The 72,089-nt window shown below is 34.9% G+C and overlaps 1 protein-coding gene across 6 annotated transcripts; it reads right to left on the bottom strand.

Annotated features, from left to right (window-relative positions):
- Positions 1-17,798: 17,798 nt before the first annotated feature.
- On the bottom strand, positions 17,799-21,265 carry LOC149534092 (protein MIZU-KUSSEI 1-like). Of its 6 annotated transcripts, none has more exons than XM_089806477.1 (4): positions 20,795-21,265; positions 20,617-20,660; positions 18,839-18,901; positions 17,799-18,744 (listed from the first exon to the last, which is right to left on the bottom strand). In XM_089806477.1, the coding sequence occupies exon 4, from the start codon at positions 18,726-18,728 to the stop codon at positions 18,060-18,062; it is 669 nt and encodes a 222-aa protein (XP_089662603.1). In that variant the 5' UTR covers positions 18,729-18,744; positions 18,839-18,901; positions 20,617-20,660; positions 20,795-21,265; the 3' UTR covers positions 17,799-18,059. The 6 variants fall into 6 exon arrangements, with proteins under 6 accessions (XP_089662603.1, XP_089662604.1, XP_089662608.1 ...); XM_089806478.1 differs by having other exon boundaries at positions 20,911-21,186; XM_089806482.1 differs by having other exon boundaries at positions 17,799-18,747; positions 20,911-21,120.
- Positions 21,266-72,089: the final 50,824 nt, after the last annotated feature.

Consider the following 72,089-nt stretch of genomic DNA (forward strand, 5'->3'; position numbering starts at 1 on the left):
AATTATATGGTGTAGGAGAGTTCTATTTTATGTGGGGATAGTTGCTATCACTAAAGATAGAGAGTTATCCCTCTCCCCCAAATTGCTCCCATTACCCTTCTAGACACTCTTTTTTTCATCCTATATCCCTATGACCCATTTTAACCCATTTGAAAGTATAATTCATGTCTTAAGGTTTCCAAAGGCCCCTTAACACATATATAAGCATTTTAATGGGTTAAAAGAGGTCATAAGGTACCTTGTGACCCAGTTTGATGTATTAGATCATATAATTGTCTCTTAAGTGATCTTAGGACCCACAACACATATAATGTGATTGAATGGGTTAAAAGGGGTCATATGGAGAAAGAGTGAGAGAAGGGGAGAAAGGTAATGGGAGAGAGAGACAGGGAGAGGGAGAGATGTGGGGGAGAATGATAGAGGAGGAAAGGTGGGGAATATAAAAATAGAAATATCTATTTAAAATTTATACTTGTGTAGAAACATTTATAAATTCTAATATTTATTAAAAATACATTTAAATATTAAATATTTTTACATTTTATTTTAAAAAATAAAGAGATAGAAAGGAGAATTGGGAGGAGGTGAGATAGTAGAAAATGAGGAGAGATGGAGATATGAAGGGTAAGGGTGTGTGTGTGTGTGTGTGTGTGTGTGTGTAATACGAGACACCTTATGTAATTGACATAATATTGAGGTTGACCTTATGCATGATCAATAGGTGGAGAATAGAAATAGGTGGAGAACCAAAAACTTCTAAAGTGTGTTAAGGGGTTCTCAAACCCCTTAGCACACATATAATGGATCTAATAGGTTAAAAGAGGTCATAAGGTATCCTATGACCCATTTTGACCCACTTGATAGTATAATGTGTGTCTTAAAGTGTCTATGAACACATCAGTACACATATAATGGTTTGAATGGGTCAAAAAGAATCATAGGGTACCCTATGACCCTTTTTAACCCATTCAAAAGTATAATGTGTGTCTTAAGGTGTCCAAAGGCCCCTTAACACATATATAATCATTTGAATGGGTTAAAAGAGGTCATAAGGTACCATATGACCCATTTTAACACATTAGATAATATCATGTGTCTCTTCAGTGATCTTAGGATCTCTTAGCACATATAATATGATTGAATGAGTCAAAAGGGGTCATAGTTATCTCCCCCATAATAGTTATCTCTCTCTCTCTCTCTCTCTATTCTCTATGCCAATATAAGGTACAATTGGTTGATAGAGAAAGTAAATTGGCAGGGAGATCAAGGACACAATGAGAAAGGGGGGAGAGAGGGGGCAAGAAAGAGGAGAAATTGATCATGGATAAAAGAAAGAGTATGATCTAGGATTATGGATGAGAGAGGAAGGAAGGTTGGGGAGAAGGAGTGAGAGAGAAAGAGATGGGGAAGAGGAAGAGAAGGACAGTAAGGAAAGAGATGGATAGACCCATGTAGTTTCCTTCTCCATCTACCCCCTCCATATTTCTCTCCCTCCCAAAAAAAAAATTACACCTATCCTCCTCTTCTATATCCCATCATTTGACTCAATAGTAGATTCCACCCATACTTATTCAAGTAATCTTATACAGTATGCTTGGACATTGTCATACATCTTCTCTTTCATCCATGCTTGCAATTTTCACTAAACAAATACTTTCAAATTTATTTAAAATTCATTATCCTTGATCATGCATAAGGTTAGCCTCAATATTATATTAATTACATAAGGTGTCCCCTATTAGATCTCTCTCTCTCTCTCTCTCTCTCTCTCTCTCTCTCTCTCTCTCTCTCTCTCTCTCTCTCTCTCTCTCTCTCTCTCTCTCTCTCTCTCACACACACACACACACACACACACACACACACACACACACAACCTTTGTATCCCCATCTCTCATCATTTTCTATTATCTCACTTCTTCCTAATTCTCCTTTCTATACCTTTCCCCCTCTATCATTTTCCCCCATGTCTCTCCCTCTCCCTCTCTCTCTCCCAGTACATTTCTCCCCTTCTCTCACTCTCTCCCCCTATGGCCCCTTTTAAACATTTTGATTGCATTATGTGTGCTAAGGGGTCCTTAGATCACTTAGGACACATAATATGTGATTGAATGGGTTAAAAGAGGCCAAAGAAACCACTTTGACCCCTTTTGACCCTTTCAATCATATTATATGTGCAAAATGGTCCTAAGATCACTTAATAGACACATTATATGATCTAATACATAAAAATGTATCATAAGGTACCTTATCACCTCTTTTAACCTATTCAAACTATTATATATGTGCTAAGGTGCCTTTGGACACCTTAAGACATACATTATTCTTTCAAATGGTTTAAAAGGGGTCATAGGGAGCTAGGATGAAAAAGAGAGTGTTGATGTCGGATTGGTTTTGACAAGTGAGTGTCAACACACTTAAGCCATTTACTTAGTTCATGTCAAACTAGTAATACATGTCGAGCACAACATGTAAATATAAGACCATGCCGAGTTGCAATGAGTGTCGAGTCACTCATGTGCCAAGTCACTCAGGTGTCAAGCAGATAGACCATACCAATTGATTCAAGAGCCAAGTAAATAGTGGATGCCAAGCAGTACAGGTGCTAAGCCACAATAGAAATATAGTGCATGTTGAGCATTAGTTACTTCATATGCTGAGTGACACAGTTTTGACATATTTGATTGTAATGGCACAAACAACTATGTAAACCATTTTTGAGCTAACTTAAAGATAGATTTTGATCTTTTGGAGATAAGGACAAATCTCTATTTGGATTTCCTATGCAATTGCATGTAGCCAATTAAAAAATGGGAAGAATTAAGAAGCAAAATGGATGAATCTTAGCCATAGATTCATACCTAACCCTAAGCCACCAAAGCCATCTTAAGGAAGACAAAGCCTTAAATTCTTTATGATAGAGGAAAGTGAATGTGGAGGGAATTGAAGGAGCAAACAAGATATTTTGCATGCAGTGCATTGAAGGTGACTTAGAAGTTATGATGAAAGAGTGAATTGAAGAATTAGTTAGAGAAGAATAGAGGATACAACATTGAGACATCTGATCGTGAAGGATCAATAAGATATTGTGTATAGATGATCTATTATTAGGTAGGCAAGTGCCAATCGCATGATCTATGCTGAGACATATTAACAGGTAATTTTCATTAAATCTCTTAACAGAGTAGTCCTAACAAGCTGTATGAAATCCTTTAATAGGGTGCTTACTTAGTTGTAAGTTAAAGTCCTTAACAAGGCACACTTCTAATAGGGTGCTGAAATCCTTTAACCGGGTGAGACCTTATAGTCTTTGTAAGCCTTTAACAGGGCATACTTTTCATAGGGTAGATCATGTTCCATGATCAAAATATTATAAAATTCATTGGATAAACTTTATTATTGTAGTAGTGAAGATTTGTGGGTGTCATCCCCACCCAAATTTTATTTTCTCACTTGGAGGGTTTCTAGGTAATTATATCCGGTGTTATGTCTGTGATTGCTTACTTGGTTATATGTCTTAGATGCATATGCTTTGCATGTTATTTCAATTTATCTATTGAATTCATGTGATGAATGAATGATGATATTTTTATGGGTCCAAGTTCAAACTACTGATTCACCCCCCACCCCACCATGCAAAAGTTTACTCTTTCCACTTGTAGTTCCAAAAATTGGTATTAGAGCCTAATTCTCTAAAAGAGAATCTTTGTAGCTTTGATGAAATATTTTGAAATGGAATCTACAAGTTGGGAAAGACTATTGAAAAATAGAAGATTGAAATACATCTCATACTATATAAATTGAATGAGGCAAGAGAGGAACTAAAGAAATTCTTGAAGAGAAGGAAAGAGATTGCTAGTGCAGAGAATGATACTCAATACAAAGAGATAGACACTACCAAGCTATTTGAAGATGGTGACTCCAATGAATTTGATGTAGCAGTTGTAGATCTTATTGAAAAGAATAGAGTCCAAGCTGAGGAAATTAGAAATCTCAAGCCAGAGCAAGAATCACAAGCTATACTACTATGTGAGGTGACTGAACAAAAGAATAAAGCTATAGAAGACAAGGCCATGATTGAAGAAGACAAAATAATTATGGCCAATAGATTGGAAGACAAATCAACTGAGCTAACAAAGATTTCCAACGTGCAATTGGATACTCTAAGTCAAATGATGAATGCCAATTTTGAATTAAATGTCAAGGACATTGAGATAACTACATTAAAGTTGCAGAATGAACAATTGTAGAGTGGACTAAAAAGAGAAAAGGAATTTTCTCAGAGTTTCAACAAGCTAAATGAATACATCAAATACTTTGAGCAATTATTGAGATCCCCTAGATCCAACAATGATACATTAGGATTGGGCTATACAAGCACTGAAGGAGAATCAACCAAAGTTGCAGAAGAAAGGAACATCAAAGGTAAGAACTCCAAACCTACTTTTCATAATTGTGGTAAGAAAGGAGATATTGCTAATATGTGTAGGAGAAAGAATACAAATTAGAATGCCAAGCCTAAGAACATGACTCATTTTCATAAGTGCAAAAACCAAGGTCATCAGACACATGAACGTAGAACCAAGACCATGAATACACAAGGATTTGAAGGATATTGCTACAATTGTTAGAAGTATAGACATAGAGCTTTTGAATGCAGATCCAAATCCATGTGGTCATCAAATAAGCCAAAAAAGGTTTTAAAAAAATGGGAACCCTTACAATTGGGATTATAAAACAACATATAGTTGTCATTATTGTCAAGAATATGGACATGTTACTGAGAATTGTATTAGGACACACTTCAGTGGCAATTACAAAAGATGGTTGAGTCAAACTACATGTTTTAGCTATTTGAAGACTAATCATATCAATAAATATTGTCCAACTAGGTCAAAGGCACCAAGTTGTGAATTTGATAAAGGTAAAGGCAATGTAGATGTTGAACACATCAGAGATGTGATGAACAAGACATGGAAAAAGAAAAGTATTAGCAACACATCAAATAGAGAAGGGATCACTTCACCCAATGGGTTAGGTGATCACACCTCATCAAATTATGCAAATAAGAGGTATGTGTGACTTATATTTAAAGGTTATATCATGCATTGGTTCCAAAGGATATAGTACTGAAAAGACTAAATTAGCATAAATAAAGATGCAAGATGTCATTAGAAATTCAAGACAAATCTTTAAATTTTTCATGTTGTCATCGAGTATGAAAAGTTTCCTATGTATGTCGAGTGGAATGTGAGAAGATGTTGAGTTAGTAGTCTAGCTAGTTGATGTCGAGCTCGTAGCAGCTACCAAGTTGTGGAAATATCAATGGATGCCGAATGAACTCGAAATTGGTTATTGCCGAGCTTATAGTTGTGTAAACACTTAGCATTAAATAGAAGGTTTTTGAAGGGTATATGATAAATTTTAGCTCATTTTTTCACCATTTCAAAATCAAGAAAAAGTGAGAAGAGCTAGAAGCAACCTAAAATTTGTCAGAAGTGATTACAGAAAACTTGTGCAAAGATTCATCACTAGTTCAACAAATTTCCAAGGTATTTATCGGAAGCCAAGCTACGTAGTTTAAATTTTCTTAAACCCTAGCTTGTCACAATGGCATCAAGTTAAAAAGAAATTGAAGGGAAAGAAGTTCTAAATGTTCAACTAGTCAGTAATGAAGTTAAGCAGCCTACATTTAAAGCCATTCCTAACATCCCCTGTAAACAAGACCCTTCTAGTGCATAGTCTATGATCCTGCCAAATGTGATAATGGTGCAAGATGTGAAGAAATGCTACAATTGAAAGATAGGAAGTATAGGAGACATGGAGATAAGAGGTACGTATAATAGATTGTGTAAAAATGGTGTTTTGAAAGAGGAATACAAAATTGTTGAGAAAAAGGGTTTAACACAAGCCCTAGATTTTTCAAATGTATTCAAAATTGAGTGGATACAAATTGTGCTAAGCCAAATTCATGATGGTTCCTTGTGGCTAGAAGGAGGACCAATCAAAATAACCAAGAGAATAATTCATAAGGTTACCAACTACCCAACCCTAGATCAGCCAAAGACAATCTGGAGTGATTCTAAGGAAGTAATTGAGAAGAATATTGGAGCAGTCTGGAATAAAAGAGTTATGACTATAGATACCATCACTAATCCATTGCTAAAATTTGTTTTAAGGGTAATTTCACATAAATTCTATCAATCCAGTAGATTGAATAGTGCACCCTACATAGCTGTGGATGTTGGTTATAAAATTGTTAAGAAAGATCATACATATGATCTAGCAAAACTTTAGCTACAACAACTTATGGAAAACCTTGGAGCAATAAGGAAATCCAAGAGTGCACAATGCAAGTTTGGTTATATATTAGTTTGTATATTATTTTATGTACAAAACACATTTCCCTCATCTGGAACAGTAGGATGGAAGACCAACAAGTTAGTTGCAATACAAATTGGGGAGTACATTGAGCAACTAGGAGAAAACTTTGAAACTATAATGACCAGCTACTTTGAAAACTTTTAGAAGTCAATGAAGTAGAGACTTAGGATTCTAGTTTCCTTAGTCAAGAAACATTACAATGATGTATGTTTTCTTGTTGATGCTAACTACACATTTGTGTAAGCTAACACACAAAGGGTAAGATGGTTAAGACACTTAGGTTATGACGTAAATGGAGATGAAGCATCAGTAGCCATAATAGCCCTACTTACAGAGGAAGAAGATAAAACTACTAAAGTCTTTTGAAATTATGAGATGGTGAAGTCAAAGATTGCCATGGAATTGAAAACTACCTCCACAATCAAGAAGAAGGATAAGTTGGTTAAGAAGCTAAAAGAAACATTTGGAGAAGGTGCGGAGGAGGAATAGGAAGAAGATGAAGAATAGGAAGAGGAAGAACATGCACAAGCTCAAAAACCTCTAGCTTTGACTTAAAGCATGGGAGAAGGTAAAGAAGAGGAGGAGACTAAAGGTGTTGAGGGAGAAGAAGCCAAGGAAGCACCTACTACTGCCGAGTCAAAGAAAAGAAAAGAAAAGGCACAATTAGTGGAAAAGGAAAAGAAAATTATAAAACCTAGTCAACCAAAGCCTACTATACCTACCACTAAAGCTAGTACATGAGCAACTACCCAAAAGACCAAGGAAATGACAAAAAAAATAGAACAAGGAGGCCAAGAACAAAAGAAACCAAGAAGAAAATATGTGGCATAGCCATATTCTAATGAAGAGAGGACATAATCAGATGATAACATGCAATTCAAGGCGGTAAGTCACAATCCTCTCTCAGATCTTGAGAACTTATGTGAAAATTTCTTGAGAGTAATGCTGATTTATCTAGATTTAGACATATTAATTTTGATAAACTTGGAAAAGAAGAGAAAAACCAAGTGGAAGAGGCATTATATGCCTTAATGTCAAAGTTTAAAAACACTCCACTAGAATTTTCCAACTCAATACCTAAAAGCCTATATGATATTTTTGAGCAAAAGTGGCATCATTGTCTGAATGTGGAAAGACAAATCAGGGAAACAACATTAGCACAAGTAATGCTAGAGTTGACAAAGGGACAAATTGCTAAGACTGTCAAGAAATATGTAGTTAGGTTTACAACTAAATACAGAGCCTTCAACATTCTCCAAAATAATATTCAAGATGTTCTCAAGAAATCAACTCAAATATGGAAACTCATTTATGGGTTAACCACTATTAAGCAAGGAGAAGTTGATCCTTCCAAGGGTAAAAATGATGATAAGGATGATGATAAAGATGATGAAGAAGACAATACAGTTGGAGGAGAGACATAAAAGCAAGATGATGACAAGGCAATAGCTGAGCAGTAGCAAGATGAACAGAGTGTGCAGGACACACAAGTGTCGAGTGTCAGTCCTCCCCATGACACAACCAAAACTATTGAAACTATAACTATTAAGGATGTTTCTAATCCATAAGTTGAGAACATTAATCCACTTACTGTAGAAGATCTAATGAAGATATTGGATCAATCTACATTACAAGCTAATTATGTGGCAATCCTATTTTGGTCAATGTAGAAGAGCTACAAAAAGTAGTAATTGACATTACAAAGGAAAAAAGTGAATCCACAAGAACCACCTTGCATCATCCCTTTAGTTACTCTTGTACAACCTTGAATCCAAATGACAATAGATACATTTTTTAAGGTTGATACAACTAAGAAGAAAGTAAAAGAGCAAGACACAATTGCAAGACAACGGAATGAAATAGGACAGATAGATTCATCTATACCTACAACACAAGAACAAGGTGCCAACCAAGTCATAGTAATAGATTAAGTCAGGCCTAAAGAGATTTAACCAAAGGTGAAAGAACAAGTAGCCATCCAAGCACCGGTAGCCTTACCAGCATCTGCCACTCCTTCTACTCAAACTCTTCAAAGGTCGAGCGTAAATGCTACCCAATTACAAATCTTAGTGGCAAGCCCAAGCTCATCAAAGGTAGAAAAGGTAATACATTATGGAGAAATAAGCCTTGACAAAGACATTGTGATTCCAAAGTATGATTATGCTACTATGACATTTGAATAGATAGGCATTTTACAACAAGCCTTAGAAAGGAAAAAGCATCAAGAAATGCCTAGGAGAGAAAATAGGAAAAAGCAAGCACTTCAAGATATAAAGGACATATTTCTAGATGCATTAAGCCTACCAACTCCTAATGAGACCAAGCCACTAATAGAACAATTGACAGATACAGTGGAGAAGGTTAGTAATGAAGACCTTGATACAAATGTAAAACTATTAGACTGGTCTGAAAAGAAGTTTCATGGCAAGGTAAATGAGAAAATATCCAATGAGATAGCACTAAAACAAGTTTCATTGGCAACAAAGGTTATGGATGTAAAGAAGGTACTTGAGAATATATTCTTATTGTACACAAACTATGCAATCCTACACTCTTCACCCACGAGACTAGAAGTCACATTTTGAGTCTAGAAAGAAAAATACTTGCATCAAGTGCAAGCCTACCTACAAATCCAACTCAGAGTGAGAAGCATTTTAGAACACTGCTTTAGACACAAAGTTAGTTAGTTGGATTAACAACAAATGAGGCTAACATTAGAACCAAAATGACAAGCATTCAAGCTACCCTTACCCTACATATGGAGATAACACAAGGAGCTAGGCTATGCTAAAACACTATTGAAGAAATACCCCAATCTTTCTACATTAGATGGTCTATTAGACCTTGCTACTGAGCTTGCAATCTAAATTAATTCATTGAATGTTGCATGTGATAACTAGGATGCAACTCTAAGGATAATAATGAATGTCCATAAATCCTCTTAGGACTAACATACCATAGGTGTATAACACATTTGACATAAGTGTCAAAAGGAGGGACATATAATAAAGGGGGAGACATAAGAAAGGGATAGAAATAAGAAAGGGGGAGCATAACAAAAAAGGAGAATAAGAACAAAGGGAGAGATATACATTTTTGGGAGAAAGCATCCAAAAGATACAAATATCAGCTAGGAGAGAGCATATTAGATGAAAGAGTATCAATATCATAGCTTATTAAATTCAAATTATATTAGCAGAGACATGTTTACTCAAAGAGAAGCATAGAATTTTGGATACAATACAGACATATTAACTCAAGGGGAGCTATCAAATTTTGAGGTATATAAGTTAGTACAAAATTTTGAAATTTTGTATATAAGCTAAGTCATGGATATGTTATGCTCTAGAAATAAAGGTTAGTATTGTATATTTAAGTGTTTTTGACACTCATGTCAAAGGGGGACATTGTTGATCTCAAATTGGTTTTGACAAGTGAGTGTCAACAAACTTAAGCCATTTACTTAGTTCATCCCAAACTAATAATACATGCCAAGCACAACATGTAAATATAAGACCATGCTGAGTTGCAATGAGTGCTGAGTCACTGAGGTGTTGAGAAAATAGACCATGCAAATTAATTTAGAAACCAAGTAAATAGTGGATGCTGAGTAGTGTAGCTGTTGGGTCACAACAAAAATATAGTGCATGTCGATAATCAGAGACTTCATATGCCGAGTGACACAGTTTTGACATATTTGTTTGTAATGGCACAAACAACTATGTAAACCAATTTTTAGCTAACTTAAAGATATATTTCAATATTTTGGAGATAAGGACAAATCTCTATTTGGATTCCTTATGCAATTACATGTAGCCAATTAGAAAATGGGAAGAATTAAGCGGCAAAATGGATGAATCTCAGCCGTAGATTCATACCTAATCCTGAGCCACCAAAGTCTTCTTAAGGAGGGTGAAGCCCTAAACTCTTTATGATAGAGGAGAGTGAATGTGGAAGGAATTGAAGAACCAAACAAGATAGTTTGCATGTAGAGCATTCAAGGTGACTTAGAAGTTATGATGAAAGAGTGAATTGAAGAATTAGTTAGAGAAGAACATAGGATAGAGAAAAGGATACAAAATTGGGACATCCGATCATGAAGGATCAATAAGATATTGTGTAGAGGTGATATGTTATCAGGCAAGCAAATTCCAATCACAGGATCTATGCTGAGACATTCTAACAGGTGATTTCAGTTAAATCTCTTAATAGAGTAGTCCTAATAGGCTATATGAAATCCTTTAACAAGGTTCTTACTTAGTTGTAAGTTGAAGTCCTCTAACAAGGCACACTTCTAATAGGGAGTTGAAATCCTTTAATAGGGTGAGACCTAATAGTCTCTATAAGCCTTTAACAGGGAAGACCTTTTGCAAGGTAGATCATGTTTCATGATCAAAACACGGTAACCTTCATTGGATACGCTTTATTATTGCAATAGTGAAGATTTGTAGGTGTCATGCCCACCCCAATTTTACCTTCTCACTTGGAGGTTTTTTGGGTAATCATATCTAGTGTTATGTGTGTGATTGCTCGTAACATGGTTATATGTCTTAGATGCATATGCTTTACATGTTATTTCAATTTATCTATTGAATGCATGTGATGAATGAGTGGTGAAATTTTTATGGGTCCAAGTTTAAACTATTGATTCACCCCCTACCTCTTAGAAGTTTACTCTTTCCACTTGTAATTCCAACACAGAGTGTCTAGAAGGGTAATGGGAGAGAGATTGGGGAGAGGGAGAACTCTCTATCTTGAATGATAACAACTATCTCCACATAAAATAGATATCTCCTACACCATGTAATTAATATAGGTATAAATTCTTATGTGTATCATATTTGAACTACTATGCAAATAATTATCCTAATTAAGATTAGTTAAATGGTAATTAGTTAATATTTAAGATCACAACATGGTGAATAATATGGACACTCTAAAGGTAGTTCATAAATATCTTACATAAAAACAATCCATGTTTAAACAATGATGAAATCCTAGATTTTGATCTTCTATAGTGAAGATTGCTTTTTGTGTCACCTATTTCTCACAATGAGTTCATATTGGTTTCTTTGTTATTAAACAAGAAAAGTTTGATAGGGAGATAGACATGAGAGACCTAGATAGGGAGAGAGAGTGGTGAGATATATGTAGGGGGGCTAGAAGATTTAATTTTATACCAACCTTCATATTCATAATGAAATGATGTTGAGGTATGCATATCTCTTTTGTAACTTAAATATGAATGTTGTGATATATTATCCTCAAATAACTCTCCCTCTCTCATTTTTCATTATCTCCTTCTTCCCCACCTCTCTCCCTTGTTTCACTTTTTCCTTCTATCTATCCATATCCACTTCTTCTTTATTCTCTTACTTATTTACATCACCTTCTTTCTCCTTCTCTACCTATCCTATAGCTCTATCCCCTTATAAGCTTCTTGTCTTTCTATTAAACCCTCATCGAGTTATATCCCTTCATCTAAAATTACCTCTCCCTTAGCCTATCCCTCTCCTCCTCTAATATTTCATCACCTAAATATATCTCCCTCCCCCACTCTACATATGATTTAAGATTAGGGTTGATGGTGCAAGGCTTAAGTACACAAGGTTGAATCTCTCTCTCTCTCTCTCTCTCTCTCTCTCTCTCTCTCTCTCTCTCTCTCTCTCTCTCTCTCTCTCTCTCTCTCTCTCTCTCTTCCCCCCCCCCCCCCCCCTCACATATTTAAGCCACAAATTCCTTTAAATTGACAATCTTCAATCCATGACCAAATGTTTTACATGGAGGGGGTTCATGAGAAACATGAGGAAAGATGGGTATGTCACTCCCTCCCTACTACTATCCCCCTATTTATATTGATAATGGACATCATTGAAATGTACATAATAAGCCCATTCATATAGGAAGGGGGGGGGGAGGTGTTGAGAGGGGGAGGGAATGTGAGAGAGGGTGGGAGAGGATAATCAAGGGAACCCATTCCATACCAAACTGCAATCATCTCTTAGAACCATTAAAAAAAAAAATCTTCTTATTAAATGGTAAGGATAGTCAAGGTACCTTTCTTATAGGTGGTTACAAGACCACTAAACCATTTCACTAATGCCCATCTATCCATATCCACATCTCCTTAATTCTCTTACTCATATCTATACTTCTATCTCTTTTTGTTCCCATATATCTTTATCTCCCTCTCTTGTTCTTCATTATTTTTGTATCTCCCTTTTAATCTCCCTCTCTCTATTTATACATGTCTATGACTACTTATTTATGTTTTCCTATTTGTCTATCTCTCGTGATGAGTTCCTATTAGTTTCTTTGTTATTAGAAAAGAAAAGTTTGATTTCCTATTGAGTTCCTATTGGTTTCTATCCATATCTAGTGTTGGGAAGCTTTTTTGTTTTTAGTAGCAAGAAGGAACTCCATGCAACATCATGTTTGTTATGCTTTCTAATGCTTTTAGCTACCCACATGCATGGAAGGAGAAATCAGCTTGTGAGGAGGGGTAGCTACTTCAACAAGCTAGTTAATGACTTTGTTTTATTTTTCGCATTGTACATACTTGCACATATTAGAGTAGGTCTTGCTAGATTTCAAAGATGTGCACATGCACATTAGCTCCATTTTTTGGAGTATTTCTAAGATTTTTGGAGCTCCCTGGAGTTTTTTTATTCTGGTTGCAGAATTTTGTGAAGTTGTGGGTGGAACAACACATCATTTCTTCCTAGTGACTTCATCCCCAATGGATTTCTTAAGAATACTGATCTATGCTTAGCAGAAAAGCATCACATTGAGTCACCAAAAATGTTGGCCATTTTTGCCCCCCATTTAGCACATCACTGATAGCTAATCAGAGAGATCTTCCATGGGTTGAATTTTTTTTTTTTGGGTTAACACACTAAAGTTGGCAGCTAACATTTTGTGTTATCTGGTTCCTTCTTTTACCAAGTTGGCTTAAGTTCTTCATTGACCCTATTAGCTCAGTTTACTCTTCACCTAAGTGACACAGTTTTGGCTTGGTTTGTTCTTTAACTAAGTGAACTTGGTTTCCTCTATCACTGAGTTGACTCATTTTCTTCTTTGAACAAGCTACGGGTTAACACACATTCTTTTTTTGGGGTTGATTTTGTGTTAACCATTTTTGTTATTTTGAAGAGGCACTTTCATGCTCTTTCTAAAATAATGAATTTCACTATTTCAAAAGGCTTATCTTCTTGCCTTTCTGAAATAGAAAAATTTCAAAAATCTTCATTCCTTGCTCCCGCAAAATTATGAAATTGTTGTTTCCTTCCACCATGCATTGTGAAATGTTCCAACCAATAGGCTTGTGCCACATGGCGTTGGGCAAACATTTCATGTTATCCTATTTTTTTCTCCTAGTGAAATGGCAAGATTAGTTACATGTGGCAGGGTTAATATTGCATGTTATCCCATCTCACATTTTCTTTTGTTGATTGTGTAACTACCTCTAAGAAATAGAGTCTTCACAAACCATCATGTGGTAGATTAAACATCAACTAGGTGTAGGAGTCATTGGTGGGTTAACACATGCTTTGGCAGGGGTTAACATTTCGTGTTAACAGTTTTTGCTATTTTTAAAAATGATTGTCATGCCCTTTCTAAACTAGCAAAATTTGCTATTTTAGAAGGCTTCCTCTCTTGCCTTTTTGAAATAAAGAATTTCTCTATTTTGGAGAGCTTCTTTCCTTGCCTCTATGAAATAGTGACATCAAGTTATGACAAATGGGCTTGTGCCACGCGGTGGTGGGAAAACTTGTGTGTTATCCCCACTTTTGCCATTTTGCAAAGGTTTTTTTTTGGTGACACGTAAAATTATGAAATTGATTCTACCTCTTCCATTGTGCATTGGGAAATGTTCCAACAAACAGGTTTGTGCCATGTGGCATTGGGAAAACATTTCATGTTATACCATTTTTGCTCCTAGCAGAATGGTGAAACTAGTTAGGCTCCTGCATGTGGCAGGGTTAACATTGCATGTTATCCCATCTCACAAATTATTTTGTTAATTGTGTAACTACCTCTAAGAAATAGAGTCTTGGTAGATCATAATGTGGTGGCAAACAACAACATAGAGAGATCAACTAGGTGTAGGAGTCATAGATTGGTCAACACGCGCTTTCGCAAAGGTTAACATTTCATGTTAATTGTTTCTCTATTTCGGAAAGTGATTGTCATGCCTTTTCCAAAATAGAAAAATTAACTATTTTGGAAGGCTTCCTTTCTTGCATTTCCAAAATAGAAAAATTCACTATTTTGGAAGGCTTGCTTTCTTGCATTTCCAAAATCGCAACATTGAGTTATGACAAATGGGCTTTTGCCATGTGGCAGTGGGAAAACTTGCATGTTATTCCCATTTTCATCATTTTGCAAGGGTCATTTTTGGTGACCCACAAAATCACAAAATTGATGTTGCCTCTTCCATGATGCATTGGGAAATGTGCTCAAGTTCTTCATTGACCAAGTTAGATCAGTTTCCTATTCACCCAAGTGACTCAATTTTGGCTCAGTTTGTTCTTTAAATGGGTGAACTTGATTCTCCTTTGTTGTCGAGTTGTCTCATTTTCTCCTTTGACCAAGTTACAGGTTAACACGCATTTTTTTGGGGGTTTAACTTCCTTGTAAACCATTTTTGTTGTTTCAAAGAGGCACTTTTATGCCCTTTCCAAAATGGTGTCCTTTCTTGCCTTTATAAAATAGAGAATTTTGTTATTTCAAAGAGCTTTTTTCCAAAGATATTGATTTTTCTCTAAATCGTACCTATTACAAGTTTAGAAATTTATGATTTCCAAATTTATTAAAATATTATATATATATATATATATACATATATATATATATATACATATATATATATACATATATATATATATATATATACATATATATGTATATATACATATATATATATATATACATATATATATATGTATATATACATATATATGTATATATATATATATACATATATATATATATACATATATATATATATATACATATGTATATATATATATATATATATATGTATATATATATATGTATATATATGTATATATATATATGTATATATATGTATATATATACATATATATATATATACATATATGTATATATATATATATGTATATATGTATGTATATATATATATATATATATATGTATATATATATATATGTATATATGTATATATGTATATATGTATATATATATATATATGTATATATGTATATATATATATATATATATATATATATATATATATATATATATATATATATATAAGTAACTAAAATAATAATAGTTGTAATTTAATGATAATTTTTAGTAAGTATATAAGTATATATTAAAAATATATAATTATATTTCATGTGGACAAATGTTTTATTATTCATTTAGAATTATTTTTTAATAATTTTATTTGGAGTCATTCAACTTGATCAATTATGCACATTATTTTCAATTACCTACAAATTAAATCTATAAATGTTTGACAATATTATGCTTTTAAATTTAATAGTTTAAATTTATTTTTTGTTACAACTATTTAACTTTCACTATTTGATATAAAATATAAATTGTATGCTTAAAATTTTATACAACTCTTAAATATTTATGCCTGTCAGAATTTACTATTGTAAATTCAATTTTTGCTCAAAATTTCATCTTGGAAATATTGTAAAACACGTACATCTTTCAAAAAAAAAGTATTGATCAAGTCATTTTAAATTTGATCACTTATATACTATATATTTCTAAAACTAAAATTGTTACCAATGAAAAATAGAAAATAATAGATTTTTAGAAATAAAAGAAAAAAATTAATATTTAATTAAATTTTAAATATAATACTTTACATTACATATTTTCTCTATTTAAAAACATTATTCTAATTTTAAAAATACAATTTCAAAAGATTTTCTTTATGACTTAAAAGATGTTAAATGAGAAATAATTTAAATATTGGAAGGGTATAATACAAGATGAGATGCTCAGTATGGAAGAAAATAGGTACATTCATATTCATTCTTTGTCTTCATTATATGAATAAGATTTATACTAGTTAATTGAAGTAGAGTGCCATCAATCTCTCATTTGTAATATTTTTATTATGTGCTTTATTTCAATTTCAAAAAAAAAAAAAATCAAACTTTCCCGAAGTAGTTTTAGAAATTTCAGTCATTTCAATTAAGTAAATACCTAAAAGTAAAATCAAAATTATCTGATAGCTACTAAATCATTTTCAGACATAATATATTTGAATATTGTTAAGGATAATCAATTAGAATGTAATGAATGAATGAACTCACATGGTTTCTTGGAAATTTTATAGAAGTTGATCTTAAACCTAGAGTAATTTTTTATTTTTATTGTTATATAAAAGCTTAAATAAATAACTAATGTTTTTATGATATCTGAATAAAGATGGCAGATGGATCAATTATGTTGGAATCAGTATGAATAGAAAGACATGATAAGAATGAACCCAACTTCACATAAGATTGTAGTATTTTTCACTATATAATTGTATTAAACAATTTCTTGAAATAAGTTGTGAAATGAAATATAGATTGACATAAATAAATAACATGTTTATCACATAATCTTTACAAATGACTATTACCTTTTCTTTTTAAGAGACTTTTTGAAAGAGCTCATAAACCATAAAATCCTTAATATCGTGTTCTCTGTTTTCTGATTTAGGAAAATTACCATTTTTGTAAATGAAGGGTTTCTTCCCGTAGTACTTCACATTGCTCTTTGACCCGCCTAGATATGGAAACCATTTTTATTGGCCAAACCCACATAAATTTGCGACTTCTATTTAAAGGGTTTATCTCAATCTTAAATTTATCATATCCTATCACGAGCTCCACCTCATTAAAGTTTGCCTCTAAAATGTCAAATCATGATAGATGTTCGATTGTCGTATCTCATACGAGATATTTATAGCCTGTAGGTTGTAGTTAGAATATTCAATTATTTCGGTGTACAACAAAATTTTTAAGACAGTTTTAAGCTTTCATTTTCATTTAAAAGATAACAACAATGTGAATTCAATCTAGAAGTCAAGAACTCTTCAGATGTAAAAATTGGCTTGAACGCATCTCTATAAATTTAAGTCATATCATATATCATGGTCTTCATCATAAAAGAAATCACCTACATCATAAAGATAAAGCTCAGTCACTGCATGAGAGCTTGTAAATCAGATTTACCAAAGCTCTGAGTCATAGTTTATGATCTTGGAATTGTGCAAGAAAAGAGAGGGATGAATTACTGTATATGATTTTAAACATTAATTGAAAAACATGTAAAATTAAATCCAAAAGTTTTCACGCCAGTTTATTTTGGAAGAGACCAGTTTTTAGCTCAGCCACATAACTAACTTGGTAAAGTAGTTCTGAAACAAACCTCTAAGAATATTGTTTATTCCCTTTAATAAACAGAATGTACAAGTTTAGCCCCTGAGCAAAGGACACATGCCTTAAAAAGTATGGGGCGCTACTACAAAGCTCTCTAAAACAGTATACTGCAAACACTCAAGAACTATAACATACAGCAGCGCAAAGAAACAATCAAGCAAAAGCCCGGGATATCCAGCTCCATAAGAAACCGATGCAATCCCAGATATGCACATGACAAAAACAGGAAAAGAAAAGTCAGATCCTAAGCAAAAAAATGCTGAGCTCAGGTCCACTGCCATCAGGATTCATCATGTAAAAAGCCTCGGAGTCCTTAGATCCAACAACTCTCTCAAACCTTGCTCTCATATACATCAATTCACCTTCTGTTCCCTCCACATCTGAAGGAAGCACACCGGCTCCCATTGAAACTGCCTGAACGGTATTCAACACCTTCATGTCCGATTCAGAATAAACCCTTCTTATTCCGTACCCCGTCTTCCTTCCGTTACAATACATCTCCCACACGGGCTCCTGAAACAGTTTTCCTCTGTCCGCACTCTTCTCGCATTCCAGTGCAATTCTGACCAGTCCCGAAGCCATTTCTTTAACCAGAGTTACTGTTGGAGTTCCCAATTGAAGGAGTAAAAATGGCGGCGATTTAGGGCTGTCCTGCACAGCCAGGTGGACGTGGCCCTTTCTGTGACCGAACAGAGTGCCCGTCACGCAGTTCGATGCAGATGGAGAATCGGAGGGGCCCGCGGGGAGTGACAGAAATCGACATGGAGAGTTTCGAGTTGTGAATATTCGAATGATTGATTTTAGTCCCGCGAAAAATTTCCAGGGCTTTGTCCACTTTCCTTCCGACTGAGTTAGGGCAAGCTGATTTTTATCTTTCGTCACATTTTGATTCTTTGACGTCCCCATTTCTTGATGCACGCGTCTGCTATCATCAAAAGTAGAGTAAAAATCTCTTACGTCTCCATTGTTTATTCCATCTTGTCAGAGAAAGAAAAAAGGGCAGTAAAGTAAAATACCTGATGGTTTCTGAATCGCTGGTTGTATCGTCACATCCGGGCGACTTTACAGGCCTTCATTTTCTGTTTCCCAATAAAAAAATACAAAACAAATTCATTAAATGGAACTGCTCAGTCTCTCTAAAATTATGTTTTGATTTGAAAATATTAAAAATTGAATTTATCAGATTTTTACTGTTTGATTTCTCAGTTCTACAGTGTAGTAATTTTTTATTGGCTTGAGATTATGATCTATCTTTTTATCAACTGTTTAGATCCTGATGATGGAGTACTGAAGGTGACCCCCCAAAAGAAATATATTGTTTATTTTTTAAAATAATTTGTAAGCGCAAATAATAAACAACATAGAAAACATTGCTCCTTCTAGTCAACAAAAAAATATTTTCGAAAAGATTAGCAAATAATTAAAATTAAAAAATACATAGTTACTTTTTTTCTAAATTACTTATTATTTTGGTCAAATGTATATTCATATATCTTGGATAGACAAATAATAATTTATTATTTTATATCTAAATGAGATATAAAAATATGATATCATTATCATCAACATTCAGCTTTTTAGATTTTAAATCCAATTCTGTGGTCCTTATCTAATGAGTGGTGATTTTCTTGAAACCATCTCTTATGAGAATCAATGGTCCACTTAACAATAATTACAATAGATGATCTTTACAGAAATAAAACTTTGAATCTTTCCACTAAATCACCCATCTTAGTACTTTTCTAGCTCAAATCTACCTCACCATACTAATTTCACATGTCTTATTGTAAAAAGATAATTTCACATGTCTTACTTGAAAAATAAATGCAATCTAACTCTGGTATCAGATTATAGTTTGAGAGGTTGTGAAAAATGACAAATTAGAAAATTATTATTCATTAATGTGCCACTTTCTTTGATTTCGACCTAAAACTATGAAGGAGAATCAAAATCCAGTGTCTATTTTCCCTTGCACATTTCAATAATACACCTCCATTTTCTTGTTTCTTTCTGAACTGTTCATACCAAAAAAATTTATCGACCAAGTCCATGCAAAAGAATCTCTGGAACACCAGCCATAATATTCTATGAACAACTTATAAATAAAATATAGAGAATTACGTTCCCATTTCATGAATTTTTACGTTTTATCTATTTAGACTGCGTGTGCTGAAAGAAATTCTGCATATTTGTGGTAGTTTCGTCCAAAGCCCAAAACCCATTTGCAAGGCAAGATTACAGGAAAGCTTGAATATAATTTGATAGGATTACATTTCGGGCGTCAAAAGCTGTAAGAAAGTCATCTATATGGCTACTCATAAAGGAATCAAACATCAAGCTTCAATTTCAAGCCTCAGTTAAAGCCATCATGTGCTGTGTTATAAACTATTGTTATTCTATTTTACGGAATCTACGCCTGACTGAACATTTAGGCTAGTTTCACTGTAACTTCAGATACGTTCGTTGAACGAATAAAATGCACTTACTCGGTAACAGAATATTGAATGTGAGAAAACGAAATAAAAATTATACCTCGGTAAACATTCAACATAATGAATCAAAATAGTCTCTAAATAAACTTTGTTCACAGTAATCCAATCTTTCATCAATATTTTAGGCCGTTGCTAGAAAAAATAGAAAACATTTTTTTATAAAGAAATCAGGAGAATATATTTCTATATGCTACTATATAATGTGGTGAACATTAGTGGCACTGCAGTCAGGGTTTAAACAGCCATGGAATCTCAGTGGCTCTAATTGAGAAAACAGAAAATATAATAAATTTATTTCGTACCTGAAAATTCGAGCTCTGCTGAGATTCTGACGAACTGGGGCGGCCTGAAATGAAAAGAAAAGGAGGAAAAGAAGAAAAAACGATTAACTGCGCATTCTTTGCTTTAATAACGTTAAAGACCTGGTCTTGCGAGCTAAAAAACAGACAGACTGAATAATTCAAGGCATGTAATCTTAACTGCAGTTAAGTGTGATGCATGCAAAAGCGTGTACCAATAATCATGGGATCGACATTAAAACTGTAACCTGAGATTTCGACGAATTAAAACCAAATCTAAATGCAACCAGATCTCACCGTATCTCGACCACCTAAATATAGTTAGAACGGAGACTATAAATACAGCTTTCCCTATTCATATGATTGTACCATTAACTCAACTCTCCATTAAACAATAAACTTGATGAAGGCTCTTTAAAACAGCAATGATTAGAGGCGAACTGGATATTCTGGTACAGGTGAGAAAGTTAAACGAAAGGAATTGCAGGCACAATAGACCCAAATGATCGAATAATATTATGAGATGGATTCCTTCGAAAGAGGAAAATGAATAATTAAAAGGAAGGATGATGATCAGTGAGGTTGGCAGAGGACACCCGTGGAGCCATCTACAGTGGTGATTGCATAAGCAATTACAAGGGCATCCAATTGTCGTCATCATTAAGCAGGAAAAACTTTTAATATAGTATTGATATTACAAAAACGCGTTGCTCAGCATCGGCGTGCTATAAGACGAAAGAGAGGGAAGCGGACTAATGATTCCACTCGCATTTAAAGAAATATAAATTACTTATAATAAATAGTATTTCTTTACAGCACTTCATGTCCAGACCTAACCTTATCGAACTCAACCAGCGAATCACAGTATGTACAGTTGCAGAAGTTACTCTACAGTTGTGGCACAGGTGTGATTTGGGATGATACTGAGTCCAAACGATTGGGACAAGTTAATTTAATCGACCGTCTAGAAGCCATCGTGCATTAAGAAAAGGCATGACATTATTATCATCTTCAGTTCATTGCGAGCCACCCATTTCTTTATAATATTTGATTCTTGACTATTCTAGAATATTTCGTTTTCTAGTATTTTAAGAAAAATCGTTTTTTAATGTTTGCTTTCTAAAGTTCTTTTAATAATGTATAGATTATGTTTTTTAAGATTTGGTATCATTAGTAGTTCATTTACTTGGGATTATAGGTATGTGATTATCACATACCTAGGATCATAGGTATGTGATTGTTTCATATGCATAGGTTAGGTGTGTGATAGTAGCATAGAATATGCTTTTTTTAATAATATTTATTAACTTTAATTATTTTAATATTTAGTTTCTTTATAATGAAAAATTTAAGTTTTTCATTTGTAATTCAATGATGTATTGTATAAGGAACTTTGCAACTTATTTAAGTTAGATCTTTAGTTTATTTTTTTTAAATATGTAGTAATGCATTTTTTAAAAGTTTATTAGATTTTTTATTTTATTTTGTTTAAGGTTTTTAATTATAATTTTTTATTTTTTATTTAAGTTTTAGAGATTGTCAAACTTGTATCTAATCATGTGTGTCATAAAGAAAAAAAAAAATTTCATTAATTGTATAGAAAAAAAGGATATAAACTTAGAGAAAAGGAATTGGTAGCGATTAGATGCTACATAGTTAATTACCATCTCATGCTAAAGGATAAATTCCCTCCACATTGAGTTGTAACAAATTTATGAGGGCATTCCTTGAGACCACCAAATAATGGAATAAAAGAGAAATACGATCAACATAATTAGGTCTCTAAGAGCATGCCTAATGTATAATTAAGACCCAATATTCTATCTTTAAGATCTTATCATATTGGTTGATACAATTAGACCTAATTGTCCCCAATTTAAAGATTTGAAATATATTTATATCCTTTTTAGAAAATTACTTTATTCTTACTTATGTGTGTTCAAGATTAAGACAAAATAATGTATTCCTATAATATCTAAAAGTTATTCTAATTAGCTTAAGTTTGTAATCCAAAACTTTTATGCTCGTTTCTTGAGGTACATTGGGGTTTTAACCAATGTGAAACTCATCTTTGACCATGTTTATGATTTCTTGGTGTAAATAAGGGTATTTACCTAATTAGCTTTATTATTATGTCCTCTTCACACATTATCATTTAATTTAATTTTACTTAGGGAGTACATGAGACACATATAATCATTTCTTGTCTTCCATCATATGATTAAGATACTTATCATAATATTATGATATCATATGTCTTGACATGGCATATATGAACAATGAATTGTCTTTGTATAATCTTATTTGTATTAAGATATAAGATAAAGAAGCTTATAATATTAGATTTCCTATGTGATTATAAGTATAGAAATTTTTAACAAATCTTAAAATAGACACATCAATACACCATTTAACATAAATATAAAATTAACCATACTAAGGCAAACACAAGATTTATGCAATCAAACCATTTTGGGAAAAAAAAATTCACTAGAGAATAAGAGAAATTATAATATATTCTTGAAAAAAGAAGACGCCACAATATTGCATGTCTCTGTACTTTTTAAAAATATTCCATAACTACTTGTAAACAAAAGAAAGTTTATGATTAAAAAACTATATCTTGGCTTCAACCTATAATCAATTGAGAGAGGAAAGCCGCTACTTTATTTTTTTAACAAGGAGCCAAAACCACTTGTAAGAACTTATGGGCTAGAGAATTAGTAGCCAATAAATTTTTATTTTTTTTAAAATAACACTTCAAGTGTCTCCTATGTATGCCAAACTTCAACCCACTTAACTTTACACATGTTTACTAGTCCATAGCTTGTGGTGATTGTTTAAATTCCCAAACATACATTTTTTCTCCTCCCATTTATGTGGTCTCATTATGCATGACCCTTCATATTCATAATGGATGTGGGAAGGAGTGAATTTTAATCAAATATTTTAATTTTAATTAATTGCCTCTCCTTGTTCATCTCTTAAAAATGCAATTAAAAATAGCCTTATAAATAATTCATTTTTTTCTCACATGTCATATGGACACTTACCAAAGACATTGTGACATATGAATGACTTCAGGTTGCCAAGTTAATGTCACCTTATCCTATCATCATCCTGTAATACCCCAAAATTGAATCATTGCCATCTCAACCAATTCTGGCCTATTTCTGATCAATCTTAAAGTCCTATTCTAATAGGCAGTTCTCATTCTGCTATTCGTTACTTGACTTAATTGTCAGATGCAAAAAAACCCTAATCTGCATTCATCATATTTCTTATTCAATTCCTATAGTACGTACTCATATTAGTTACATTAAACCTACTTGATTTAATTATAATTTAATTATTAAATATTTATACTTTAATTAAATTAAATTATATCCTAAAGCTAATGTACTATAGAAGAAATTTGAGATTCAGCAGAATCTAGAAGAGATCAGAATGATCTAAAGAAGATTCAAGGTTGATTTAAAATGATTGCGAAGTCACAAAGACCGAATTTGACCAAAAGTTGACCAAATTTAGCCACAGTTGACTTAACTTGACTATTTTCAAAATGAATTTTGAAAATATGGAGAATGTGAAGTTGAAAGGATTCCAAGAATCACAAAGTATCAGAAAGATTTGGGCTACACAAGCGTTCGATCATTAAATACTTATTGCTCGGGGCATCTAGTTCCCATCTTATGTCCTTACCACTTGGGGCATCTCATCACTTGGGGCATCTTATTCCCTTCTATCTGGCATCCTTGCCATCTATCTTATCTTTTCATCAATTGATCAACCTTATAACAACTCTTCTCAAAGTTCGATAGACCAGTATTGGGACAGTCTAAACCTTGACTCCTCAGGATCAAGCCTCGTTCTGGGGATGATTCTATGACTCATGATTGGACCTTGTTATCTTTTATCAATCTTAGGTATCTAGGTGTTCTATCTAGATCCTTGAAGGTTAAGCTCCATTCTGGAGATAGTCTTCTAAATGCTATTATTCTCGGGTATCTAGGTGTTCTATCTAGATCCTTGAAGGTTAAGCTCTGTTCTGGAGATAATCTTCTAAATGCTATCAATTTCAGGTATCTAGATATTCTGTATGGATCCTTAAAGATTACGCTTCGTTCTAGAGATAGTCTTTTAAATGCTATCAATCTTAGGTATCTAGGTGCTCTACTTGGATTCCTTGGGATTAAGCTCTGTTCTAGAGATAATCCTTAAAAGCTTATCAATTGGTCTCCGTGTCATCAACTTCAAAACCAATCTTATCTTTGCATCATACTTTCTGATTTTCTTTGAATTGAACATACTGCTCGCACATTCATTCAAAGAGGGGCAAAATGTAATACCCCAAAATTGGCTCATTGCCATCTCAACCAATTCTGGTCTATTTCTGATCAATCTTAAAGTCCTATTCTAATAGGCAATTCTCATTCTGCTATTTGCTACTAGACTTAATTGTCAGATGCAAAAAACCCTAATCTGCATTCATCATATTTCTTATTTAATTCCTATAGTACATACTCATATTAGTCGCATTAAACCTACTTGATTTAATTATAATTTAATTATTAAGTATTTATACTTTAATTAAATTAAATTATATCCTAAAGCTAATGTACTATGGAATTAAATTTATTTAATTTAATAAATACACCTATATTGATTAATTAAATGTAATTATTTAATTAAATGGGAAAGGTATTTCTAATTAATTAAACGAAATTATTTAATTAAATCGAGTACTGACTTCTAATTAATTAAACAAAGTTATTTAATTAAATGGGAAGCCATTCCTAATTAATTAAATGAAGTTATTTAATTAAATAAGAAAAGTGTCTCTAAATAATTAAAGATTATTTAATTAAATAGAAAAAGTAATATCTCATTTTATTAAATTAAATATCTCAACAAAATCTCTCTTCAGTTCAAAAAGGGAAATTTCTAGTTCACTATTGATCAAAAATGAGTTAAATCAGTTAACTCCTTTTTCTACTCAAATTAAATCAGTTAACTCCTTATTTTACTCAAATTAAATCTATTAACTCCCTTTAATTTGGGAATGTCCCTTTATGACTGAACCTCATCTTCAATCCTGACCGTTGATCCGAATTGATCTCAACCATTGATGGATTTTAGGAAAGTCTATTTAAGAGACCCTCATCTCTTCATTTTAGGGGATGAATTTGGAGAATTTGCATCCAATCTCTGCTGGAATTCATACTCACATTTGCTCATATTTTTACATACATTTTGCATTCTTAGTTTAGATTCATCTAGCTCAATAATGCATACATTTTTAGTTTAATGTCTTTTATTTCTTAGATTAATTGCTTGTACTTCATATAGATTGCTTGCATATTCATATAGTTTAAATTGCATTCAAATCGTTCATTCTTACAGGGTCTGGTTGCCTAAACACCTCGAATCTGAGGATATTTGACAAGCAATTCCTTTTAGATAGAAGGTAACAGGTTGCTTTGCAGGCTGATTTTTGGATGAACAATTCAATATTCATTTTGGGATGAATCCACATACAATACTGTGTTGAAGTGTGTGTGTTAGCAGAGGCCACATATTCACGCATACATTTCTGGCACCCACCGTGGGGCCCAAAAATCAATTTTTCTGGCCTCTTTCTGTATTTTTTTAATCATTTTTTGTTCTCTATCCATACTGTTTCGTACAGATTCAAGAATCTTCATGTGAGACTATTCATTTTCACGTGAGGATCCATAATCTTCGCACGAAGGTTCTTTCCGCATCGCGCGAGAAAGTTCTTTGGCGTGCGAAGCTTCGCGCGAAACCTGTTTCTTTGCACAAGTAGAATATAATTTCGCACGAGCCGAATATAACTTTGCGTGAGCCGTAAAACTTCTTCGCGCGGGCTGTTAGGAATTTCGCGTGAAACTCTGCTGACAGAGGCATTTTTTTTGCATTGATTTTCATGTTTTTGAGTTTTTCTACTGACTATTCGTCGTTTCTAGTGTTTCTGTGTTTTTTGATTTTTTTGGAACAGCATAACAGCAATTTGTGAGACAATGAGAAAATCATGATAAAGTCACTAAAAATAGATAAAATCTACTAAGCGTGTTGTGAGGATCATCAAGTAACCTTCCTCAACTGATAACGCTTCATTTGGATCTAAAAAAAACATCTCTCGTGTTGAGCTTGTGTGTGTTTCCTTCTGTATTTTCATTTTACAACACATGCATAAATTGATACTAGGGTGTGATCTTTGTTAGTATTCATTTAGCAGGCTTAGGAACTTGGTTAGATTTAGATAGCTATTTTGGGTTATTGGACTCGCTAATTCACCGGCCCCTTGTTCCACCCTGTGGTTGCAAGATTAGCACCACGTTAAAGGGGAGGGGTCTACAGGACAAAAGCATTAAATGCTCCACAAGGAAACCCTTTTGTGCTTTCTAGAACTCACTAGTTTCTGAGTTGTGGACTCGTGTTAGCTTGTGTGAGGGGTTAAATGTTCCACATATTTGGACTCACCTCACATTAGTTAAAGCGTTAAGTGTACCACATTGTTCTTTTTTATTGTTTTTGGATAGATTTGCTTTCAGGAATTGACATCTATACACACATAGTAATTACGCCCCCATGAAGCTTATTCGTGGATCTTGAGGGAGCGAGTTCCTAGTGAAACTCCTCTCTAAGATGGATTCCTTGTAGGTGGGGAGGATACTTTGAGCATCTCGTAGATAGATGAATCTTTGACTTGTTGATTAAGGCATCCTTTCTCCAAAGAGGTTGATAGATCACAGGGAGATGATATCATAGATCTTTAAGAGAATATCTTAGTTTAGCGTGTCAGATTAATCTGTCTATTTTGATTGGGCTAAAGGTGAAAAGGTGTCAAAACCTTGAATCTGGAAGCTAAGTCCCCTTGTGGTACACTGTTGTGAGTCGGTCACCTTTAGAGAGGGTTAGCCGTAGCAGACAATCCCTCTATAGGGAAAACTGTGTTGACGGAACCTCAAGCGGTAATAGCCATTTTCACCATGGTAGTGACAACCACTATATAAATGTCCTTGTGGAAGAAATCTCCACGAGTGTGGTTCATTGTGGGTTGTCAGATCTCCCTAGTAGCTCTTGAAGATTAAGTTCTCGGACTATGTCAAAACCTCGGTGCGTCGGGATTGGAGGTCACCCCTGTGAGTCATAAAAGTTGCAAAGTCAAACCATTACTAAATACCTTAGAGAGGCCAACTTTTATTTTCTAGATATGTATGCATGATTGCAAAACTCTTTGAAAACGTACACAAATAGCTCTCTTAGGGATTAGCACAAACTAAGTCACTTGATTGTTCATGCGCAAGGTTGCTTTTACCCTTGCTCATTGTTTTCAGACGTGCTTCAAATCACTTTCTTGTTGTTCTACGTGCTTTTTTATCTGCCTGGTTATTGGAATGATAAAAAATTTTGTTAAAATTAGTCGTTGTTGTGAAACTGTTCTGCCCTTTTGCGCGAAATCATTTGGGTCTCGCGCGAAATCATCTAGCACTCGAACGAAGCTATTTTGTCCTCACACAAAATTAAAATTCTATTGTGCATCTTTGCGCAATCTTATAAACATTTTCGCACAAAATTAAACCACTGTTATTGACCTTCGCGCGAGACAAAAACATCTTCGTGCGGCCTGTGAAACATCTTCGCGCGGCCTGTGAAACTTCTTCGCGCGACCCGTAAAGGTTTTTCGCATGAGACTTTGTATCAGCATTACCAATTTGGGTTTTTTCTAGCTATCTACAGCCTATACGTTGTCTTTTTCTGAGTCCATTTATCGCTTTCTATTTGCAAACAGTCTCGAAACAGCAACACTTCGCTTAGCCGAAGACTTGTGTCTTATACCTTGACTAGTCTCATCTCATAAGTAATTTTGGTCCTCGTATTAATGTTTGTCATACTTTGTGTCACAGTGGTCATAATCTCTGGTTGTTCTAGCCTTTAAATCTGACTATTTGTGCCTTAGTGAACAACATTCTTGTTATTATCTTGTCCTTTTTGAGACTCAGTCTTAGTATAGTCCTTCTCCAGGTTCTAGCTTCTTGTCCTTGCCTATGACTGTCACAACCAGAAGCGGCAACGTGTTTTATCCCGATAACCTTAGACATGGTCGTGCTAGGGGTTGTAATTGCGGTAGAGGTAGCTTAACTTTCACTACACAATCTATATCCATTTTGGCTAGTGAGGCGTCTTCACAGTCCTCCTCACCTGCCAGGTCATCTCAAGTTCAACGAACATTTTCCAATTTGCAACAAATTAGGAATCCTTTTTACCAAGAGGATACTGAAATAGGTAGAGGTCCTACATTCCCAAATACAATGTATGATCCTTACTCCACAGACCCTTTTGAAACACAATGTATAGAAACTGAACACGTTCCTATAATGACTAATCGTGAACCTAAACAGGGTAGTCATAGTCGATATCAAGAAAAACCTAGGGATGACAAGGATAAAGAGAAAGAATATGACACTGATGAGGAACAAGAAGAGGTGGAAATCCTTCCTAAAAACATAGCAAAATGTCAAAGAGACAAAAAATTTCAGAAGGTCATGGGAATCCTACTCAAGGAAGAGAAAGAAAAGTACTTTCTCAAACTTGCCCAAGAGGGAGCTAAACTGCCCACACATTTTAATGTGGAGACCATTATCAAATGTGAAGAAGAAACTGAGACTGCTAAACTCCAAAAACAACTGAAAATTATGTAAGACCAGTTGGCTTAGATGATGCATGAGAAAGAGAAACCCACAAAGACATACACATTGGATGCTCTTTGTTCATTTCCATTTGACAAAAGTATAAACATGTTGCCTTTCCCACGAGGCGTAGAACTACCCAGATATGACAAGTACTTTGGTACTACTGATCCCCAAGATCACTTGCAAGAATTTGGCGCTTTGTCTATGGATTTTATACACAATCAAAATGTACCTTATGCGTTTATTCCCTAGAAGCCTAGGTGGTCAGACTTTGGAGTGGTTCTCACATTTACCTCCTGGTATCAAGACGTTTGACAGAATTGCTAATTCATTTGTTCAAAAATATTCTCATAACATTCAACATCCTATAAATATTTGAGATCTATGCAACCTTAAATAGAAGTTTGGTGAGCCTTTTCTCACTTTCCTCCAATGGTGGAGACAACTTTACACTAAGTATTCCTGTAAAATCCCAGAAACGGAGAAGCTTGACATTTTCACTGATAACCTCTTACCTGATTTCGGGTATAGAGTCCAACTACAAGGTCCACATACCTTTGAAGACATGATTACACAGGCTATCCATATTGAAGAATTTATGGTCAAGAAAGATGAGCTCACTCTTCAGAGAGACACAAAACAAGGTTCCACTTCCAACAGGGATAAAACCAAACATGTCAACAAGAACCAAGAAATTGTACATGATGGGGTTGTTGATAATGTCACACCAAAACCTGCTAAAGCAGCATTTAATCTCACAGATTGCCTCAAAATGGCCAAAAATGCTAAGAAGCCTCCTCCTAACAATAAGGCGTCTAGGAACAAACCAAGAAACTCATGGGCAACACGACCCAAGCGAGAGTATATGCCTTTAGGAGAACCTTTGGATGTGGTTTACAAAAAATTGCTACAACACAAGCTTATCTCACCAATGGATAACCCTCATCCCTATGATCCACAACCACGTCTACCATGGTGGAATGAGACCTCATTTTGTGAGTATCACCAAAACAAGGGACACAAAACTAGCAACTGTATAAACTTGCCTCATAAAGTCCAGGACATGATTGATGCTGGTGCACTTGTGGTAGATGGACATAACAAAAACTCGGACCACAAGGTGTTCAAAGAGCCTTTCCCAGCTTATGAAAAAGGAGAGACTTTGAAATCAAAACCCTACAATAAGGTCAACTATATGTATTCCAATGATGAAAATGTCATTCACATGGTTGAACCTGTAGATTTCGAATACTACGACGTTATTACCATAAAGGGGAGGCAAGATAATGATAAACCCAAGACACCATTTGTCTTGAGAGGCCCTACTTCCAATAACATGGATAATGCATCTTCGTAACACTGTGCTAATGCTGTTACTCGCTCTCATGCGAAGTTGGTGCTCAAAGGCCCTACACCTCCTACTTCAAATCTTGAACAACACAAAGACAAAAACCTTGCTGGTCCATTCGGTAAAGGTGCAAAACACACAACGAACTTGACTGCAACCAGTTATAGTGTTCTAGATCAATTGAAATGAACCAATGCTCACATTTCCATATTTGAGCTGCTTAAAATCTCACCTGCTCATAGGCAAATTCTAGACAAAGACCTCACTGAGGCAAACATTCCTCAATATCTTGATCTTGAGCGATTTCAATCCATGGTAGGTCACCTGACCTCACCTCATCTTATGACCTTCTCCGAGGAGGATGACAACTCATTGAATCACCCACACAATCAGCCTCTACACATTGAGGTTATGATCCACCAAACACGTGTTCGTCAGGTACTCATTGACAATGGCGCTGGCCTAAACATTGTTTTAAATGCTCTACTTAGACAATTGGATTATTCTAAGGACTCTTTTGATCCTCAACGAAAGATCACTATTAAAGCGTATGATGAAGTAGAACAAAAGTCACTAGGTCTTGTGACTTTACCAATTCGCGCTGGTCCTATTGAAAGGGATGTCACCTGTCAGGTGCTTGACATTCCCTTAGCCTACGGCATTCTGTTGGGATGGCCATGGATACATGAGATGCATGTTGTGCCATCCACATACCACCAATGCATTCAATTCCCATTTCATGGCTCCGAAGTTACTATTCCTTCCACTACTAGCTACACCTGCAATATGCTCAAAGCTACTGATTCTTTTGTCCCTGCTAACTATGAGTCTACTGATTGTCACAACAATAAGCTGAAACAAATTGAGCAGTCATTTAAATTGAAAGAAACTAGTATGGGAGAGTACCACATGGAACTAGTGCTATCATTAACATCTATTCCAGAGTCCCCTCGACATTTTGGGAGACCCTCAGAAGCAAAGAAACCATTCATGTTGACACCTCAGACCAATTTTAATGGCTCTTTTGTCAACGCTACAGTTCCCTTAGAAGATGAAATTGAAAACAGAGCCATTGTTGCATGGCTTTATAAAGAAGAGGCTCTAGTAGACCTAACAGAAAAAGCTTGAGAAATCACTCCTAAGAAATATGGACCTGGTCTTAAGCTTATGAAGCATTTTGGTTACAAGGCAACCAGCCCTATTGGGTGCAATAATAATGGTTTAATAGATCCTATCAAAGCAATAGCTCAAAGCAATAGTGACACAATTGTCCTAGGGTTTAAGAAGGTCCCTTTCCATTTGGGATCAAATAAATTCATACCCGTACCTGAGAGTTCATCTAAAAATGAGTCACAATCTGAGTCAGGTACTCAAGAGGAAGAATCTGATGATGAGGATTCTTACCCTCATCCTATTCCTTATGATCTTGCTAAATTCTTTTTTGAGCTAGATGAATTTGTGCCATGTGTTAGCACTATGGATGATACTAGTGATTCTTCTGAGGACAATGCTGAGCAACTCAAATATCATTTAGAAAAGGGAGAATCTAGTCAGTCATGCCATATTGAGTATTTGTGTAAGAATCTAGAGGCTGAAGGAGAGTATGTCCCTATCACTATTGGGGAGTTCTATAGTCTCTCACCATGTAGCACCGATTCTCATGAATATGAATTTGACAATCTTTCAGAAGCGACTACTGATAAAGACATTGACCAAGTGCATGTCTATGAAAATCAAGTCGAAGTGAGTGAAATGTCTAGGGTTAGGTCACAGGGGTCTGATCCAACTAGTATACCAGAGTCGCCAATTCCTAAAGTTAGTATTCCAAGGCATTTGAATACACCTGTGGGTGAGATTCTCGTAGGTCTCGAATTGCTGATCCACACATTTAATGACTATACTGTGAATACAATTGAACCAGTCACTACTCTCTCACTCGCACATCTCGAGCTTATAGACTGGAACCCCAATGCATCTAACGAAGTCCCCACATTCTAGAATGACTATGCTCTCACCTATTACCTAAATTCTATTGAACCTGTAACATCTTCCACCAATGAGTAGAGTATCAACATGACTGAGGCTGACATCAAATATCTTAGTCACATAATTAAAAGGAAAAAATGCAAGAGGTCCAATGGTGAAAACCACATTGTGACAGTGTCGGATCCCAAAAAAGTAAAAACAAAAGATGTATCCAAGGGTAAAAACCTCTCTGAGGTGCCTGCGGATGAGATATTTGATGTCCTTCCCAGTCACTTTCAGGAGAGATTGTCAATGTTAGTAGAGCTGACACAGCCAATTAACCCAGGCATAGAAGAACATCCTCATGTGATACATCTGGCGTAGTCATTGTCACCTGAAGAGAAGGAACAATTCATTGCCTTTTTCAAAGAAAAGAAAATAAATTTTGCCTGGACATATTCTGACATGCTAAGATTGGATCCTAATCTTATCATGCATCACTTGTCCATAGCACCAAGCATCAAACCAGTTAAACAGAAGCTTCAGAAAATGCATCCTTATGTTGCATTGCTAGTCAAAGACAAATTGGAGAAACTTCTGAAGGTTGGTTTCATTCATGCAATTGATTATGTTGAATGGATATCCAATATTGTCCCTGTGTCCAAGCACGATAAGTCTATCAGAGTTTGTATAGACTTCCGTGATCTTAACTTCGCATGTCCTAAAGATGACTTTCCGCTCCCTAATATTGATATGATCATGGACATGACTGCTGGCTATGAGATGTACTCACTTATGGATGGTTTTTCTAGATACAATCAGATAAAAATTGTGCTAGAAGATCAAGAGAAAATAGCTTTCACATGTGCATGGGGAACCTTTTGTTGGAATGTGATGCCATTTGGTTTAAAGAATGTTGGAGCTACATATCAGCGAGTTGTTACTACAATTTTCTCTGACATGATGCATAGAACCATGGAGGACTATGTTGATGATACCTTGGTCAAAAGTGCTAAACGCAATACTCATTTGCATGATTTGGGACCAATCCTAGATCATATGAAAAATTTAGTCTTCGGCTCAATCCTAAGAAATGCACATTTGGTGTCACATCAAGAACACTATTAGGATATATTGTTTCTGCAAAGGGAATTGAAGTAGATCTAGAAAAATTACAAGCAATAATGGACATGCCACCACCTCGAAACATCAATCAAATGAGAGGACTACAGGGGAGGCTTCAATCTATTTGCAGGTTTATTTCACAATTGGCGGATAAATCACAACCCTTCACAAATACCTTACATAAGGGTGTGAAATTCAATTGGAGCCAGGATTGTGAGCAAAGCTTAACACAGATCAAACAATATCTTGTCAATCCACCAATCCTGATGCCTCCTATGCATGGGAAGCCTTTGCTTTTATACATTTCAGCCACTAAAACATCTTTGGGAATCATGTTGGCTCAGGAAGACAATGACAACAAAGAAAGAGCTATTTATTACTTGAGCCGAACATTGGTCTCTTATGAGAAAAACTATAGCATTATTGAGAAATCTTGCTTGGCAGTTGTCTTTGCTTCCCAAAAGTTGAGACACTACATGCTTGCCCACACTACATGGCTTGTGGCTAAAATAGATCCATTAAAGTACTTGCTCAGTAAGGAAGCTCTCACAGGAAGATTGGCTAAATGGATCATGATATTAAGTGAGTTTGACATCCAATATGTTGAACGCAAAGCTATGAAGGGACAGGTAATTGTAGACCTACTGACCAAGGCACCCATACAGAGTCTTCTACCAATAAACATTGATTTTCCAGATGAGTCAATTCTAACACTCACTCACCATACATGAGTTATGTTCTTTGATGGGTCCTCCACACAACAAGGATCAGGTGCTGGATTACTTTTCATCACACCACAGAGATACTCATTGCCCAAAGCGTACAAGATTCTATTTCCTTGTACAAATAACATTGCTGAATATGAAGCTTTGATCAATGGTATGAAAATTGCAGCTAAACGGAGAGTAGATCAGTTGGATATCTTCGGTGACTCTCAGCTTGTCATCAACCAAGTAAATGATGTGTATCAAAAAAAGGATGAAAAATTAATTCCTTACAAATGCATGGTTGATGACTTGACGAAATATTTTGCACACATCACCTTCCAACAAGTTCCACGCATAGATAATAAAGTGGCTGACGCCATGGCCACTCTGGCCTCCCTTCTACAAATGCCAGAACATGATCTCCAACACAAGTTCTTGGTGGAATAATTACACTACCCAGCCTATGACACACCTGATTCCAAGATGATCTATTCTATTATAGGACAAGAATCATCCCACTACCATCACATCTATTCCTACCTTCATAATCAAACCATTTCGGAAGGTCTGACCCGGAATGAGAAACATTACCTAATCCGTAATACTTCACATTATGTAATTATTGCTAACGATCTGTATAGGAGAGGTCTCAACGGAACACTCCTTACGTGTTTAGAACTCGATGAGTCCAAACGCGCACTAATTAACGTTCGCGAAGGAATTTGCAGATCTCATTCCAATGGCCTAACACTAGCTCGCAAACTCCTTCGTTTCGGTTACTACTGGCCTAAAATGGAGCAAGAAGCTGTTAAATATGCTAGGTCCTACAAGTAGTGTCAACTACATGGGAATCTCATTCACGCTCCAGCCAGAGAGCTGATTCCCTCTACTATGACATGGCCATTTCAATAATGGGCCTTTGACTTGGTGGGGCAGATTCACCCAACCTCTTCTAATGGACATAAGTTCATTATCACTGCTACAGATTATTTCACGAAATGGGTAGAGGCAGTCCCTCTCACAATTCCTGATGGCAAAAATGTAGCACTTTTTATTACAAACTACATCATCTGTAGATATGGTATACCATCCTCAATCATTACTGACAATGAAGGACAATTCAAAAATAAAGACCTCAAAGAACTGTGCAAGAAATTCAAGATTACACAACATTGGTCTTCCATTTATTACCCTCAAGCTAATGGCCAAGCTGAGGCATCCAATAAGGCAATCCTCAAAATTCTTCATCGCACAGTCAGTAAGTTAGGGAGGGACTGGCATCTCCAGATCAATCCAGCCCTGTGGGCATATAGGACAAGCATTAGAACTCCAACGGGCACAACTCCTTTTGCTTTGGTATATGGGGCAGATGTTGTGCTTCTTATAGAGGTCGAGATTCCTACCTTGAGAATCTCTATGAAAGGCCTTATCACTGATGATGACTATAGGATAGCTTGGCTTCAAGAGCTTGTGTTGCTAGATGAATGACGACAAGTGGCATGTGATCATCTATGAGCATATCAACAAAGAATGGCACGAAGCTACAATAGAAAGATCAGGCCACGTGACTTCCAGCTAGGTGATCTCGTCCTGAGAGAGAATCCTAAGAATCAACAACAACGAATGCAAAAGGGAAAGTTTGAACCAAACTGGCTAGGTCCTTACATCATTACTGCAGTATATAGATCCGGTGCCTATCAGCTTTCCACAACTAAAGGAGAAGTGCTTAAAGAGCCTATGAACACTCTCCACCTGAAGCAGTTTTATAGTTGATTTAATCTCAGCAAGCTCTCTGTACATATCTAAATGTCCTGAAAAAAAAAATCTAAAAATCAAAAAAAGTCCTAATAAAAAATTTTTAAAAAAAAAAACTTGCCAAGAAGGTGAAAACTTGGTAAACATGCACCTCTTGTTCCTAATGCTCTATCTTGTAGCTCATCTTCTGGCTATTCTATACAGTCGCTTTTATGCTTTTTCTTTCTTGCTTCCTGCTCATGTATCCATGGATTGAGTCTTGTCATAGCTTAGGGGCATTCCCCCTTAGTGTCACTATTTTCAAGATTCTCATAGAATCTCCTTCGCGACAGTCACCAGTGGTCCTCACTGTGTCTGCCTACTGTCGCCAATGTCACTCTTTTCGAGATTCTCCTCATAGAATCTCCTATGCAACAGTCACCAGTGGTCCTCACTGTGTTTGCCTATTGTTGCTAGTGTCACTCTTTTTTAGATTCTCCTCATAGAATATCCTACGTGACAGTCACTAGTGGTCCTCACGGTGTCTTCCTACTGTCGCCAGTGTCACTCTTTTCAAGATTCTCCTCATAGAATCTCCTACGCAAAAGTCACTAGTGGTCCTCACTATGTTTTCCTACTATCGCCAATGTCACTCTTTTCGAGATTCTCCTCATAGAATCTCCTACGCGACAGTCACCAGTAGTCCTCACTGTGTCTGCCTACTGTTGCCAGTGTCACTCTTTTCGAGATTCTTGTCATAGAATCTCCTACGTGACAGTCACCAGTCATCCTCATTGTGTCTACCTACTGTCGCCAATGTCACTCTTTTTGAGATTCTCCTCATAGAATCTCTTCCACAATGGTCACCAATTGTTTCAGCTGTGTCTTCCTACCATTTCTCGGGTCATGTCTCAAGATTCCTTTATGGAAGATCTCTTTTGCGTCAGTCACCAGTCATCCTGGCTGTGTCTATCTACTATCGCTTAGTCCTTCTTAGGTTCTTTATCATGAAGATTCCTCTTTGACCTCAGTCACCAATCGTTCTGACTCTGTTTGCCTACTGTTGTCACCCTACTGAAGAGATTTCTTTCTTACATGTTCTGGACATTAGCACTTGACATCAATCTCAAAAACATTGAACTCAAAAAAAAAATGATATACTTGTTTGGATATGCTGAGCATTTTCTTTGTTTACTTTGTTTTGCTTTATCATATCTCCTCGAGCAACTCAATGATGTCATCTTCGACTAGAGAAGTAATGACTGGGGGCATGATCTTTTTCTTTGCTTTCTGTTTGTGGTTTAGTTCCAATAAGTTGATCTATTCCTATAAGAGGGGTGTCCACTATAAGAGCCCCCATCTCATATTGGATGGCCGTGTGTACCTTGACTCCTTTTATATAGATACATCAATGACATTGGTTCTTCTCCTTATTTGTTGGAGTGAACTTTTCATGCTATAGTACATACTGATACTCGTCCTATTAAGTGAACGTGTGGGTCACTGTGAGTATATCTAGCACACTTCTATCTCAGGTTATGAACACAAGGGTCATTGCGGATAGAATGAATACTGAATACTTAGCATAAGAGGAATCTCCCATGTGTTTGGTGTGCTTATCATGCAAGCAACATTCAGGTCATCCTAGCATTTATGCTCTGATGCTTATGTTAACTTGCTACATTAAAAGGGACAAATGTTCTGGTCATTCTGGCTTCTTGTGCCTCGAACGGTTACATTTAATCCTGAAATCCCAATAATATATGTTATATTCATATTTTCATGATTGCAATGTCAGTGGGAGTTGTATAACATACGAGCTTTATTTTATATCCAATTATGATAAATCGTTGAGGCTTGGTAACCAAACCTAGGGTTGCATTTAACATAGTCTTGCATTACATACTTTATTTGCATTATCACGCATTTTGATGGTAATTCTGTTTATACTCCACATGCATCAGATTCTTTCACAGCTGCACAAGTGTTTGGTTCATCGATTCACACTCCTCAATGAAATACCTATGACTGTCAAACAAAAACATGCAACACTACGTAAGATGTCAGTTCATACATATGCATTCTATCTAAGTACAACATACATCTCATGTACATCAAAGAAAAACAAAATAGACAATGGCGTGTACACAGGAATACTCAGCTCAAAATCTCGTATATATATGTATCAAAGAATGGGTCAATACCAATCGATACATAGCCAGGGATCAAAAAAGAAAATTAGACACAGAGCATCTAACTCTATCCCAAACCCTCACCTCCAGGAGGAGCAGGAGGAGTAGGAGCAGCAGGTGGCAGAGGTGGTGGTGGCATGTCTGGCCTAACAAGAGGTCGTGCGCCTCCAGACTCTCGTGCATACTAAGAAAATCGCTGCACCTGCAATGTCTCATCTGGCATGACGCTGGTGTATGCAACATAATAATATGCAATCCGAGCAGACTAGAAGTGGATCTCATCCTGCACTAGCTCCAACCTCTGCTCTACAGTCTCCGCGCGCTCCCTCTAAAAATCTATCTCCCACTGTCGCTCTACCAACTACGTATCCTAGACCACCACTGCAATCTGCAACTCTCCCAACTATCGGGAGGCCTGACGAACCTGCTTGTAATACTGCCACACCATGTCCTACACCCCACCTACCAGCTGATCTAGCATGTCCTCATCTACCATCTCAAGTGCCTGCTACGATGGAGGTACCTGTGGCTAAGGCACCTGCTGCTGTGGGACCTCCTGCTAAGGGGCCTACTCCTCTGTCCTCTGCCTCCTCCATCGACTGTATCCTGCCCCACTACCCCCAGCACCTGGGTCTGATCCCATCTGATGTGGAGAAATAAGCATCTGTTGTACCTGTTGCTAGACCTATGGTGGCATCTGTGGCTGTGCTTGCTGCTACTAGAGCACCTGTCCCTGTCCCTGTACCTGCCCTACCATCCCTAGTGCATCTGTGAAGTGTGGGAACTGATGGCTAATCAAATATGCTTGATATGCAGGTGTCATCCCTACATCTACTACCTCTGGTAGGTAGTCCCACTGAACAACAGCTAAACTGCGGATATCTATCATGGATCACCCTGGATCCATCTATGGAGGCCATCCCCACTTAATATCCTTTTGTACCCTGGCATAGGCACAGTACTCAAGTGAAATGTCTTGTAGTCAGCCATACTGCCACCACACTCGTGATATCACAAATCTCCTGATCAATGATGTTGTCCTGCCCGCTAGCGGTCGAGAACTAAACATCTATGGCAGCTCTCTGGGGGCATCATCCCAGTCGTTTGTCTCTCTCTAGGGTCGTCATACAATGGACACTAGGTCATCAAGATGTACCCGCCAGTGCTCAGTCTTACCCAGGTGGGCCTAGGTAATATGCCCTCAATATCTGCATATGTAGGGCTCCATAGGCTCTTGGGTATCCTCAAAAATCAGCCTACATACAGGGAGATGCTCCTAGGCCCAAATCTGTAGAACATAAACTCTTTTTGCCATGGTCTTCTTCTCATGGAAGACAACCTCGTGCATCTCATGGAAAAGGTGGGCCAACATGCACTGACCCCATCCAAAGATCTCTGGTGCCTCCAGCATCATGCAAAGCATGATACCCCATCCATACTCCAACCCATGCTGTCCCCTGTCAGGACATAGGAAGTAGCTCAAGAATATACCTAGCATGGATGCCAACCTATGTGTGGGTCCATAAGTATGCATCAACTCATCCCAATTGATGGCCCTACCTCTTGGTAGCTCTCCCTCGAATACAATGGAAAGTGCCTCTGTCCCTAATCGAGGCACTGTATCATAAACCACCCGAGCACCATGGAAAGGAATCTGCAAGATCCTCCAGATGTCCTCTGGTGTGATGGTCATCTCACCCATTGGCAAGTGAAAGGTGTTCATCTCCAAATGGAAACGCTCCACCAAAGCTGTGAGTAAGCCGTGATTCACCATCACGGCTGGAATCCGGCAAAGAGAAGACAAACCCAATCAAGCAATGTGTGCCTGATCTGCATCATCCAAACTTCGCAATAACTCTCCATATGGCGGATAATGAGATCTAAATGAAACATCTCCAAAGACCTCCTGCACGCACAATAAAAAAATGACAAACAAATGATCAGTATCAAGTCAAAAAGAAGCATCAAAATTTAATAAAGTTCAATTTCTAAGTGCAAAATCACAAAACTATCACAAAATTTTGTGCAAGATTCGTGAAATCTTGCGCGAAGACATACAGTTTTGCGCAAAATAATTCTTTCTTTGCATGAAGAATCTAGCCTTCTCACGAAAAATGATCTCCTCGCACGAAGATAGAGCTGCCCGCGCGAGAAAAGAGATTCTCACGTGAAACACAAATCCCCTCGCACGAAGAATCTCCATCCTCGCACGAAACCAAAATTGCCCTGCACGAAGATCCTCTAGTCACGCATGAAGAAACAATGCATCCTATTTCTTCACGTGAAGAAAGAAGGTCTTCGCACGAGAAGAGATTGGTCTCACGCGAAGAAAGAATTGACAATCCTAAAACATGCTAAAAACGTGCAATAAATGACCTCAAAATGCATGAAAACAAAAGTATGAAGATGGGAAATCGACGACTCACCAGTGGTCCGTAGTCTGTTGGCCGGCTGTGCCGTCTGGAGCGCTAAAAATGATGATATCTCACGTTCACTGCCATGTCTCTATCAGAGCTCAAAATCACTACAAGACAAAAGCACAAATGAATTGAAAATGACCCTTCGAGCCCTTATATAGGTGTTGACCAAATTTTTCAAAGTGCTCAGATTTGCACAAAAATCACACCCCTAGCTAATTGGACCGTTTTGGATCCATTTTTGGGATCAAATTCAAAATCTGACACACCTAAGAGCCTCAAAAATGCATTTTAAAATTTTGGGGACCGACATGATCGAACGCTTGTGCAGCCCAAATCTTTCTGATACTTTGTGATTCTTGGAATTCTTTCAACTTTACATTCTCCATATTTTCAAAATTCATTTTGAAAATAGTCAACTTAAGTCAACTATGGCTAAATCTAGTCAACTTTTGGTCAAACTCGATCTTTGCAACCTCACAATCATTTCAAATCAACCTTGAATCTTCTTCAGATCATTCTGAACTCTTCTAGATTCTGCTGAATCTCAAATTTCTTCTATATCTCATGATATACTACTTCAAATCATATTTCTGGTATGTCATGTTTCGATTTGGCTCCCGAAGGGGTAGGATGATTACATCATTAAATACTTATTGCTTGGGGCATCTAGTTCCCATCTTATGTCCTTATCACTTGGGGCATCTTATTCCCTTCTATTTGGCATCTTTGCCATCTATCTTATCTTTTCTTCAATTGATCAACCTTATAACAACTCTTCTCAGAGTTTGATAGACAGGTATTGGGATAGTCTAAACCCTGACTCCTTAGGATCAAGCCTTGTTCTGGGGATGATTCTATGACTCATGATTGGACCTTGTTATCTTTTATCAATTTTAGGTATCTAGGTGTTCTATTTAGATCCTTGAAGGTTAAGCTCCATTCTGGAGATAGACTTCTAAATGCTATTATTCTCGGGTATCTAGGTGTTATATCTAGATCCTTGAAGGTTAAGCTCTGTTCTGGAGATAATCTTCTAAATGCTATCAATATTAGGTATCTAGATGTTCTGTCTGGATCCTTAAAGATTATGCTTCTTTCTGGAGATAGTCTTTTAAATGCTATCAATCTTAGGTATCTAGGTGCTCTACTTGGATTTCTTGGGATTAAGCTCTGTTCTAGAGATAATCCTTAAAAGCTTATCAATTGGTCTCCATGTCATCAACTTCGGAACCAATTTTATCTTTGCATCATACGTTCTAATTTTCTTTGAATTGAACATACTGCTCGCACATTCATTCAAAAAGGGGCAAAATGTAATATCCAAAAATTGGTTCATTGCCATCTCAACCAATTCTGGTCTATTTTTGATGAATCTTAAAGTCCTATTCTAATAGGCAATTCTCATTCTGCTATTCACTACTTGACTTAATTGTCAGATGCAGAAAACCTTAATCTGCATTCATCATATTTCTTATTTAATTCCTATAGTACGTACTCATATTAGTCACATTAAACCTACTTGATTTAATTATAATTTAATTATTAAGTATTTATACTTTAATTAAATTAAATTATATCCTAAAGCTAATGTACTATGGAATTAAATTTATTTAATTTAATAAATATGCCTATCTTGATTAATTAAATGTAATTATTTAATTAAATGGGAAAGTTATTTCTAATTAATTAAACGAAATTATTTAATTAAATCGAGTACTTACTTCTAATTAATTAAACAAAGTTATTTAATTAAATGGGAAGCCATTCCTAATTAATTAAATGAAGTTATTTAATTAAATAAGAAAAGTGTCTCTAATTAATTAAAGATTATTTAATTAAATAGAAAAAGTAATATCTCATTTTATTAAATTAAATATCTCAACAAAATCTCTCTTCAGTTCAAAAAGGGAAATTTCCAGTTCACTATTGATCAAAAATGAGTTAAATCAGTTAACTCCTTTTTCTACTCAAATTAAATCAGTTAACTCCTTATTTTACTCAAATTAAATCTGTTAACTCCCTTTAATTTGGGAATCTCCCTTTATGACTGAACCTCATCTTCAATTCTGACCGTTGATTTGAATTGATCTCAACCATTGATGGATTTCAGGAAAGTCTATTTAAGAGACCCTCATCTCTTCATTTTAGGGGATGAATTTGGAGAATTTGCATCCAATCACTGCTGGAATTCATACTCACATTTGCTCATATTTTTACATACATTTTGCATTCTTAGTTTAGATTCATCTAGCTTAATAATGCATACATTTTTAGTTTAATGTCTTTTATTTCTTAGATTAATTGCTTGTACTTCATATAGATTACTTGCATATTCATATAGCTTAAATTACATTCAAATCCTTCATTTTTACAGGGTCTGGTTGCTTAAACACCTCGAATCTGAGGATATCTGACAAGCAATTCCCTTTAGATAGAAGGCAACAAGTCGCTTTGCAGGCTGATTTTTGGATAAACAATCTAATGTTCATTCTGAAATGAATCCGCATACAATGACCGTGTTGAAGTGTGTGTGTTAGCAGAGGCCACATATTCACGCATACACATCCCACTTGATATTATGCATTTCAATTGCTTTCAATGAAAAGAGAAAAGAAATTCAAGCATAGTGATCTCAAGACCCATGGCCTTCCTACAACAAGAATCTATTTGTGGTCATTGGCTTCATGGGATAATCTAAAATATTACCCAAATTGTCAACTTTTCAATCAAGACCTATACACTCTCAACCATCTCTTGCACAAAATAATACTCAACACCAACATGTTTAGTATGAGTATGATACATAAAGAATTTGGTCAAACATATGGCCCAATCTGACTATCCCATCTATTTATCATTGTCCCAAAATTAAATCAAATACAATTACCAAGTTACTATAACAACCACCTTCTTGGAGGAATTTGAGCATCCACATACTTTAATTGAATGGCATAGATAATTCAGTTGTAGGTTGTATTTTATTCATTCTTGACTCATTGCATCTCTAAACAAAGTAAGCACATAGCCACTAGTATACCTCTGACTATCCAAGTCCCCTATAGATCTAAAAAATTATCAATATCATAAGCACCCTACTAAAAAAAATTATAGCTAGAAGTACCTCAAAAATATCTTTAAAAATGTTTGATCCTCTTTACCTAGGTTAGACATGTAAACCTACTCAGAACTCCTCTTGCTTGGGTTATTTGACATCTAACACAAATAATTGCATACATTAAACTACTAACAAGCATACATTAATGGTTTTTTTGTCTTCTCCTTTGTGGTTAAGGAGAAATTAATTTATGTTCTTACTAATGGACCTTGGTATCTAGGGTCAAACAAAAAGAAGATCCTAAATGTTTGCAAATGGAAACCTAAACTTGACCTAGCTATTGATCTAGGAGCTTCTGCACCAATGTTGGTCAAACTATCAAGGTTGCCTTTTGAGTTCTAGAATAGTGAGGTTTTCAATGGAATCCCTTTTGTCAGTGGATAAAGTCACCCAGAAAAAAAATCCTACTTTTTAGTTGCTAGAATATGTGTCTATGTCTCTATGAACAATATTCTCCCTACCTCTATTACCATAGACTCAAAGTTGGGGTCATTTGTGCAATCATTCATTTTTTTTTTAAATGGATCTATTATGTGTGAAATGTAGACATTTTGGCCACGTTGAACTTTCTTGACCTTCTCCTCCAAAGAGATTCGAGGAGGGAACCAAGGAATTAATGAGGTTCTAGGTTTTACCCTTGAAAACCCCTTTGGTTATGGAGGTTCTTCCTAATGATTGGGCTCCTTCTCTCTAGTTAGGTGTGAAAGGATCTCATGTTGTTCCTCCTCCTCCAATGAACGCAAGCCCTCTTCTCACACCTATTGGAATCATGAATGTTGATGATACTTATGTGGGGGAGTATTGTAGAAACATGATTAGATCATTATCATGATGATATGTTACATTCATGACTGTGTTTGTGATTGATGTCAACATAGTAGTTTTTTGTGGTATCTTATAGAAGAACAATGGTAAAGATCAAGTTGGTAAGGATAGATAGTTCAGCATTTTTGCTAAGCAAGGTTAAAGGGAGATAATACTAAGTGTTTGGTATATGCAACTAACCTCAAAAGTATAAGATATTAAGTCTGGAAGAAGTTATGCAATTTTTTGTGAAGATTATTTTGAGATAGAGTTTATAAAAGCATGTTCTGGTAAACTTGTTATATCTCTTAGCAAATTTTTTATTCCGAGACACCGAAGTTAAAGATGTGAAGAAGAAATTCTAAAGATGATGTAGCTAATCTCACTTGTCATAATGTCACACATATGAAAAGTTATTCAAGTTACAAGGTGAAATATTAATATTATCACTAAGTGTAATATGTTCTTAATGAGGTCCTATAATAATTAATTGAGAAGGTATATTAGCCAACTCAGGGAATTGTTTTATGGGTTCAGTATAAAGGAAGGACATTTTCCTTTTTCATGAATGAAATGTATGAATGATTGCAAGAAACATGAAGAGCTGAATGTGAAGATAAGCAGAGCAAAGCAAAGGTGAAGAAAACTTCATTGCCAAGGCTTTATCATGAGATCCAAAGTTTGATATTTGGATCCAAGGTTCATGAGTTGATCTACAAGGTCTAATAGTGATTGGTTCAGTTGACAAGATAGAGGAAAGAAGTTAAAGTATAGTATAGACAATTATTTTGCAAGGAATAGTTGAAAGATCATTAGAAAGTAAGTTCAGTGGTCTTCCCCTAGAAGTTATTTGGACAATGGATCCTTCTCCCTTCTATAACTCCTAATAGGGTTGGAATCTCCTAACAAGGATTCAAAGTATCCTAACAAGGACTCATATGTATTAAATATTGTAATAGACTCCTAATAGGGTCCATCCTCTAACAAGGAATATTTATATTAGTACATCATCTTGTGGGGATCATTCCCACTGGGGTTTTCCCTCTGATCAAGGTTTTCCTTAGTTAACAAATATGGTGTAATTGTGTATGTGCATCTTAGTATGGTAGATGTTTTCTTTCATTTAATGGTTAAGATTATTTAAGGTTGATAATTATTGGACAACTAATTCCCCCCCCACCCGCCCCTCTCAATTATCTTGGTGGACTATTGTTTCTAACAACACCTTCTAAACAAAGAATCTTGGAAGCAGGGTTAGAAACCTCCATTCTTCCTCCAGGACATCTTTAGAGAAGGTTGTTAATAAAATCCCCTTTGATAATAGTGTGGGTATTTCTATTGTTCTACCCTTCCCTAAATCTATTTCTTGGGATGACTATAAACAAAAAGTTATGGGCCCCTTGAGTTCTAACCCCTATAACTCTCTTTAAGATGATAAATTTGTCGCAGAGAATGACATTATTGAGGAATGTCAATGGAACAAGGTATAGGATTTGAGCAAATAAGCCAATCAAATCCACAAAGCCTTCGAATCGCTGCATGCAAAAACCTGTCACAGAAGAAAAAGATGAGAAGAGGCAAGGGTTTTGCTAAAAAATTGAGATAGAGGAAAAGTTGCTCTCAAATAAAAAATGCATAAGAGATCATGAAAAAAGTACAAGGCTCAATGAGATAGAAACCCTAAACTAAAAAGCTAGGTTGCACATTATTAATTAATAATGCACCTAAATGAAGCTTAAGTAACTAGAGTAATAGAAATTTATATAATTAAATCAATATGATTTAATTAATAAGTATAAATGAAAAAATACTCTAATCCCCCCCTTAAGCTGAAAGCAAGGAGTGAGCTTACCTAGTAAAGAAAAGCTATGAAAGCAAAAACAAGTGGGTCTCGACAACAAGGCCTGATCAGGTACCCAATACAAGGAAATCTCTATAAATTGGAGTAAAGGAGAAAACCCAGTGGAAAAACCCCTCTCCAAAAAGAGATGAACTGACTTCAAGAGACTCTCTCAAAGCCATAAGTACAATGTGTGACTTCAACCCCCCCCCCCCCCTCCCCGTGAGAGAGGGTTGAGGCTCCAAAGCCCCCCTAGAATGAAAGAACCCCTGGATCAATGAACAAACTAGTGTGACTCCAATGTAGAGGAGTGAAAGGTAGTGTACACTGTAAAGGAAACCTCTAAAGCTGAGGTGTCACTAGAAGGCTGAGTTGATGCTCAAAGGAGTAGACATGAGGATCTTGAAAGGGAATCCCCAATGTAAGTGGTAAGATAGGTGTGCTGACATTGTCATCAAAGAGATGATGAATATCCTCTATAGAATCCTCAACAACTACACTTGGTTTCTTGATGAATGGAGCTGGAGGATCAAGCAGTGTTGAAGAAGAACTCTGCTAAATAGAAAAGAGCTCAAGAGGAGGTGGCAAGGTAGTCACAACAATATTCTTAGGAACCACATAGAGGTTCAAGAAACCTGACTGTACCACATGATGCTCTCTCAAAGGAGGAGAGTCGTGCCCTGGCAAAGGTGGACCAAAGTGTGAAAAGGAGTAGAGACGGGTGGAAAGATCAACTGTCCCTATAGCAACAATACCTCCTGTCATATTATCTCGGATGAAAACTGAATCTGGAGTGAACTCAACTGTCTTCCCAGACCCACTATGAGAAATTTGATAAATTAGGAGAAGGTTTGTAGATAGATATGGAACATACAACACATCATTGAATGTGCCCTCCTGAATGCATACAGTGCCTTTCCTGCAGACTGTCATAACAGTGTTATTCCAAATGATAATATGGGGAATAGGAGAAGCTTCAAAAGAAGAGAAGATCTCTCGAGAAGATGCCATATGGTGAGAAGCACCTAAGTCTAGTATCCAAGGGACCTATGAAGGGAATGTGAAAGAAGTCCATAATGCATGACCCTTTCCAAGATCATGTTCAGCTATAGGATTGATAGAAGAAGACTAATAAGCAGACCCCTGTGAGCCAGAAGAGGATGGAGAGGAAAGATTGCTCTTTTGAAGAAGAGCTTGCAAATCTACTATCTGTTTCTCATAACCATCAAACTTCTTCTGATAACAAAGTGACTCATCATGTGTTCACTTCTGACAATAGGAACATGTAGGTCTCTCAGTATTCTGTTTCTCCTTCTTAGAAGAAGATGGTGGGCCAGTAGAGTGCCAAGAAGAGGAATTTGATAACTACTTTAGCTTCTGTGTGCTTTGAGGTGGCTTGGCAATCAATGCCTGTGACTATGAACTTGTAAGAGAATTCATTTGAGTGAGCTTTGATTGCTCACGATTCATCCAGTCACAAAAAGTCTTGAAAGAGGGCATAACATGTCATGCACCTAGAGCATCCAAGGTGGAGTAGAAGGTAGTAGTGAAAATCTGATAAGACCCTCGAAGCTTGGACAGTACCAAAAAGATACACTCATTATCAGATTTTTTCTTTCCTGTAACCTGTAACATAGATCGAAGAGACTTGAATTTCATCAAGAAATCCTCAATGTTGGTGAATGATTCAGGAATCAAGGAGGTAAACTCCACATCTATCTGTAGAGTCCTGAATTGATTAATTGTGCCAAATAAGTTTGAATACTTGTCCCACATAGCCCTGGGTGTATTCAAACCATCCAGGTGAAACAGTAACCCCTCTAAAATATTCATTGCAATGAGGCCCATTGCCTCATCCATTTTATTATGCTGCATAAGAAGCTCATAAGGCCTCTGTAGAACTGGTTGAGCCGCATCGAGACATGACCATAATTCCTTTGCCATAAGCAATCTGGTCATCTATCCTTTCCAAGTATGATAGTTGTGTGGTGTAAGGCAGGCGACATAGGAGTCTGCCATTGAGAGAAGAAGACAAAAGTAGAAGGGTCTTATTCTAAATTAAAGTACAGAAAAGAAAATCCCCCCCATAAAAAAAAGTGATATCCCTCAAATACCAAAGAAAACAACTATAGAAAGTTTAAAAACTAAGAAAAGAACCTGGATTTCAGATGCAGAGAAGAGGAAAATAGAAGCCTCTACTTCAACGCCAAAAAGAGAAGCTCAAATGAACTTGGAATCAAACAAAATTAGCACCATTTTCTCCATCTTTGAACCATCTTTCTGACACTTCTTTTGGATCAGAAAAAGACCTCTGTATGCCCAAGTTATGGCCAAAAAACTAACTGCAGGTCCAAGAAGGCAGCTTTCTGGAAAAATACAGGTACGCAAAAAAACTTGACAGCTATATGGCTGTCAACAGCCAGTTGCCGAGAAAAAATTTGGATGCCGAATTGATGATGTCATTGGCCAGTTAGATGACACCACGCTGGGGCTATTGCAGGCGGCGGTGCCGCTGGAGGAGGTGGTGACCGGGCGATAAACATCAGTGACGCTGCTTGTAGTGGTAGCAGTGGGGCGGAGGCTGCGCTGTGGGTGGTCCACCGGCTGCCCCTGAGTTTTGGCCTGGCGTGGGTGGCGCTCCGATAGCTGCAAGGTGGTTCTGGGCAAAGGGGCCCTAAAAAAACTTTTTTAAATTTTATTTTTTTTAAATGTCGTACGACCCTGCTATGCTAAAAAATTTTGCCTCTCAGAGCAACATTGTCCAAATCAAACAATTTTTATATGGAAATAAGGGTTTTGACACCTTCTGGATCCATCTATGATGTTTGTTTGGCCTCAACCTACTCTAAAAAATAGTAAAACCACTATTTTTTCAAACAAAAAAACCAAAAAATTCTAGATCTGTTTTGCCAAACCCTCGTTCTCCTTTTTCTCCAAATCATGAACAAGCTGCAGTAGATCTAGCTCTAATACCATGTAGGATTTGAGCAAATAAGCCAATAAAATTCACAAAGCCTTCTAATCCCTGCATGCAAAAACATGTCACAAAAGAAAAAGATGAGAAGAGGCAAGGGTTTTGCTAAAAAATGGAGATAGAGGAAAAGTTGCACTCAAATAAAAAATGCATAAGAGATAATGAAAAAAGTACAAGGCTCAACCTTTAAAGGTGAGATAGAAACCCTAAACTAAAAAGCTAGGTTGCACATTATTAATTAATAATTCATTAATAATGCACCTAAATGAAGCTTAAGTAACTAGAGTAATAGAAACTTATATAATTAAATCAATATGATTTAATTAATAAGTATAAATGAAAAAATACTCTAATACAAGGTTGGCAAGAAGAACAAAAGGAAGTATATAATTGATGTTGGACAAGGTAAAGAAAGCTTTCTAGAAAGAAAGGATGGTGCCCCCCTACCTATGGGACATATAGTGGTAAGCATAGAGAATCTTGTTGTCAAAGGTAGTCCTCAAGTGGAAACAAAATCCTAATCTACATGGTTGGAAGAAGCTTCAGGATGTGTTTTGCAATACTTTGTTTATTTTTTATAATGATCAAAATACTTTCTTAGAATCTTAGGGGTTGAAATAGTCACTTGAAGCAACATATGTTGAAGTGTATTCTTCAGGATTTCAAGGTGGATATACTTATCATACATGAAACTAAAATGAATAGAGATGTTATGGAAAGGGCTATGAATTTTATGTGGCTTAATGCCTCTTGGATTTCTCAAGATTCTCAAGGTGCTTTTGGAGGTCTAGCTATCATTTGCAATGCAAGTAAGTTGTCAAGTACTCTTTTGAAATCCTTTAGTAACATTATTATTACTACTTTCCAAGATCTTACTTCTGGATTCTCTTGGAATTTAGTTAATGTTTATGCCTTGAATAACCGAGGACAAATGAAAGTTCTTTGGAATAACCATGCGAGTCTCATTAACAATGGGAACTCAAATTGGATGGTTATTGATGACTTCAACTCACCCTTCCATCCTTCTAAAAATGTTGGTGGTTCTAAATATTTATATGAAAGCGTGGCAGATTTAGGGGAATTTTTCCCTAATTTGGGTCTTACTTATATAGATCTAATGGGGGTTGATTTCATGTGGACTAATAGAAGACAAGGTTATGACCTCATCCAAGTTAGGCTTGATAGGGCTACCCTCTCTTCAAACTAGACAAATACATATGATTATTTTTGGAAGCCAAACCCAGAATGAGGTTGTAATGCCCCGCCAAGGGATCCAAAGAATTTCACTAAGTTTGCCAAACAAATTTTTTTTTTTAAACATGAAATTAAAACCATTCATAACATTAACATGATAGCGGAAGCAATAGTAATATCCATCTAAAATTAAACATAACATACATAATAGATTACATTCTTTATGAATCCCTTAACATTGTATCACATCTAAATTAACTATTCATCTAACATCACATCCTTATGAAATAAAAATGATACATCCAACAATATACAAGTGTCCTTTTGTAATTACATTTTAGATTGCTCAATCATCCACTGTACATGTTACAAGGTATGAAAAGCTTGAAAGAATAAACATTCATGTAAATAAAGTACATAATTATCCAATATTATTCCATGATGCAATAACATAAATGAAACCACATTTCATACATGATACAACATCACAAAAGATATAAACATCCATCATGTAAGATAACCATACATCACAAACATAAATAACTAAGTGCACGGTTCCTCCCAACCGTTAATAGCATCATTAGACCATCGTGGATCCTAGCCATCCCTCCATGCGTAACATTCCAAAGCACCAAAGAGATCATCGGTATTAACATAGTAGGAATGTCACTCCTAAAAACATCCTACTAACATGAAAAGTAAAGCATAAGATATCATCATCTAACATATGCAAACCATCAATATAAGAAACATACCAGTAAATACATCCATCACAAGGTATATCATCTACCATAATGATCCAAGAATAGAATGAAGATAAATACCAACCAAGAATACTCCAGCCACGGTGTCTCGGACGAATCTCAAATGATAAGAGTGATAAAACACTACCACCCGACCGCGTGGTACCTAAATTGTCCAATCCCACCATGCTGAGGAGATAATATCAAGTCCCAAATAGGCTTACATAGCACATAGCACAAATCTCTATAGTCCAAGAATCCTAAAAGTATACTAACTCAAAGGTTCCAACACACACAAAATCGACATCTAATTCTCAGAGGCACACAATGACATGTAGGAAACCTACTCTGCAAGAAGGAAAGTGTCATCGCATTTATCTCATACAAGTTACCCTGGCAGTTAGCTAAACTCCACGGGTCCATATAGATCTCATGCGGCCACTAGTATCCTCTCATACTGATGAGGCATACTATGGAATGCAAGCTCGCAACCATGCGTCTCACTACTCCCATCCTAGCCTGTACAAGCGCTCAAGGCATGGACAAGAACCAAAACTCTTATCTTTTTAGGTTCATTTAATCCCCATTTAGTGTGTAAATGTTATCACTTATTAACCAAACTTACAATGAGTTACCCTAGCAGCCACTTAGGGCCCCGGCCCCCATTGCAAGCCACTTCCCGACACTACAAGTAGATTACCTACCGTAATGCTCATGGAATCATAAATCACCACAGTCCTGTACAAGCGACTGTAAAGAAAATCCAAAAGATAATCCATAAAAAGAATCATCAAATATCCACAATATAAGCATCAAATATCCATAATAAGAATCATCAAATCTCCAAGATAAGAATCATCAAAATCTCCATGAGCATCCGAAAAACATCCATAAAAAATCATGACCACAACAGTTCTCTATTGGCAACTGAAGGCATCACTGATAATCATAAGTATCCATTGGTTCTCAATAACCAAAATATATCTCAAAATAAATCACCATATCCATTGGTTCTCAACAAGCAACCAAGAATATCTCAAAATCATACTGATCGAAGACTCAAAAATGGTTGAGTCAAACATGTCACAACACGACATCATCAAGAAATAAATCCACATTTTAGTCCCATCATGGTGACTAGAAAATAATCCAAGGATAACTGATCGATGACTCAAAAATGATTAGCCCAAGTGTCTCAAATAAATATACATCTTAGCTTCACACATGAAGACTGATGAACAATAACAAACATATCATAGAGCATACGATCACATTACCATGGTTGGGTTTATAAAGATTGAGACCAAATAAGATCAACATGCCAACACATCTCATAACCCCCAAGCCTCTGGTAACAACCTAGGACTGGTCAACACTAGTCAACCCAAAACCCAAAACAAGAAGCATATAGAATACACGATGCAAACACATGTTTTGGTTTTGCTATATTACATAGTTGAATTAAGTGTAGAGCTTCGGTTTTCATTTCAAGTATACTTCAAGTGTCTTAAGTTTCATCGTTTGACCTACAAGTCAACCCAATTGTTCCCCGATAGCATTATCGTTCCATTATTAAGAATTACATTCTAAGAATAACTTAAGGATAAATATTCACTAAACTGATCATCATTGACCTTAATTAAATTTGTTCTCTATTTTAACCATGATCCATATTCTAATTGATTAACTTTCCTATAATGTTACTTCAACTTTTCACATAAATCAAGGATCATTATTCGTCAAAAGGTAAGAAAGACAATTATCAATCTTCGAGTAAGAAGATTATAGCTTTATTAAAATGATCAATTAAATCAATCAATTAACATAGGTACACAATTCCATGACCTATTGACATTCTAATAGTTTTCATTTAGAAACTTACTTAGGTATTACTAAAGTTTGATTCTTTTAATTTAATCGTTATCATCGTTGACAACCATATAACATCTAAGATCATAATTCAAGTCATAAAACTTATCAATTTTGATATAGATAATTTACAACTTCGCTAGAAGGATTGATATTAGCAGATCAATTAAAACTCAATTACATAAATTATTAATTAAATATAATTAACTTTAATTAACTAATTTAATCAATAATTACATAACTTAATTATTAATATCATAGTTGTAATATCAACTTGATATCAATTTTTTAACAATCTCGCTAAAAGAATTATATCAAATAAATCTCTATTACATAACCTAACTATTAATTAAAATCCAATCAACTCTAGTTAATTAATAATTATACAACCATACCATCAACCCAATGATTATCAGTTGACTAACAATAGTTTGTACGTAAAAAGTCAACTTCAATCCAATATACAAATATTAATATTTTAATAATAATATTATTAACAAGTTACTTTGGAAATCTTATCCATAATGACTACATTCATCTTTCTTAATGATTTCGTATTAATGATAATCATTTCCTAGTTAAATCTCTATCGCATTTAATTATATTGACAACTCATTAATCAATTATAATCCAAATCCAAAAACTAATGTCTTTACAAGACTTCAATCGTTAAATAATCTCTTCTAGATTAATTCTAATTGAATTAGCCATTTTTATTAATAGTTTGTAGACCCAACAAACATTAATAAATGATAACTATAATTAATCGATCTGGAGAAACCTTGCATAAACTTCATCAGTTAATAACTAACTAACTCTTAACACCATTAAGGTGTATCAATAATTTACATAACGAATTAAGAATAACATATTAATTCAATCCATAGCATTGTTATGATATAACAATGACTCCCTTCATTGATATACCTAAGTTAATTCATATTTAAGTTAATTAATAAACATGTAGCTCACCATTTACGATCAGATTATTATATTAATAACTCAATTAGGACTTGATGAAATATTATCAAAATTTGAAGCACTTAATGGAATTATCGATAACCATTCCATTATTAAAATTGATCTAAGGCTTATTACTATACTCTAATTATTAATCAATCTCAATTAAATTTAATTGAATTAATTAATAATTATAGAAAAACTAACTATACTTATCATTTATTAATAGTTTGTTAATCTTAACAATTATTAATAAATGATCATTCCAATATTATAGTGATTAATATTTGAATCATATCTTCGTTCATTTAATCAACCAGTCAAAGAATATCAAATCCTCCATATCAATATCTCTTTCTATGTGATCTACATCAACAAATTATTATTAATCAATAATCAACTATAACTCATTGCCATATATATATCTATATATATATATTTTTTATAGCATTGATGAAAAACATACATTAATTTTCAATATAAAACTGTATTAATTATCTGAAAATTTAATTAGCTTGAGTATTCAAATCTCATTAATATTATATTATGTATATACATATATATATATATATATATATATATATATATATATATATAAAATATATATATATATATATATACATTTACAACAACACATTACAATTAATAAAAATCGAATTGCATCACATAACAAACGGATGTATGAAAGTACCGACTCCACATTTTTAAAGGCATGGTGCAGGCTTTAAAGCCGCAGCCAATCATATATACATTGTCGGCCTTTAAATGAATGAGGCCTGCTGATCACAGGTACCCTGCGATGATGCAGGTACTCTGCGATCACGCAGAGCCTGCATCCGATGTCGTTGTCCATAAAGGGATGGAGGGGGGGGGGGGGGTGCGGTGGTTAAAACCCCGCCCACCCATATATATATAATTTCATTTTATAAAATGTTTGTAGTAACGTTTACTATTGTGCACTAAGACATGCGATTCGGATTTAATAAATAAAGTTTTCCATTTTGACTTTACACAAATATATATACATATATGCATATATATGTATATATATATATATGTATATATGTACATGTATGTATATATATATACACACACAATTTGCTATCAATTATTACTTTATTTAAAATATATATATAATTATTTATATGCAGATTTATAAAGGAAAATATATACTCAAATTTAGAGGCTTGAACAAGGATTCTTCCCTTTAAATAATTGTTTTCTAAACATATCCATTAATTCATCCAATGGGTTTAACTATAAATTTGAAATCATCGTTCTCAATTAGATTCTAACTCGAACACATACCCGATTCAGATCTAATTTCTCTTTAATTGGATCTAGGGTTTTCTAATGTTTTCTTCTCAAACAAATAAATACATATCTAGATTCCGATTTCAGTTATAGATTCAATCACAAGAGTATTCAGACACATAGACATGATGAAGACAGGAAGAAAAATAGTGCATAGAGAGTATGCGAATATCACGAGTGCACCTGGACACTAATGCTAATCTGTCATGCCTCAGAAGTACATAAAAAATCCTTTCCTTCTCCATCATTCGCAATCCTTCCAAGATCCAAGCCAATCGAGAATCTCTAAGTGACTAAAAATGCTAGAAGGAGCATAGAAACATGTAGAGACATATGAGCATATGAGCTTCTCCAATTCCTGTAAGCTTTGAAGCTTCCATAAGGCTTGTCCAAACACACTAGGAGAGCCTCTATTTAAAGGTCTCTAAGATGAATCTAGAGTGTCTCTAGAGACAACCAGAAGATAAGTATGACAACCAAGCATGGGTCTTCTCCAACCTTCTAGATGAGTCCTAAGGTTGTAGACACCATGTGCTCAAATAAAATGCTAACTTCTAAGTGTAGACAACTTGTGCATTCTTAGAGTGCAAACTCCAATGTTAACTACATGACATCTCCCGAGAATTTGCCAACTCCTATGTGAGAAAATAATAAAATAATACACATTAATTAATATAATAATTAATTTACTCTTCCCAATTTTATTTATTTATTTATTAAATATCATGCACTAACTTTAATAATTCCACTTTGCAATCTTAATATATTTATATTTTAATCACATGAAATCTAGAATCTTTTAATAATTAAAAATATATTTTCCACTTTTAAATTTCATTTTCCAAAACTTAATTACTAAAATATTTGTTAGCTTTAATAATAATATTATTTAATCATTTATTTAAAAATGAACTCCAAATATATTATTATTAAAATAAATATTTTCAAATTCCAAATTTAAACTTTTAACTTTTATCTTCAAATTTAATTATTTTATTTAATTAATTTCCCAATTAATTAAATAAAATAAATATTAAAATACCATATTAATTTTCCATTAAATTAAACCATTAATTAAATCTTTTAATTAGGCTTAATTAATAGAAAATACACCAAAGACTCACAAGGTAAAAATACGAAAATCCATCATAGCCAAAATACATACAAAATCAAACCAAGGGTTTATATCACGAATTACATTATCCAACGTATTCGGAGGGTACTCAACTCAGATACTTGTCCTAATTTTCCAATTAGAAAAAATGGCTTAAAGGGTTGGGATTTGGACTTGAGAATTTATCTCCCCTCTCTTATCATTGAGATAATGTGATAGGGTATGCTCATCCTGGCAATTTAGGGAAGTCGATACTCGGTACCTGCAACCTGCATAAAAACCACGCATGTACAAGCACAATATATACTAAACTAAACAGGCAATGGTAGGAAGTGGTGCATCGTGTAGATCCCAACTAGCAGGTGACTACGACTCCCTTCCTTAACCACATCAGACACGCCATACAAAAGTAAACACGCAAAGAAAACATGCACACCATACACATGCAAGTATGGGGTAAGTATCCATAATAAAAAACATGATAATAAATCATCTAACTAATCATCATTAATAACTGCAAACACTGAAAATAAACATCATACATACATGAAATTTAGAGTCTAAGCAATCTCATCACATAATAAACTAAATCCATAGCACAATATCTGATAATCTTAGAAGAATGCTACTAACCATCAACATAAAACTAACCCTAAAAGAGTTCAACAATGTTAGCAAAATGCGAACTAGGGGCAGGCACTACAGAGGTTAGTTCATAATGCCCTTCTCCTAGATTGGAAAGTTGGTGAAAAAGTGGTGGGTCCTTTTAGATTTGATAATATGTGGCTATCTAATCACAGTCTAAGAGATGTGATCTAGACTTGGTGGGATAAGCCAACTAATTCATCACCAATGGTAAGTATAGAGATGAAACTGAGGGAAGTCAGGGATAAAGTCAAAATATGGAAAAAGGTTTCATTTGGAAACATCTTTAATACTAAAATGACCTTAAAGAGTAAGCCGAATAGATTTTAGGGGCTTTAAGAAAGGAATCGCTCTAATATTATCATGAGTAAGAAGGAAAGTTCCCTTAGAGACCAATGAATTTCTCTCTTCATCTAATAAGAGACATTTTGGAAATAGAAATCCCATATCCAATGGCTAAAGGAGGGAGACAAAAACATGAGGTTTTACCACCAAATAACCCTAAAGAATAGAAACACAAATCGTATCAGATCAATAATTTTCTCTAATTGGGTGAAGTTCAAGGAAGAGGAATATATCAACTCTAAGGTTCTTAACTTATTCATTCAGAATGGAGAAAATGGTCATGGATTTGAAGACACTAATAATCTTCTAGGGTGTATCCCCCAATCTCTTTCAAATGAAGATAATGTTATGTTGGCCTCTTGAGTTAAAAGAGAAGAATTTGGAGATGTTTCTTTCTCTTTCTATGCTTTCAAGTCCCTAGGTCCCAATTGGTTTCCACCTGCCTTCTTTGAAGAGTGGTGGGATATCATCAGGGAAGGTGTTTTTAAGGTAGTTTACCACTTCTTCAAAATGGGTGTTATGGAAGAATTAATCAACTAGACTTATATTTCCCTTATTCCTAAATCAAGAGACCCCTCCTTGATGAATGTGTATGGGGCCATAAGCCTATACAACACAATAAAAAAGATTATTGTTAAAGTCTTGGTGAATAGGATGAAACCAATTTTGGAGAGACTAGTCTCTAAAAAATGGAAAGGTTTTGTATGAGGTAGAAAAATTATGGATGATGTTATAACTACACATGAACTTATTCATTCTATGAATTCTAATAATAAGGCTACAATGGCTCTCAAATTGGACATCTCCAAAACTTATGACAGAGTTAAGTGATCCTTCCTTGACAAGGTCCTAAGTAAATTTGGGTTTCAAGTAAAATTTCATAAAATGATCATGAGTTGTGTAACCTCTACTAAATATTTTTTCTTGGTTAATGGTAATCCCAATCAGTTCTTTTCTACAGGGAAGGGCTTTAGGCAAGGTGGCCCCCTTTCACCTTATCCTTTTAGCCTAGTCACAAAAGTTCTTGGCAGGAACCTTACTAAACTTTTCTATGCTAATGTTATCTCAAGTTTTAGAGTGGCATCGAGGATTCCTCAATGTACTCATCAATAGCTTTTTGATGATATGATCCTATTTAGAGAATATTTAATCTTGAAAGATATTTCCTAGAAAACTTTTTTGAATAGCTATGCTATTATTTTGAGAGAATACATATATTTTCATAAAAGTAAAAATTTATTCTTCTTTAACACTAACAGAGAGGTATAGAAAAGTAGATCAAGATTTTTGAGATGTATTATTATTCTCATGCATGATACTTATGTTGGTATCTCTTTATCACTAATTAAACCTAACCATCCCTACTGGGATAGAATCATTGAGAAATTTCAAAGAAAATTAGCTAGTTGGAAGGATAAACTTCTAATCCTAGGATGAAAACTTATGTTTCTTAAATCTTTCCTTCAAAGTATTCATGTTTACTTGTTGACCATCTCCCTCATGCCTACTAAGGTGGCTAACATCCTTGAAAGGACCAAAAAATTCTTCCTTTGGACTGTAATGGAAGATAAAAGAAAGATGTCCCTATTTAGTTGGAATCAAGTTTATAAATCTAAAAAGTAAGGGGATCTAGGGGTTAGAAATTTCAAAAAGATCAACAAATCCCTAATTGCTAAGTTGGCATGGTTGGTTTTGGAGGGCTCAAAATATTGGACAAAGATCATCAGAGTGAAATATATTGCCAATGGTCCCTCTTGCCTCCTCCTTCTAGCTAAGTCTATTGATGGTACATCTTCTCTATGGAATAATTTAATGAAATCAAAAGAGATTGTCAAGAGAGGAAGCAGGAAAATTTTTGGTAATGGGAGGAATACTCCTTTCTGGTCTAACTCATGGGCAACAAAAACATTGCTTCAATAACTTATTATTAACCAAGACATAAAGAACTAGCTCATGACTTCTATCAACATCAAAGTGGAAAACCACATTGGTTTGAGAAAAAATATATGAGGAATGGTTAGATCTTTAAAGTATATAACTAAGACAAAGGGAGGAAAGGAGAATAGTTGGTATAAGAAGAGAGGAAGTAAGAACTTTGAAAGGTATCATCAGAAACAACAAAGGTCTTATTAACATGGGTTTTGAAAAGATCCTTGGAATTAACTCTAATAACAATGTTGAGGGAGTTTCTATGTGGTATGGAGTAAAATTATTATAGGACTACAAAGCTATTAACATATAAATGGAAGGGGACTCTAAACTCATCACCTATATTCTTTTAAAAAAGGATTACTTCCCTTAGCAAATTTAGATTCTCATGAGTGACTATAAAAGATGTCTCATGTCCTTTCACAATGTTAGAATATGTCATACCTTAAGAGAAAGAAATAAATTTATATGGCTAATTGGGGTCTAAATTTTCAAAGTTGGAGACATGTTTCTGATTTTGAATGTCTTGAGGAGTTAAAATCAATAGTCTTAAATGATCAAAGAAATTCTTAAATATAAGAAGAGGAATGATGGGAAAGAGTACTCTTTTACCATCAATAGCATAGTTAAAAGGGAAAAAATCTTTATTTTCTTGATTTGATTATTATCCATTGTGTGGATGAGGACTCTGATAAGAAATCCTAATAAAGTGTCAAGAGTACAAAATTTTGTGAGAAAAATTATTTTATATTATCGGTTTCTATAAATTTTGTCCTGCTAAATTTAGCAAAGCTGCCTTTTACATATTAACAATGAATCTTTTTGGATATTAAGTTTTTATGTTTAAGACTATGACACTATTATCTCTAGAAGTTGTGCCTAGATTGGATTCTAACTCAATCAACTTTGAGTAACATGGGAGCACTCCTAGGTAGGGTGTACCAAGGTTAGGAGTGAATCTCCATATTATAGGTTGATTCCTTATGATGTTCACCTATTTACTTCTTCAAACTGAAATTAAACTTGAAGGGGAAAGAGATAGATAGATTGCTTGAATTGCTTGAAAGAAAATGCTGAAAGTAAAAGAGGTGATCCACCAAATGTTAATATGAGGATATTGTTGGAATGACACAATGAAACACTTCTAAGTAGTTGAGATGAGCATAGTATTAATCATAGGAAACTCATACATAAATATTTGATATGAAGGAGAGCACTTCAGACAAGATGTTAAGGGGAGTGCTAACATTCATGGTTAATTATTTGAGATAAAGTGCAGATTCATGACTTACAATCTATATGAACACATCCAAAACTCTAATTGCAAATAAAACTAAGATAGAGACTTAGGGATTTAGAATAAGTCACAAAAGTTATATCACATCAGTAATTTGAGAAACAGAGACACAATAAGGACTTCTAAACTATTCCTTTATTTATATTTCAAAGGTAGCTTGACAACATTCCTCTAGACTAACTATAAGAAAAAATGTAGAAAAAGCAATGAAGGATTCAGAAGAAATCATGACAACATCAATTTTGCATAGAAACTCTAAGGATTCAACTAGCCATCCCCCTTTTTCCACATCTTGGAAATCCTTATAAAGAGATGGATTGCAACAAGTTTCAGATGTGATGGGCACATGTCAAACAACTATGGAAGGAATATAGATATTTTCAAAAAAACTATTTTTACATCTTCCATATTCTAGTAAAAACCAGGGAGATTGTTACCATATTCACCTGCTCGAACATTAAGGAAACATTCGCACGAACATTTCCTACATCTATGTTCGTGTGAACATAAATAAATATAAATACTAACATTCGCATGAACATAAGTGCTATAAATATTCATGCAAGCATATAAACTTACCATTTTCATTGTAAAATTGTAATTTTTTGAAAACATATGTTCATGCGAACATATCCTTTTTTTTAAACCTTTTCTATTCTCTTTAAAAGAAAAAAAGAACAATAGTTTTTTGACCCTCAAAATTAGGATCAAATGATATCTTGCTATCAATCAATAAATTTCAAACTATGCTTCTTGGAGCAAGCTTTACAATGACTATAATTTTAATAAGTATTATATTCATTAAGAATTTCAAAATTGAGCTTATCTCATTATAGGTTTATTAATGATTGAACATCAACTAACTTCAACACTTCAGGAATAATTATGAGTTAGGTCAAAAAAATATGAAAAATATCTAGGAAATAGATTATTGAGATAGCTTTCTATTAAAAAAAGAAAATTTGATTTATGATATTGAGTTCAAGTTATCCGTGTCAAAATGAATGCATGTATAAATTACGATTAATGTCACTACAAAACCTCATAAACTATACAATATTCAACCAAAATGAATCAAACCAAATGCATCTTCTAGATATTGATGTTACCAATCCAACACTAAAAGAATTACCTCATTATCATTTCTAGAAAAAAATTTATGCTATTCAAAATGACTGTCACTCTTTAAAAATATTGATTTTTCATATGTACCACTTTTCGAAGGAGAAGAAAAATTTGACTTAAATAATTTTTATTTAAAAATTAAAAAATATGGTTACAAAGTAGGAACAGAATACTAGAAATCACTAGTTTACATGATCTTTAAATTATTCATAGTTTTAGAGATACTATCACTCAAATGTGAGGTTCGTTTCAAACATATTGATTTCAGTGTCAAAATTGGTCAAAAAGTGGCACCCACTATTATGTAATCACCCCGATGATATTTGCTGCAGGAACCCTTTTAACTAATTTTTTTCCTTCCACTCCCTCTAATTATGAAGAACGTTAACTACTTCTTTATCTAGAATCCAAATCTTCATATTTTCTTCTACAATTTAAAGCTTGAAACTATTGATTTTTGCCACATTTGGTCAAATTCTAACTGGCTTCTTAGCAAGAGCCACATGTCATCATTCAACAGGAAAGGTTTTCCACCTTTTGTATCCCATAGCTATATTTTTTATGAACAAGTTAACTTTACGATGATACGATGTTACGATCTTACACGAAGAAGAAACCCTTCATGTCATCTTTGAAGTGAAGTATTGACCTTACGATCTTACAATCATTAGAAATTAGATCCCTTATCACAACATCACAAGCCTTGTAAATTTATTCTATAATCATACAATAACTCAGTTGTCATGTTATTGAAACATACCTTTTAGCCTCTTATGATCTAACAAAAAACTATACGTTGTAGCATCAGCATTTCAACTTTTCATAGACCATTATACACTTACAATCCCATGATCGGGTGACCACATGAACATACGATCATATGACAAGGTGTAGCATCATAGCATGAAATCTATTCTCTCACAGTCTTACAATATCCATCTCAACTTCATTAATCCATACTCTCGATGTCATGAACCAACGATCTTACAACTCACCATAAGATCATAGCCTTCATCTTTTCTCTTGGTGATCACAAGACAAGGCATTTTTGTAGCATCGTATCCTCATAACATCGGAAATCCAAAAAATTTCACAACATCTTCAGCCTGCTTCTCTCATCTTGCAATATCATGACATTAGAACACTCTGCAAGATCATAACTCCACATTTTTGACTAAAAAGCATTAGATGAATGCATCTTATCTCTTATGATCAATATTCCTTTGATAACTTGAAAATGGCCCACCTTGTGACTCAATGACAACATACTAATATGACAACCAAAAAGTCACACCATCGCAACTTACCACTAAACTATTCTATCGAATGAAAATAAAAATCAAACGAATCAAATATTAGCTTTATCGATCAAAATTCATTCGATTTCTAAAACTGACCATCCATGTGATCATGTGAAGCTATGTTGCTACAAACAAAACTCATTCGCTCTATCACAACAGTTAAACTCTTAACATCATTTTTTATTGTGATCATGTGACAAGTGGAAACATTGACCATGTTACAACCTCGCAATATCTTTTATAGCCATTGGATTCTAACTGTGACACTATGCCAAGCTTGAACTGTTTGACTACTGACTGAAATCCTAGGTTCACAAATTACATATTAACTCAACCATTAACTCTGGTGACCTTGCAACAAGGAAATTTGCACTTTGCATTGTTAACCCATGGTTAACCAAAACCTAGTGCAACCATGCAACAGGCTTGAATGTCAACTATTCTTCAAATGAATATATCAAATGAGCATATAATATACTTTATCAACCAAATACAATGAAATTCATTCGAAACTACCCCACCATTTTCCTTTGATCATTCAACCATCTGGAGCATTACATGTTTCATTATTTAATTTTCTCACTTCCTACTCTGACTTCACCATCTACGTCCTCTAGGACATGCATCACAAGGATGTATCCTTTCTTTCACTAACTATCGATCACCTTCAAAATATGGGCATACACATATCATTGATCTTCATCATTTAACGGCTAGAAAAAGCATCCATCCTTTTGTTTATGTCAGTCTCCTTAACCAATTGAAATGTATTTGTCTGCCAACTCATTTTGACATCCTTTTGTTTGCGGTCCACAAACTAAAATAGGTCCTACCTTGTCTACATGTTAGCTTGGAATATCCACACTTTCTTTAAAATGTGATCAAGTTCAAAATTTGGGCATACACACACTATCAATCTAGGAAGATCTGATGACTAGGAAGATGCATCCATTCTCCTTAAAACACAATGGGCTCAATAACACAAGGTTCACTCCTTTGCACCTTTGCAATCATAACTAGGGATTAATATTTTAACCTCATGACCATGTGACCAAGGAAGAATTGCATTATCGTCACCTTTACCTCATATCAACTTTAACCTGGTGTGATCATGCGAGAACTATACACATTAACCCTGATCACTACTTCATAACTTAGAAAATTAACTTGACTTTAACATCCCTGACCATGTGATAAGGAGAACATGTCATCACAACCAAAACTTTAGTCAATGCTTAACTATATATGACTGCATGACCAGAACCTTTTCATATCCTCATAGTCTTAACTCATGATTAGCTTTAACCTCTTGTGACTGTGCGAACAAACATTTCACAGCATCTCCGTCTTTCTCCCTAGTTAGCTTGACTCTTTGCAATCATGCTAACATGAATTTAACCACCTAATGACTATGTTGCATCATTGCCACTACTTTGAGAAATAACCCTTGACTTCCCATGATCATGCGAACAAGCATCAATTGCAAGATCACAACTTAAATCTTGAGTGCAAGTATAAGACATTTGATTTCAAAGGGTTAAAGAAACTTAGGGATAAAGGAGTTAAGACATGATTAATTATTTTACATAACCCTCTCTTGCATGCATGGATTTTAATGAATTTAACATAAGGACATGAAACATATTATAGCCACCAACCTAGAGGAAAAGAGATCAGTCAACATCTTTATCCATTTTTTGCATAGTGAAAATAATTGGTAACAGATTTTTCTTGAATAGTTTCCTACTAGACATCAAAATAGCGGCCTTAGGTGTTCTATTAGGTATAGAGTCAAATCAAATTCCAATGGGGTTCAGAAACTAGCTATCTATTCTCATAAATATGTAGTTGGGTCATGAATACCTACATAAATGGCTATGAATGAGGACACTTCTATACTAGCATGAATGCAACACTTTGCATGTGTAGCTATTTGGAACTCAAGAACTTTATTGAAAGTAGGAAAAACTAGAACTAAACACACCTGTGCTGCAGCAATACTTAGGGAAAACAAAAGTAGGAAAAGCTATATACAAGAAAGAACCTAAAGATCATACCTCAAAAAAAAGCTTAAGGTGAATCCCATTCATAAGGATTGGCAAAACTTCTCCCTCTATAGTTGATATCTAGTAGACATTGTTTTCTTTACACTCAAAAATCATGAATGGCCTAGTCCACATGTTATCAAACTTTTTATGGTGGCTTGTTCTACTTTTTTAAACATCCTAGCATAGAACCAAATCTCCTTCTTTAAAAATTTTGAGCTTGGATCTCTTATCGAACACCCTCTTGGTTTGGCTCTAATAATATTCCATTGTTTGGAATGATTTATTCCTCTCCTCTTTGAGCTCTAATAACTTAGCATATCTCATCTTCAATAGATCATCTTCTTCAAAAAGCATTATATTATTAGCCAACTCTAATGAGGGAAATTCTATACAAATAGAGAGAGCTTGGCTTGTTTCCCATATACCAGAATATAAGGCAAATTGTCAAGAATCCATTTGGGAGTAATTCTTTCAAGCCATAAGGTTGATCTCAACTTGGACTACCAATCACTTTTGTTGTTTGCTGAATTCATTTTCAAAATCCTCAAAAATTTCTTATTTTTACTATCAGCTAGGTCATTACCTTGAGGATAATAGCTTGATGAAGTATTGAGATATACTCTATTCTTCAATGCCCATTCAGCTATTCTTGCCCCCACAAATACCAAACAATTATCAGATATAATGGAGTTAGGGACTCCAAATCTACAAATCAAATCATCATAGAAACTCAAAACAATAGTTTCATTAACCTCTTTTAAAGCTATTTCTTATGTCTAGTGAGTGAAATAATCCATGGCAGTCAAGATCCATTTGTGGCCAGCACTAGAAATTGGATTTATAGGGCCCAAAAAATCAATACCTCACTTAATGAATGGTTGGTCAATTAGAATAGGATCTAGAGGTAGGGTAGCCAACCTTTCTTTTCTAGAAAATAAGGCACACTACTTGCAATTTATTTCCCAGGCATGACCATACTTAAATAGGTTGGGCCAATAATATACATCCCTCGTGATCTTATAGGTTGTTGTCTTTGGAGAGAAGTGACCTCCTTCATCATGGAATTGCTCCAAAAACTTACTAGTATGGTCATTTTTGATACACCTTAGAAGCAATCCATTCATATCTTCCCTGAACAAAATACCATCAACCAAAATATAAGGTGTAGATTGAAGCCTAAATGCCTTCATTTAGCTCTATCTAGGGATGGAGGACATTCTCCAATTTGTAGGAAATGAATCATCTCTTGTAGCCAACTCTCTGATTGATTTTGTTGTGGAATAGATTGATTAGCAAGGACAACTTCTGCTATATAATCGATGGTTTGAATCTTCTCATTTTCTAGTTGCTCACATAAATATTTTCCTCTGAGAAGCTTGGTCACCTAGATATCTACATCATAATCCATGACTCAAGTTATCCAACTAACTCTCTTTTCATTGAGATCCCTGCTCAACAAGAATTATTTCACACTAGGATGAGCTACCATAAGATGAATCTTGTTTCTAAAAACCATATGTCTAAAATTTTTAAGGATTTTTACCACAACAAGCACATGTTTTTCAATGACATTGTATCTCTTCTCGTATTCTTCTAAACCCTTACTAAAGAAAGAAACATGTTGTTCTAGCATTTGATCATTTTGTTGAACCAGTACTGCAGAAATTGTATCTATACTACCATGTGCATACAATGTGAATTCTTTTGAGAAATTGGGATTCACCAAAGTAGGAGCAGCTGATAATGCTTCTTTTATTGCTGCAAAACTATGTTTGGCTTCTTTAGACTAGGTGAAAATAATGTTTTTCTTGAGCATTGTTGCCAATGGCTTTAGTAGGTTAGCAATATCTAGAATAAAGTGTCTGACAAAGTTGATACTCCCAATTAAACTCTGCAATCCTTTTTTATGATGTGGCAAAGGCAACTCTAGAATGGTTGCAACCCTTTTAGGATCAATGGCAATGCCTTGTTTGTATACAACATATCCCAATAGTTTTCCCTCATGGACAACAAAGAAACACTTCTTTGGATTGAGAGATATGCCAAACTCTCTACATCTTTCTAAGATTTTCCTCAGATGTCCAAGGTGATCTGCAACATGCTTGGAAAAAATTGTGGTATCCTCCAAATAGATCAGCAAAAAAATTGTATATTAGATTATTGAAATCCATTTCCATTGCCTTTTGGAAAGTTGCCCCTACATTTGACAAGCCAAAAGGCATCCTTCTATACCATGGTTCCCCATTTTGTGGTGATTGCAATTTTAAATTGATCTTCCTCCTTAACTATTGTTGGAATTACAATGGGAAAGCTAAAAATTTGAGGGTGTGGTGAATAAATAGTTTAAACTTTGACATATAAAAAATTCACCACACATCCATCTCATACATTCAATAAGTAAGCTTAAATACCAAGTAAAGCATGTACATCAAAATCTTGTAAACAAGTAAGCATTCACACATATATGACACCATATTTTATTACCCAGAAACCCTCCAATGAGAAGGTAAAATTGGGGTGGGGATGACACCCACAAATCTTCACTACTACAATAATAAAGTGTATCCAATGAAAGTTACAATGTCTGATCATGAGATGATCTACCTTGTGAAAGGTTTTCCCTATTAAAGTCTTACAAAGGATATTAGGTCTTACCCTATTAAATGATTTCAAGACCCTATTAAAAGTGTGAATTGTTAAAGGACTTATACTCACAATAATGTAAGAACCTTGTTAGAGGATTTCAATACAACCTATTAGGACTACTCTATTAAAATATTTGACTAATTCACCTATTATAATGTCTCAACATTGATCCTATGGTTAGCACTTTGTTTCTTGATAAAAGATCACCTCTAAACTAATGTATTCTTGATCCTTCTTGATCAGATGTCTCTCTAGTATTCACTATTTCATTCCTTTATTCTCCTTTAATTGATTCTTCAATGCAATTTCAAATTAGAATACCTTGGTCACCATGAATGTCCTAGTTTTTGTTTGCAAAACTCTCCTTGATCATTCATTCATTCCCCTTCATGCTCATAAGAAGTTTAGGGTTTGTCTTCCTTAAGAAGACCTAGGTGACTTAGGGTTAGGTATGAATCAATGGTTGTGATTCATCCATTTTGCTGCTTAAACCTTCCCTTTACCTAATTAGATGCATGTACTTCATAGGGATTCCAACATAAGATTCATCCTTATCACCAAAATATCATAATTCAATCTGTAAGTCAGCTAAAAAATGGTTTACATAGTAGTTTGTGCCAGTACAAACAACTATGGAAAAACTATGTTCTCGGCATTTGAAGTCTCTGATGCTTAGTATATACTAATTTTTGTATTGTGACTCGACATTTGAATGACTTGGCATGCACTGCTTAATCAACTCCTAAATCACTTGACATACATTGTTTGCTCAGCACTTGAGTGACTTGGTACGTGAGTGATTCGACACTCACTGTTGACTCAGCATGCTCAATCTTATACATGTTTTGCTCAGCATATACTACTTGTTCAGCATGAACTAAGTAAATGAATTAAGTGTATAGACACTCAATAGTCAAAACCAATCTAAGATCAACAAACTATAACTTGATTATAGCTAGAATATCCATCAAGAAGTGAAAATCTCTCAGAACCTAAAACATATTGAAGCATTTGTTCCATGGATGGAAAAGGGTGATGGTCCTTCAATGACACTCTATTAAGGTCTCTAAAATCCACACATAATCTCAACTCCCCATTATTTTTCCTAACAAAAACCAAATTTGACACCCAGCTGGTGTGTTTGATAGGAAATATTATTCCACTCTCAATGAGTTTGAAAACCTATTTTTGCATTAAGGGTTCTAACTTTGGATTGACCAGCCTTTGTTTCTACCTTATGGGCTTGGAATTGGATTCTAACTCAATAGTATGTTGGGCAAGGTATGGATCAAAACTCTTAAGATCTACATATCCCTAAGAAAAAATATCATTGAACTCTTGAAAATGTTGGATGTGGGATTTCCTTTCTTCAGTAGGAATTGCATTACCAAACTTTAAATTCTTTCCTTATGCAATCTCATGATCTTCATAGTGATGTTGTTGAACCACCAAGCTATTTTTATTCCTCTTCACTTGGTCATCAGTGTTAAAGATAGATGATATGGTAACCAATCCCTTGGGTAGTTTAGTAGAACTCATCTATATAACCTGATCACCATATTTTTCCTTTACTTTATGTTGGTTGAAAGCTGAATGCATGTCTTTTTCAAGTAGACAATTCAAAATTTGTTCATCATTACCAAAAACTTGCCAATAGACATCATTGTCAGATATGGAAGTTTTGACCACAACTTTGATATGCCTTTGTACATCTTCTTTGCTAATTTTATCAAATTGTGCTCCTACATCAACCAATCTATCAACATGTTGATTCAATCTTCTAAGAAAAGCAACTATATTAAAAGCATCAAAATCTTCAATTATATCCCACTCTTTGCTTATAGCCTTTTAATTTGTCATTCTTAACCATGTGAAATCCTCTCACTTGGTTGTCAACTAACTCACTATCTCTGATACCTTTATGCAGTTGATCCCTTTCATTTTGGCCCATTCTAATCCATGAATATGCCCCTCATATTTAGTTGTATTGTTTGTGCATGCAAAACTGAAATGAAAGGTTGTATAATATTTATCTCTCTAAGGAGAGATAAAAATTGCTCCCCCACCTGAACCATTATTTCTCCTAGATCCATCAAAGTATAATTCCCAAACCTAATCTTGCTACTCAAGATGATCAATTGTGTCTTTGACAAGGTTCGACATTACTAACCCAACCCCTTGGGAGACATAATTCCCTAGACCAATATTTGTAATATCTTCAATTTTAATGTCATTGGTCTCAATCGTTAGGGTGTTTTTTGTTGGCCACTCATCTAGCAAGACATCAAGGATGTTTTCCACTTGAGTATTTGTATCTTGGGCAACAAGGTCTTCTTCTTGATGAAGTGCAATACAATTAGCATTTATCATAGTGTGTGTGTAAAATTCAATATGATCCTTGGCAAGCAACTCAGACCTGATTGTTACTTTAGTTCCATATCTAGTCCTAAATTGCATGTGAGACCAAGATGCTGATAAATATCCTCCTATCTTGGCTATGAACTCTCTTGATAAGCAAAGGGAAAAATATGGGCATAAATCTATCACAAAGATATCTTGGGGAATAGAGAAAGTAGGACATTCATGGAGTGTTAGGCTGGCATTCTTTATGTGACCTAATGTGTTGACACATGAAAAATCAAGCTAGAATAAACCTTTCTCTAAGGGTTCATATTTCAAACTTAGATGGTCTGCTATCTTCTTGGGCATAACAGAGCTTGTGGCCCCACTGTCTACCATGCAATTATGAACCAAATTGTTTCCAATAATCAATAAAACATAAAATGGTGGAGGTTTTACGTCCTTAACTTGGTTCTAATTTTCTTTCTTGTTTCTATCCTGAGAAACACCTCCTCAATTTGTGAGAACATCCCTATGAGGCTCATCAACAAATTAATTTGGAATTTTTGCTACTAAGGCTTCCTTCATCAAGTCATTTTGTCTTGGAATAGCTAGAGAATCCCACATGAACATGATGATACTCATCCTTTTCATGTTCTCAACAATATTAAATGGTACAATAGCATGCACTTTTTCTTGAACCTTAGGAACAACAGGATGTATTTTTTGTTGTAGTTTTTCTTGAATGACAACATGGAAAACAATTGGCATTTCATTCTGTGTATTTGTCCCTGATCAACAATATTAAAAATGGGGAAAATATGTCAATACTCTAGGGCTTGATTTTTGTATTGTACCACCATGTGTTTTCCCACCATTCAAGTCTTTGTAGGTGTCTTAGTAGTAAAGAGATTCCTCACAAACCTCATAGGAAATCTATTGTAATTGAAGAAACTGAGCCAAAAATGACCCAGTTGTCCCTCTTGTTGTAGCTGGGGATACTAGGAATCCCAAGGAAAAGCCCAAAACCCATTAGAGAAAAACTAAAACCTTGGAATAGTCATTTTTATTTGAAACCTTGGTTAAACACAAAAATATGTCTACCAAAATTATCTTAGTGGGAATCCCAAAGAAAAGAAAAATATATAAGGAGATTATTGAAGTGGATAAATAGGACTTGAAAGAGTCTAATGGGTATGAAGGAGACAAGAAAGGGAAGGCTTAGTGATACTATTTTGAGTTTACCTATGGGGAAAGAAGATAAAAAAGGTTGAGGGGTAAAAACAAAAAGAATTACAAGGAATTTAGGAGAGATGACACTCGAGATAGAAATGATTAGGATAACTATGAAACTGAGGCTGAAGAAACACTAAAAAAAACAAAGAATAGTGCCACCAATTAGGAATTTGAAGTGGAGGTGGATGGTGAAGAGTCAGAGAAGGTGTTAGAATTATTTAGAATAATTGGGGGGGATGGAGGGGTGTGAATCAATTATCCTCTTGTCCATATGTACCAATTCAACTTTTAATCACTTCAAATACTTCAGATATAATCATTAATTAAAGAGATCAAATTCCACAATCCATTGTATTACATTGATTTGTTTCTATATTTGATTATGTAAATATTTTTTACCATCAATTTTTAAAATCACACTCTATGATC

This window comes from Cupressus sempervirens, chromosome 10 (assembly GCF_028749045.1).
Source record: "Cupressus sempervirens isolate cs-2001-9-10 chromosome 10, ASM2874904v1, whole genome shotgun sequence".
In the NCBI taxonomy this organism is placed as follows: Eukaryota; Viridiplantae; Streptophyta; class Pinopsida; order Cupressales; family Cupressaceae; genus Cupressus; species Cupressus sempervirens.

Bases quoted from the DNA above. Each gene is read 5' to 3' on its own strand.
- LOC149534092 (XM_089806477.1), bottom strand. From the start codon at position 18,728: ATGGGGACGTCAAAGAATCAAAATGTGACGAAAGATAAAAATCAGCTT.